This window comes from Ambystoma mexicanum, chromosome 3p (genome assembly GCF_040938575.1).
Source record: "Ambystoma mexicanum isolate Mex_15411 chromosome 3p, UKY_AmexF1_1, whole genome shotgun sequence".
In the NCBI taxonomy this organism is placed as follows: Eukaryota; Metazoa; Chordata; class Amphibia; order Caudata; family Ambystomatidae; genus Ambystoma; species Ambystoma mexicanum.
The window spans coordinates 985,495,054-985,567,142 of NC_090925.1; positions in this window are offsets into that span (position 1 = coordinate 985,495,054).

The following is a 72,089-nucleotide window of genomic DNA, read 5'->3' on the forward strand; positions in this document are numbered from 1 at the left end:
ATAATGTTCTCCTTACACAGGCGTGTGAGTTTGTTCTTCAGTGCATCCTTAGTACCAAAAGGAATTCCTCGGACACGATGGGCTACAGGAATGGCGCCCTTCTTCAAGACGATTCTGTGTTGAAAACCTTGTAGAAGTCCTACCTTTCCACTGAAGACTTTGGGAAATTTCTTGGCCAGGATGGACTTTATGTCGGTGCCTTCACTGAGTACGCTCAACACAGGGATTTCTTCTCCAGGGTGGATTCTTATTTGCAAAGCGGCCTGTTCTTCCCACCCTACGACTGAGGAGCCGTTCTTGGCCACGAAAAGCTTGCAATACGTTTCTCTGCCGTGGAACTTGAGCTTCGCCCATGTGTATCCAATTATTTCAATGGGGGTCTTCCCGTAGCCAGTGGCCCTCACCGGGGTGTATCGTAGGTCTTGTACCTTCCTGTATAGTGCCCCTAAGAATGTTTGGATGTCCACCATTGTGTAGGGGGAGCCTGTGTCCACCATTACATGTAAGGGCGTGTCATTTATGTACATGTTGACCCAAGGGCCTTTGGGTTCTTGTGGAGAGGTGACGGTGAGTATCTGTATTGGTAGATGAGCTTGGTCCACGAATAACATATCATCGTGTCCTTGATCGTTTTCTATGAGTCTCACAGACCGTGATCTGTTGAAAGGTCGTCTGTTGAGCTTGTTAAGCTTCCTCGCATGCTTCTGCAGACCTTTGCGAAATGTCCAAACTGGCCACACTTGTAGCACTCGGCATTGGTTGCAGGACATATCTTGTCGGCGTCATCATGCTTAAACCATCCACACCTTTGGCAGTGAGCAGAGTCTCTGTTGTCACCAGTCGAAATTCTTCCTCTTCTTGGGTTAAATCTTGAGCCTCGCGAGGGCAGAGCTCTTCTTACTAGAGCCAATACATTTTCGGTGGAGTCCGTTTCAGGATTGGTTTCGACAGACTTAACTTCAATGCTCTCTCCTTGGGCCAGTGTCTCCTTCATGCAGTGATCGCCAAACTCCATGCTCCTCGCTATCTCAGTGGCTTGGTCTAGGGAGGGATTCCTTGTCTGCCACAACTTCTGCTGTATGCGTGGGTCCGCCACATTCAGAACAAGTTGGTCTCTCAAGTACTCGTCACCGACCCCAGTGAATTCACAAGTTGACATGAGTACTCTTAAGGAAGCGATGTAAGAGTCGATCGACTCACCCTTCAATTGTTTTCTGGAACAAAACTTGCACCTCTCAAGCACTATGTTGGTTTTGTTGCCGAAGTGTTTGGCAAGTTTGGCCAGAGCTGTGTCGAACTTGTGGTTGCCATCACCCCCAGTATCAATTGGTTCTGGTAGTGCTCTGAATAACCTTAGGGCTTCTGCTCCTATACAATTCAAGAGAGTTGCTTCTTTAAGGTCATCGTTGAACTTGTTGCCCCCAATGGCTCTGAGGTAGACTTGGAACCCGTCAACCCATAGCTCGCCCGGGCAAGTCAGAGTTCCAGGACAGGGGAGAAACTTGATTGGATGTGGGATGTTCTGCATGGTAGGATTGCGGGAGGGGCAAGTATCAGGCGATCAGGGAGCTTCGGGAGGTGCCTCTGAGCTGATGGCAAATGATGTCAGGGGCCGTTTGATAAGCACTGGTTCACTGTTGTGGAAACGGTGTTGGCAATGATATGACAAAGTGGGCAACTTTAACAGTTGTAACCTAGAAATGAGTTTTTTGGATCACTCTTCTGGAATTCAAAGACTTGATTTCTTTTGTAGACAAGTTGCTGGTGCTCTGCACTCACGGGATGTTCCCATCGTACATCGTGTGGTGGTTGGGAGGCAATGTGGGGGGCTTGGCTTATTTAGGTGTCATGGAAAGAAGGATGTTGCTGTGCACACTTGGGTTGGGTTGTATAAAGCAGGTTTGTGATAGCTGTCTTTTATTTCCTGTTGTTTATATATGTTTTTTTTTGCCGGGTATTGAAGATGAGAGCTTTCACTTAACCGAGATTAGGCTCGGTAGCATTGTTGTCATGACTACCGTAATCAGGAGGCAAAATGGCCGCACGTAATCCTATGCGCCAAGGTCCTTTCCTCGAATCGCCTGCCCTGCACTGTGCCCTGAACTTGGGGCCCTTGGCCATCACCTGGCAAGGAGGAGTGAAGGTGTGGGGCTCCAGTTGTGGCACCATAGCTTTGGACGAAGGTACCCACAGTGCAGGGCTCTAGCACCTGGAGCCCCGCTGGGCCTTGGCTCTACAGTGCATGTAGCCATCCCCATTTAAGAATTCTGGAACACGTGGATCGGACCTTGCATTCTCAGGCCAGGGTTTCTGGCTGAACCAACGTCATTGCATGCGTGCACCAGTGAGGCACAGCTGTCAGTGTTATGCTGGTGGATGTTTGGGCTACTCAAGTCTTCTCATTTGTGTGGGCACCGCCTCCTGCCAGTACATGTTTTCACGAGAATCTACCTTAGATCCAGGGGGTTAGAGAGGCAAGAGGGGGGAGGTGTGACCATTTTTGTCATTTTATTAACAATAAATATCTTTGTTCATATCTCAAGGCCAATGAAATCCAGCAACACAAACCCCCCTCCTTGGTCCACCCAGGCATACCACCCACTCCCTAAGAACTGTAGGTTGATGCCTTTAAAGCTTATCTTAGGAATGCTAGGGAGGCAACTACTCGCATGACCAGAAAGAAGAAGCCCTAGTAATCTGTATTGGCACAGTGTCTGCACATGTTCAGGCATGTTCAGACATTTACACAGAGACAAAGTCATGTGTTTTCCCAGGGACAGAAATTGGGAGAAAAGGAAAGAATTGAAAATAGACAGGTAACTGCAGGACAATTCACCCCCACAAGGCAACCAGAAGCACCTCTGCAATGTGTATCCACAGATTGTTGGGATCCTCAGTGTGTTTTTTTTAAATAATGTCCTCCTGCTGCCACGTTAAGACGATGGTACTAGCGAGGAATGTATCTTGAGCCGCACACAAGTACACAGAGTCCACTGACTGCAGCATGCACTGTGACTGCAAGTGCCGCACAAGTTGCAGAGAGACATGACAGAATGGGCACGAATACCTCAGATGACCAGCAGCATTTGCAAGGCAAAAAATGTTCGGGTTTTTTTGTTTTTCTTTTAAAGAAAAATGTTATAATGTTCATTATTTGGTTTAATCAAAAGAAACATTATAGACGAACAACAGCATTACAGAGTAAACATGAAATATTGATACAGATTGTAAAGAGAATTGTCAGTCGGGCAACAGATAACTCACCGGGTTCGAAAATTAAGATTCGATGAACAGAAGCTAAAACCGGCTCCAGGGTGTCAGGCATCACCCAATAGGCAAGAGGTACTGCTAGGGAACCAGGAGCGAGTACACAGAGCACCGCAAATATAACTTCCACATAAATTGAACACTTTAACCTTTTGTCCATTATGTATGATTCAGTGTGTTTCAATGGGTACTAGATGTGCCCTAATTCTTCTTTATTAGCATTCTCAAATACTAAGTTAATGTCACATATGCATGTTTGTAAGGCATCAATCGGCCTGGGCAGCCAAAAGTAGTTCTTTGTAACTGTTATTTTTCAGCTCACCTGGATGTCCTAAGCTAGAAGCAGGCGCTAAATAGCTCCCAGCTGCCCTCATTTTCAAACCCTGGATAAGAGGGTTATAAGTCATTTTACAGATGGAAAAGTCAGAGTGCTACATTTCATTGTGTCCAAAATACTGAAAAACACGGATTTTTGTATTTATTTTTATTTGGGTTGGTCCCCCCAAGCACCCTTTTTTTTATCCTTATAGTGCCACCCCAACCCCACCCCGACCCATTTTAACCCCTTAACCCACTACCCTATATATATTTAATTAATATTCTCTGTGTTTTTCGGTGTAATGGTCTTCGGTGAAATGTACCACTCTGTGATAATGTTGTAGCAAGCAAACTCACAGTGTTAGTCCATATGAGTGCAAACATTTCATGCATGGCGGGTGAGACCCTTTTCACATGCTTACATGCTGTTTTGGAACATACACTTTCAGCTTCGGGGCAGCCAAGAAGCTAGCGACTACAACACCTGCTTTGTTGGGCTATTTCTCATTTGGCCCCTCCAATTCCTGCTAATTTTGATCCCGTCATTTCTTGTTCTTATGTCCATCTTTCCAGAGCTGCAAAGTTACACAGCCCAGATAAACAATCCTCTACTTTGAGACTACGATTAACTTTCCAAAATCACAGAATCCGTGTGTTGGCTCTCATTAAGCTTCTGGTTAGCTATTGCTTGAGGTATTTTGAAAGAGTAAGGAATGGTGAAAGACAATTGAAGACAATTGAGCTTCGGCTGTTAGTTTGATCTCAGACCCTGGCCCCATGAACAGTCTGCTTTCCCAGTTTTTCCATCACATCTCAAGACACGGGCAGCACAGAATCATGTGGGACCGGCAGACCCCCCAACAAAGAACATTTGCTACTAGTTCTAGATTATGTATTTTCACTTGGCACCAGCAGGTCCTGCTTGCAATGCGCTGCTGAGTAAGTGCCAGTTGCAGGCTAGACTACACTTAGCTGCTTTGGACAGATCAGGCAGCTTGAGTCAGGTGGAAGTATCACCACAGGTTGTGCTATTCAAACATTTGTACAACTTTCAAGTGGGATCACAGGTGACCTTGAACCACGTGTGTATAAGCGCATTATAAATAACGAATCAATCAATCAATCAAACACCACACTATAAATGTATGCCAGTGAGTGCTGGCCCTCTGATGCCATGCTAAGTATTTCAGTCAGTTTCTTCGAAGCCTCTGAGTGAGCTCCAAAACATCCTAAAGATACTTCTGCGCTGTCTTTTAAATGTAGGTATGACCTGAGAGGAGAGTCCCCTGCGTGGCTCTGGTGACCACCAAGGGGGAGACTCAGGAGGCAGGGTACTACCTAGAACCAATGGATGATGGAGCCAGGGCTGATTAGATGTGGGGGGTGAGCATGGAGAGATTGCCGGAGTCACTCTTTCTTGGTTCCTGTCAGGGGGCAGTCACAGGAGATCCGTAGGGACTACCTCCCTCACTGAAGATGTCTGCAGTCTCCTCTGGGCAGACCCATAATCCCAAGGAGAAAACCAAACACTTTGATGCAGAGATTGTCAGTGTCACACATGCACAGTATTTCCGGGGATCAGTCTGCTACTGTTGCAAAACATTCTGACGTGTCAGAGAAGTGAATTCGAAGCCCGGGGGAGACGGTGCCTGAGCTCCACATGCCCACCACGGTACCATGGTGCTATTTTTGCAGTTTTCCGACCAAAGGTTTTCCAGCCAATTATACAAAGGTGTCAATAGATTAGGAGATTCAAAGCTATACGTTTAATGAGATAGAGGCCTTCTGTGAATATTCCAAAGAGTTAAAAGGAATACTAAGGACCTGATTACAAGTTTGGTGGTATTTCCTTCAGGAATACTACCAAACGGAATGAACATTACCAAATGCGATAGGCATGCAGGAACTTGAAGGGTCCGCATTAGACTCTTGCAGACCCTTCACTTATTCCACATTTTAGAGTCACATAATGCTACACTCGGGAAATGCCTCATTGCCACACGTGGTATCACCAAATGGGTAATAACACACGTGGTAATGCTTGTGTGTGGGGGAAATTTCCTACACACACAAAGGCAGACATTTTTTAAAATAGGTTTCTCACCCATAATTGGGTGGAGAGGTACAATTATGTGATATTCAGAAATACTGCATGATACACCATTATAGCCAACCTCACAACCAGGCCCTGAGGGTTGCCTGCTGCTGGGTCACATGCTGCAGAAGCAGGATACATGGTCACATCCCCAGCCATGTTAGGCATACCAAGAAAAGGAGAGTGACAACCGGGATGGTGGCAGAGAAGATGAAGGCTTGGTCCAGTCCCCTAAGCCCAAAGTAAGCCCAAGTGAACTTGAAAAAGGCAGAGAATCTCAGCGTCGTCCCAATTGTAAAACACAGAAGCAGACCCTCACAGGGACCCGTTATTCATGTGGGTTATTTAATGCAACTGAGGCTGGATGTCGGTAAGCGTTGGAGAGTGATAAAAGGGCAAGTAGAACTTAGTGTGAGGTCCTGGAGTTGAGAGTGGGGAAAGGGATCAGGAAATGGTAGTAACATGAAGAGGGAAGTAACAGCGCAAAGGAGGCAGTGGTAACCAGAGGAAGCAATGGTGGCAGGCAGGCAGAGGTGATAACATCATGGGAAAGACAATGGTGTGACCAGTCGAGGTAAGGTGACAATCATTAGGAGGAGAGGCTGATTGCGAAGTGGAGGAGGAATAGAACAATCCCACAGATAGGGGGAGAAAGGAACAAGGAGGCAGGGTTACCCAAGGCAGGCTGATGAGGTGGAAGGGGACACGAGACACAGGCAAGGGGGGACTGGCAGCTTAGAGAAAGGGGGAAAGGGACCCTGTAAACAGAGAGAAAGGGGGCATCTCGAACCTCCAATACTGCACAGCAAAGAAGCTGCAGCACTGTAACCAGCAGGTAAAGGAAGCCATAATACTGGCCAATGGACTCTTGACCAGACTGAAGATAATCTTGGGGCATAGGGCCACAGAATGCCTACAACTAAGAGGTCTGAGAAACCCTAGAGCCTGCAACAGCACTGGGGGCATGAGAGGCCATCAGACCTAGAGGTAAATACTTTCCTATTGCTTATTTATTTTGAGACCGCTCCCAGTGTTGTTTTTGTGTGGGTAAATAAACACACCTTGCTGTACCTTGTGGGTCAAATCTTCTGCGCATTCCATAGGCCTTTCCGGCAGACAATTGTTCAGATTCTGTTATATTAAATTCTTGAAACATTTCTAAGAAATCCTGCAACTTGCCATCTTTTCATATGTAAACGATTTTTAAAATACCGTGGGCCGACCCTAGTCTCTGAATTGGTTTTTATTTCCGATATGATTGTGTTCTACCAGATATTTGTGTATAGGGAAATGTTTCAGTGGTTTGGAAATGTCTTTACATCTTGATTTACTGTGCGCTGTTGTGTACAGGGTGGGATACAGTACATTCATGAAGTGCGTGAGATTGAGGTTGTACACATTTGGGAGCTTCTGAGGAGCCAGAATTCATCCAGAGGCCCGTATTCTTCAATTGAAGGCTTGCTTATAGTCTCTTAGCCCTGGGAAAGCAAATCATGGGTCAGGACAGATCTTTGTTTTTGTTTTACTGCTCTGTTTAAACCATTCAAATTCCAGAGACCACTTTTTCCACATCACTTGCATGCAGCCCTGACTGTGGTGATTAGAATGTTGTGTGACTGCATCAGGGGATTGCTGTGTCAGACTGTAGCTACTTGCAGGAGGGTTTGCCAGATACACGAGTGGGCTGTTCAGTCCCTATGATCCTGTGTATATACATACATTATGAACGTCATGACTGTAGTACAGACTAGATCATCTCTTACATATTGAATCTTAAACTAAAGAGTTGAGCATTAATGCTTGCGAAAATTGAGCGTCAAGCATAAGACTGCAGAGCAAAGCAGGTCAACACTCTCCTATGAGAAATCGATAAACTTTGGTTAGCGTGTATGCCTAGTGTGCAATGGAAACCATCATTTTGAACTGGCTGGAGGCCTCCATGTCAGGGAGTGGGGGGGAGCCCTCTGACTTCAAAAAGAAAGTGTTTCTTTTTTAAGTCACTCTGCAATCATAAAGAAATGATTTCTGTTCGGAAATAATTTCTTTATGAATGCAATGTAACTTCAAAAAGATACTATTTCTTTTTGCAGTCTTAGCCCCCAATCCCCACCGCATGACATGGAGGCCTCCAGCTCCTCTGCAATGACAGGAACAATCGTCCTGCTGCAGGGAGCTAAAGGCCTCGTTGCCTGGACCAACGGATTCAAAAAGGTAAGAAATTGAATTTTGTTTACATGGGCGTGCATGTCACTGTGTGTGTGTGTGTATATGTATATAATGTAATCTGTGTAAATGAATGATGTATGGGTGGCTGCCTGGGTGTGCGTGTGTGAGTGTATGGTGAAAGCTGTCTGTGCTTTCTTTTGTCTGGATTATTTATTGGTATTCATCATTACTCCTAGCCCTAGTCTTCCTCGTCCCAGTACTTGTGTATAAGACACAGTACCTCATAAGTAAGAACTGGGACATGGAAGAGGGACGTGGAGGTAATTCTGGGCATGGTAGTTTAGATCGGCCCAGAGTGTGGCGCGACCCATGAAATGTTGCTGAGCTGGGGTTGGGGGGCCTTTCGAGTGGCTTGCAGGGTGGTCCCCTCAGCATGGCTCGCAGAGGGGGGTCCAGATTTTGTGCTACACCACTGTGTTTTAGTATCTGCATTAACCCATTGGGTGGTCTTATCAAACACACACACTCCCTCTGATTCTGGAAACCAAAATATGCCTCACCGCAAACTTTTCGGAAACCATGTACTGTGATAGGTTTCGCTTTTGGGAGTACCCGGCTGCAGGACTGCATGGTTTTATGAGAGAAACATAGAAAACCGGTCGGATCTTCCAGTATGTAAGAAGGCATACCTTCAAGGCTACTGGATTGGTCATACGCCTTATTCAATAAGGTCATACGTACCAAGGCATCTCTTTCTTGTTTCCGTGGAGCTGCAAATAACACAGCACAGTGCTGCTAAGCATGCAGCCAGAGATTTTTTACCCTGAAGTTGTTTCTGTTGTGTCTCTAGGAGATGGTCCATTACTAAGAATTGGATATCTGAAATATGTGTAATGCAATGAGGTTGTGCAGGCATAGGTGTGGGCAGGGTGAAGTCCATGTGCGAACCATAGGTTTGTATAATGCATCGGGTGGAGAGCAGACAGTGGAGGAGTATATACCCAAACTCCATCATTCCAAGTAGGGATACCTACGAATTCTGATATTGTATGCATAAACATGAGAGATACTGTTGTATGGTTTGGTTTACATGCACAATTTGTCCATCAGTTTGCGGGTGGAAGGCGGAGAAATACCGAGCATCGACCCCTAGTAGCTTGGGTAAGTTCTTTCCAAAACCTAGAGGTGAACTGTCATCCCTGGTCCAAATAATGATAACTGGGAGACTAGACGAGCAGAAAATGTGCAGAACGTATAAGGAAGCCAATGTTGCATGGGAGAAGTTCCCTGACAAGGGATGAACGTCTTCATCTAAGTAAAAGAATCGTCTACTAGCCAGATGGAGTCATATCCGTGGTCTATTTGTACCTATAATATAAAGTCTATGGTCAGCATGAAAAGGCGTCAATGGGGTGCAGGCATAGCCTGAAAGAGACCCATGGGCTTTCTGTGGTCAGTCTTTCTTGAATACAAACAGAACATCTCTGAATATATTCTGTTACATTCCTCTTCATGGAAGGTCACCAACACTATATTTTTAGGACCTCTAGGGTCTTCTGTTGCCCACCACCTTAACATTGTGACACCATCACAGAGTTAAGGACTGTAGGTCTTCTGTGGGTTAGTTAAGTCGGTCTTGTATAAAAGAAATGCCATCCAGTACGATTGCCTTCATCTCAGCAATCCATTCAGGGTACAAAGAAACCCACTGGTCAAGTGCTTTGAAAAAAGACACAAAAGGGGAACACACAAACAAACAAACTTATCTGCATTCAGGATTTATATTTGGACTACCAAAGCTGGTTCTTCCCCACCCATTCGGGATAAGGCATCTACCTTCCCATGAAAACTAGCAGGATGATAGGTCACAATGAATTTGAAAAGGGAGAAGTACAAATGCACCATGACTTTGAAGCATATGTATATTGCATAGAGGTTATGACAGTGGTCTGTGAAAAGCAATACCTGGTGCCTCAATTCCTGGAATGCAGCATTTTATTGCTAACAGCTCGTGCTATGGATTATATATGTCTGTTCTGGTGGAATTAACTTTCGCAAACAAAATGCTACTGGATGGAGGTGGTTGTTTTGTAGATATCTTTGAGACAATATGGTTCTCATGCAGGTAGGTGATGCATTGGTGTCTTATACAAATTGTACTTCTGAATATGGATTTCTTACAGTCTGGTTGTGGTAAAAGCCTGTTTCAGAAAGTCAAAGGACCTTTGTACATCTTGTGACCAAAAGAAAGGAAATTAAGGCTTGGTCAAACTCGTAAGTGGTGCAACCATGGCAGAAAATGAATACATGCAGCACCCATAGAAATGAGCACATCCCAAAAAGGATTTAAAGTTGTAAGTGAAGTGGGTCTAAGCCATTCCAGAATTGTTTTCCTTCAGCCTCTGCAGAACTATTCGAACATGATGAATGTGTGACTCTGGTGTTTCTCTATATACCAGTATATTGTTTAAATATATGACCCTGAACTGATCTGACAGATCGTGGAAGATGTAATTTATAAAATACTGAAAGGTTTCAGGGGCACTGCATAACCCAAAGAGCATGATTAGATATTCGTACAACCCACACTTGGTGAAAAGGGTGGACTTAAACTCATTTTCCTGCATGATCCCTGCCTGATTATGGGCCTCTAGCAAGTCCAACTTCGTAAGGGTTGTGGCTGAACAGATCTAATCCAAGAGCACTGAGATGAGGCCAAGGTACTCAATGCAAGGCTGGAGGTCATTGTTTTTTTTTAGAACAAAGAACAGTGGAGATACTGTGGGGATCATGATAGCCACATGAACCATTCGTCAAGGCTGTTGTCAGGTATTCTTTTAGGACTTTTCCTTTACTTCTAGTCAAGTAGTAAATCTGCCCATGGAGTTCTTGGCGATCATATTCTCTGTCAACCGGAAGATATTTGGCTTGTACCTTCCTGAATACTTCACTGAATTCTTGGTAATCACTGGCCTGCCCCAATATCATAGAACCCTACTAATATTCAGCAAGGGCTTTCCCCATTCGTTTGAGGCAAACAACAGTTGGAAAGACAAAACTGAGAGGAGAAAGGAACCGTTTGGGATTCCCAGTGAATATCTGGATTGTGACGATGTGACCATTGTACCCTCAAAGATCACACCAAAGTGCGAAGCCACAATAAGAGCAACAGTGATCCGTCCATGGGGGCCATAGACAGAGAACATTCTCAAGGTACAAGCCTTAAGTGAGATGGATCCAAAGATTAAGTCTGAGTCATTAGTGGCTCCTACCACCTTGGGGTGCTCTTTTGTCTCTATGATAATGCTTTTTCTTCGGCAAAAGTACCATCCATGAAATTATCGGATGCCCATGAATCAATCAATACTATGGCAAGGATGGATTTCCATTCTAGTTGTTGATATACAACACCTCTAGATATGTATGTGGTCTTGGTTGTATTAGCGGTTTCGACTCAATCATACTCCTCGAAACAACAGCATCTAGGGATGCGTCATGGGGTTTTCCAACTGTCAGCATCCCCACAATACATGATCCTCACATGATAATGGACCTGAAAAGACACAATTTGCATGGGATTTCGGAGTTCATGGCTTGCCCATGTATCTGGTCTTTCTATTCTTGAGGCAGGTCATAGAAAGGGATAGGTTTTTCTTGTGTACTCTCTGACGTTCCAGCATCTGGTTGTAGAACTATATCCAGTAATTTGGGTTAAAATATCAGTATTATCAGATCCACACAAAGGGCATCTTTCAATTTCTCAGATAACCACATTGCTCTTTTGCTCTCGGGCCAGGATGTAACAGCTACCAACTGATTAAACCTGCCCACTTTCTGTGGTATTCCTTGAGAGCTCTGTGCCAGTTCTAGCAGTTCCACATTTTGAGATTGAGCCTTGTATCTGGTATCAAACACCTTATCCATAGAGGTTGTCAGGGTTTCAAAATCGTAAAAGACCCAGCCACTTCCCAAGTAGGATAACACACATTCTGCCTGCATGTCTGAGTTAGATGTGACAAAGCAAACACACAGCCTTGTCTAAAGAGGGTAACAACCCCTTTCAGCTGGAGGTGGGTGGACTAGGAAGAAGGACACCTGAGTTAGGGATGAGGTGAATTTAAAGACAAGAGAAAGCGACGGCAATAGGGCTCAGTGTCAAATCGATCAAATCCTTAAACCATCTCTGGGTTTTGCAGTGATTCATGTGCCATCTGTGGCACGTTGTGGGCCTGCAAATGAAGTGCAGATTACACTGATTAATGAATGTCCGGTACCTTTTGGAATCCACCCAAAAAATTCTGGGTTGCAAGCAGAATGGCTGTCGCAGTACAACCAGGACTGGCGCTGCTGCAGGAGCAGCTACCTATATCAGAGCTGCAGCTGCACCACCATCCGGAAAATCAGGGTATCTTGGCAGGGCTTGGGTACTTCTCTGCAAAGCATCCAACCATTGGTTGATAGCAGCTTGTGCCACAGGCATGCCTCCCTAAAGTGATGCGATTGCCTAAACTAGGGCAGAAATGGGACCTGGGAGCCGTCCATTCTATTGCCTCAAATGGAGGGAATATAGGCTTCTCTTTCTGTCGTGCGAGGCATTTCTCGCTTGTCAGAGGGATAGAGCGCAAAGGTATTAGAATGCCTTACGGCTCTCTCCCAGGATGTAAAAGAAATACACGAATAAAGGTCAGGAGTAATCAGTACTCACCTTTAATGACTTTCTCCATCAACCACCTCACACAGACTTCCAACACCTGACCTGCAGGGCTTGATTAAACCAAGCCAGATACATATGAGGTGCAACACAGAGAAAAATGTCTAAAGGTCAAAAAACCTGTCCCCAAAATGATGGGGAAAGAAAAAAAACAGCCCAGATGGGCCTGGCTCAAACGGCACGAGCATAATTGACTAAGAAGACAGGAAGGGAAGCGTTTCAGGCCCATACAGGTAGGTCAGAGAAGGCAGGTATGCAGACAGCCCATAGTTCCACAGAAAAGGAAAGTAAATCACCGGAGAGTTGCAGGAGAAGGTGAATCCTAGTCACGCCTAGGAATCACTAGTCGAAGAAAAATGCTGCAGCAAAGGGATAATCCATAGACAACTCAAGGAGCTGAGTTCAAACAAAACACTGAAGCAGTAGAGTCGAATTTTTCAAAGCAGACAGCGAGAATCCATAGAAAAGTCTGATGCTTGTGCCAGGGTTGCAGAACATCTAGTGAATAGAACACCGGGGAAAGGTAAGCACTACTCACAACAGTAAGCTGTTGAGAATCACACATTTCTACATTCACCGGACATGGTGCGCATCCTCTGCAATGCAAGGTGTCCCACAGGATGACACAAGCATTTCTCGCCATGCTCAGCATCGTAGTTTCATCAAGTAACGCCATTCCTTCAAATGCTAAAAGAGGCACCAGGATCATGCACATTAATTAGGCCCCATGTCGCCCCTGGGAAGCTAGTAGCGTGACAGCAGCCATCTGCCTTAATTTCCCTCAATTTAGGAAGACCTTAGCACCACCGTCTAAGCTCATGGCTGGCTCTGCCCCTGCCTGGGTGATTTCCGCAGGAGTTGGTGCCAAGATGGGATTCAGTAATTCTGCAACCTCCTAACAGACTCCCAGAAACAGGACCCTCGTGAAAGCACACACGCTCCCTACCATTAGAGTTGCCCGATGACTCCATATCAGGAGGGACACCATGTTCCAGTATTGTGCTTTCACTTCCTCATCAATTGCCTGTTGGGATTTGTAGTGTTGGTTCAATTCAATTGAGTAAAACAGACTGAAGAAAATTAAGGTAAAGCAAAGCCTAGGATTGGAGAAAGGTGACGTCATGATATAGAGTCATCTGCCAAGCCTACCTATGGTGTGGTACCTCTGGACTTCTAGGTTGCCCACCACACATCTCTCCTTGCACACAATGTTATAGCGCATCACGTTGCATGGTCTAACGGTTTCAAACCAATCAATATTGTGAATGAGGTATCGTTTGTGCAGCCAGGCATTGTGAGTTGTGATGTGGTTGAGAGAACCATTGTGTGCGTAAAACAAATCTCCAAGAAGAAGCTCTAAGTCCTTTATGGCATGCAACCTCCTTTAAAGCCAGTACCTTTGTGAGGCAAGGGTCCTACTTATTGGTCAACAGGAGAAGAGAACGACATAAACTAAGTTGAGTTCATAATCCTTTCCCAAGACATCAGTATCGGCCTGACTGAAAATAATGTGATTGTCCCTACACCTACCTAATAGTGGGGTTAGGTAATAACCCCAGAAATGCAGTGACCCCAAGGTGTAAATTACTTAGCCCACCAGTGATTAATAACATAGTATAAATATCAGTAATGCATAATGAAAAATAACACATTAGATAATTTATTAGACACACTTTTTCATTTATTATATTTTTGTGCATGAAACTATTCACAATGGACAAATAAATGAATACAGACTCATACATTCATTTTCAGTTCACAACTGAATCTGCATGGGCGGTTATCACAGGTAGGACAGTGGTACAACACTACCAATCATTTATTAAAAGAGGGCCACATTCACCTGCATACCTTTCCGGCGCTAGGCGAGCGCTACAAAGGGGATTCCTCAGAATTTACAATTTCTCCCAGTCTTACACATGTTAGGGGTAATTTTAGGGTGTCTACATTAGCAGGAGGGTCCGGGACCCTCTTCCCTTCATAATTACCCCTGAAGGAGAAAAATCAACATTACGGCTGTTTATACACAACAGGCAAATGGATGTAACCTCAGGATTAATAATAGCCTCAAAGTGAAGGCTGGTTGTTCCCTTCAAGGCTCCCGGAAAATGCTCTTACTCACAACTCTGCTCCCCTCCAGTGGCCCCTTAAAAGGGGGTGGGGCGGATTAGCACCTCGCCATACCTGGTGCTAAAGAAATTAATTGCGGTATCGTATCAGTATTTTGTATGGATCTGAGGCCTAACTGGAGCTGTTGGACCTTCATCCTCTTTTGAGAACTTAACTCTAGATTTTGGACGCAATGGATCGATACCAAATCCTTGCCAGTGGAGAGGGTAGTGGGGTGTCTACGATGCCTAACTGACAGGTAGTTTTCCTCTTACTTCAGAGGGCGGGATGCCACATGTAACCACTTTTTTGTTATATGTATATATTGGTACTGTCAGAGATGCTAAACAGGGGTAGGGAAGCTTCATAGCTTTTAGCACATCTTTTTAATTTTATTTCTAGATCCCAGCTATCCCAGCTTTCTTGGTTTTCAAGGGGATTCCTTTGAGTTCCTGACTCTGCAGTTGATACAATGCCTGAGTGGTCAAGAAGATTCTCCAGACGATGTGAGCTGATTTAAAGGTACAGTAAACATTTCTGATAAATACAGTATGGGAATGTCCACACAGTCTATCTATAAAAATGTATATTTTTCGTGATAACGCTCTGCATAGGAAATAACAACAAAATAATTACACATAAGTAAATCGGTAATAACGTTTCATACAGAATGATAAAGAAAAGCGATCTCACAGGATAATTAAATTTCAATAAAAGTTCACAAAGCGCAGCTGGACTTTTAGGGAGGCTCAGAGGCCACAGAGAGAACACGTCCCAATGTTAGTCTATGAGCTGCCATCAATTGATTAGCTAATGTTAAGCAATGGAAGTAAATGGGGGCTCTGCACACAGGGCACCATAGTAGGAAAGACCCAAGGAAGACCTCTGCAGAGATGAGAGGACCTCAGATATGCAGTTTCATCACCACTCTCCAGGACAGGAGAGGCTGTCACGCTTCGGTCTCGGTTGGGCAGCACAGCATGGCAGCTCTACAGCTACAGAAAAATTAACCCAGTGCTGAGAGGTGAGTTAGGGGATCCCTCAACAGGAGATACCAGAGGAGAAATAAAGTCAGAGTCACACTATTGAAAAGCCTGCAAAGTGGAGTACTGTAGCAACAGCAGGAGTGGTTGCCATTTTCAGCCCGATGGGTAAGGTCAGCAAAAGAATGCCCTCACCTTGGAGGAATAGACCAGTGAGACCAGCTGAGGTTGGAGGGACTCCCAGAAGATGTGCAGGGGAAGAAACATGGATTCAACCATTTTAGAGGGAAGAATTCATCAACAGTGACCAAAGTCAGGGGTCAGACCTCATAGTTCAATTAAAGTGCAGCAGGAAATATCAATGCAGGTCTCCATATCGGGAGGACTGTACCAAGATCTCACTGCAAAGCCAAAGTGTTGAACGAAAGGTCCAGAAGTGGAAACAACCACAACAGGAAATCAGAAGGATGCAGTGCTCGGTTCCAAGGGTCAAGCAACAAAGGCGAGTCCTAAGATTTGGAGATACACAAAACACAGCTGGATTTATCAGTGCTTTGATAGGTGCTCCTTTCCTTCAAAGGAATGGTGCACCTGACACAATTCCTTCTGGTCGTCAGAGAGGCAGCGCAACCATGCTGGTTTTTTTGAGGGCCAAAAGATGCTGGAGCAGAGCTTATGTCTTCGTCTTCGGGTCAGCCATCTCTATTGATGCTTCAGAGCCAAATCACAGCAGTTGGCAAGGTTTCTGTTGCAGAGTGTTAAATGTTATGCCAAGCTGGAGGCTATTGAACATTCATGCACCATTTAAACAGTTGGTGTAGAACAAAGGGCATGTGCATTCCCGAGGAGTCCCAGACATCCCTCGCCCTTAAGGCACACATTTCTTTGTGAGCCCCTAGCTGTATTTCACATCGGAAAATGGCATGGCCCCTACCCAATCACACACAAGGGCAGCAAAGTACAGTTACCTGGATATGGGATTTCAAAGACTCCGTTTTAGGATCCTCCAGGAAGAAAAAGGCTTCCGGTGGGCAACATTGGATACAACTCATGCATCCATAATATTAATCCATGATATTAAAGTACACTGTCACTAACCAGAAACTGCACAACTATCTGGATCAGATTACTTAGTATAGTAATTACTTATACGGATTAGTATAGGGGTTCTTATGTAAAACATTTCTCTGGGTAACTGCCTTTTATTTTATTTTTTGCAATGCTTTACCCTCAAGCATTCAATTCACAGCAACGTTGTCGCCCTGTGCTTACTTCGCACTCGTATCGGTACAGCATTTTGAGGAAAATGTCATTGTGAAATCTCCCTTGTGACACATTTTATCATGTGATAGCACTAAACGCCTTTGTTCTTGTGTGGGTTTCCCTTGTGGAAATGCCTACCTTCAGGAATCCTGGGTGCACACATTCTGTTTGCAGTGTGGTATTTTTGAGTTCTCCAGTTAGTTCGGAAATTCCTTTAGTTTACTATTAATAGTAAGTCCCCTAAGGCCCTAAGTAGTTTCCATACGTTGGAGTAGCACCGCGCTGCCAGCGCCATTTAACTAGTCAAGGCGGACCCCTTGCACCTCCCAGTCTGCCCTAAGATGAAGGGCTGCTAGTTATACCCTCTGAAGATTTGCTGAGGTGGATGGCTGGAGTGTCAACGGGAATGATGCTGTTAAAAGGTCGGGTTTGCTTCAGCTTCCTGTTGGGAACCCTGGGAAATCGCTGATGCCGCTTTCAGATTCTTGAGTGCAGGAATGCTTGAGGCTTCCGTGAAAATTGACAGCTGTTCAAGATGCTGGGCTGCAATGTCCTCCTGAGGGATGTAGTCCTTGGGGAAATAAAAGCACAGATAGACATTGGGGAGCACATGTTCACCGGTGCTGTACGTGAGTGAAAGGCGTAAAAGCCTTTATTAAGCATTCAAACCATTCCATTGACGCCATGGCTCATTTTCATTGATTTGTATGGTGGAGAGGAGGGGCCAAAACACAACTTGTGTTTCTGGCGCCTCGCTTCCTCTCCACAGCATTTGCGACAGCATGGATTTTCACGCTGGTGGAAATGCTGGCGATCCGTATGGGTCCCACATGGTAAGCAGTGCTCACTAATGAATATGAAATGCTCTCCGACATGCAAGCATGTCAGAGAGTGTTTAATTGTAACCACACACAATCTTAGAATGCTTGGCCAGCTGATTAATACCACACGTAGTAGGAAGGAAGCAACCCCGTACATTGCCTTTGTGGATTTTCACAGTGCATTTGACCAGGTGAACAGGGAGACGTTGTGGTCTAAACTTAGTATTCTGGACTGCCCTAGTTGGATCCTGCATATCCTGAATATGATGCACTGTGATATCACGGCTAGGGTAAGATTACACAATGACGGGGAGCTTTCTGAACCGATATGTATTGACCTGTGGGTGAAGCAGGGGTGTGTGGCTGCCCCCACACTCTACAATCTCTACATATCTGATCTTCTAGCACGCATTGGCATCAAAATCCAACTGTCCACCTAAATTAGGGAAGCATCCCATTGTGGGTATGCTTTATGCTGACGACCTGATCCTGTTTGACAGGACCATGTCAGGGATAAAAAGTATGCTTGATGAGTTGGCCTGTTATGCGTTCCAGCTGGGTCTGACCATAAATTTGGGTAAAACTAATATTCTGGTGATTGCAGGTAAAAAGATAGCTCGGACTGGCCGTCCTTGAGGCTCTGGCTATCCAGGACATCACATGGCTAAACAAACTTGAGGGCCATTATTGGCGTACAATGTTGGGACTGAGCCCGACATGTTCCATGAATTATCTCCGCCTTGAATTAGGCCTAACATCTTTAAGAGGTATGGCACTGCGGGCCAGGGGATATTCTATCTTAGGTCCTGCTCTGATCCCACTTGTAAGCTTTTGGTTATGGTTGGAGATAGCTATGACTCAGAGAGGATTCGGTATGGCTTCAATTTTAAGATCTTAAATGAAGCCATATTTTTGAAGATCGATTGGCTTTCGCTAAAAAGCGAGGCTACCGCTTTATCCATTAAAAAAAATAATCTGAGCCTAAAATCAACAGGTGGGATTGGAGTGAGAATTACAGACATTTCGCAAATTTAAAAGGATACGAGGCGGTAGTACATGTGGTGCACCGCTATCACAAGATTCAACCTTACCTACAGCTTTGCCCTGCCCCTGAAGTCAGACAGTTCATCCTGAGGCTACGTATAAATCAACTCCCGGTGATGACTATGCTGGGACCCCGTTTAAAGGTACCCCTGAACTTAGGTTCTGCCGAATATGTGCCTTTCCGGATCAGGACGAATCAGCCCCGCATGTCTTAACGCAATGCAAGGAATTGGGATCCATCTATATGTGCATGCTGGGCGGTTTGGTCTATTCTTATGAGGCAATTATCTCAGACTCTTTTTGGAACTACTGTTTGAATACCCACTCCATCTCAGCCCAACTTGCTCTTTTTAGAGTTTGGCAGCAGGTTAAAAGCCGACTCCCTGATTATAGTGCCTGACGCCTTGAATTTGTATCCTAGTTTTGCCATGCAATGAATTTATGCTGTCCGGTGTTTTGAAGGCAGTTTTCGAACGCGGCTGAACTTGAAATAATCTTTTCCATTCATACTGCACTATTTTTCCTATGAATTTAAGTTGTGCTATGAGTTGTTATATCTGAGGCATGTGGTAAAGTTTGTAGCTTTGAAATTGAAACTGAAGTTGAAATGATTGATCGTTTAATATTGATTAACTGTAATTGCATTTTAAATGTATTTTTTATGATTTGTAATCATTGGATTTTGTATATTATGAGTGATATGTTGTGTAAAATCCTAATCCTCATTTTAGGATTGTATCACAATAACGTTTTACTATTATTCATTGTAATTTTGAGCAGCGCTTACCATGGCAAATGACCAAAATATTGTGGCAGGGACTCACTTACATTACAATATTAACGTAACAGGTCCAAGCTGCCAAATTACAAATTAATGGAACATGAGCTCCATTGGGTGTTTGGAAACTGAACATCATGGACATCTCTGTTCCAGTCCGGCTGTTTTGCTCAGCGGGGCCTTGCTGGTAGTGCCATCTGTTAGCACCAACACAGGAACGGACTCGTTCCAATTGCCATTGCCCTAAAAGTGCTTTGTCAGTGACAACTGGCCAGTTCTCTATGTTTCAGTCCAATCACTGGTCGTCACCTGCCACTCAATAAAAGTCCTACCCTGTTGCGCAATTCCTATGTCGGCTTCCTGAGGCCAAGAGAAAGTAACCCCCCGTGGAGCTGCCCACAGATAAAACAAGGAAATTGTGATGACACACTACAAGCAAGTTCTGCTGAACTGTCAAAGACCAAGGGTTGAGTGAAGAGAGGAGGTAATGGTATGGTATGGTATTGTTTATTTATATAGCGCCTATAGACAGGCACGTGTTTCAAAGCGCTCAAGGAGGGTGGAAACATGGGGAAAAACAAACAGTCGCTCAGAGCCCTTGAAATTCTTAGATGATAATAGTCTGCACAGGCAGAGTAAGTGCATATAAAGTACATTTAACAGTTTGGAAGACAGCAAATAGGCCTGACAGCGATTCTGCAGTTTTGAACAGTGCAATTAAAGGGTGAAGACAAGGGAGAACAGACAGACGATCTTCAGGCGTGGTGCATATGGATCGAGCAAGTGCACAGAGGATCACAGGGAGGGAGAGGATCAAGTGCACCCAGTCGGTTGAGACTGGGGTAAGTGCAGAGAGAGCCACTCTCTTGGATTAATTTCTCAAGTGCATTGATTGGGGTAGGGTGTAGGGCCCTGTGGCAAGTGCGAGGAAGGACTGACGAGGGTACTGGGGACAAGTGTTACTCTGAGGTACACCCAGCGGCCAGTCAGCATGATGTAAGGAGGAGCAGGGAGAAAGGGAAAAAGCTGAGAACTATGTTAGCAGGGTAGAGGGAGAGAGAATGAAGAGAGAAGGGGGAAGTCTTGAGGAGTTTTCCGGAATTTAAGGAGCTCTGGCTTAAAACAGAGAGTGGCAGGGAGGCTATTCCAGAGGAAGGCACCTGCTGAGGATAAGGATCTCCCTCCAAATCTCTGCTTGGAGAACCGGCCCACTCGTAGAAGGTTGAAGGTAGGTGAGCGGAGGGCTCAAGAGTGACATTATTTAGGTAGACAGCGTTGCAGGAAAGTTGGTCCCAGGCCCCAGAAAGCCTTGTGAACAATGCAAAGGGTCTTGAATTTGATCCTTGCCACCACGGGGAGCCAGTGAAGGGATTTCAGTGCCGGAGAGATGCAGTCCTTGGGCTTGTGGCCAAGGATAAGTCTTGCGGTACTCTTCTGGATGAGTTGCAGAGGACGGAGGGCAGAAGAAGGGAAGTTCAGGAAGAGGCTGTTGCAATAGTCCAGCCTGGAGAGAACCAGGGCTCTGGAGACAGTGAGCCTCTCCGGGAAAGTGAGAAACGGTACAGTACCTCTGAGGAGGTGTAGCTGACAGAGTTTTTAGAGATATCTGAAATGTGAGAGGAGAAGGAGAGAGTGGAGTCGAAGATGACCCCAACGTTTGTTGCTTCGCAGGAGGGTGCGAGCGCAGGGCCAAGGGAGGACGGGCAGAGCGAAAGTGGGAAAGCGGGAGCAGGGGTCCCAATGCTAGTGATCTCAGTCTTAGTGGTGTTGAGGCAAAGGTCGTTCTCAGCACACCAAGACTGAATAGCGGACAGTCAGATATGAACGAGGAGGAAGCGGCTGAGAGTAGCCTGAAAGATAGTTGCGTGTTATCCGCGTAGCACTGGAAGTTAGAGGTGAAAGCGGCAATCAGACGTGCCAGGGCAGCCATATAGACATTGATGAACCAGGGGGATAGGTTAGATCCCTGGAGAACGCCACAGGTTGAGAGAGTGATAGTCGAGTGAAAGGCTTTGAGTTCCACCTGGGATGGGTAGTCGGAGAGGAAGAAGGTTAACCATGCCAGAGCCTGACCTGTGATTCCCAGGGTGTCACGGAGACGTGTGATCAGGATGCCGTGTTTAACCATATCAAAGGCAGAGGAGAGGTCAAGGAGAATGAGGATAGAGGGGGTGTTAGTGTCAAGATTTGAGAGAAGGTCTTCACAGGCGTTAGAAGAGCAGTTTCCATGCCTCTGGATGCTCTAAAGCCAGATTGCTGGTCGTGGAAGAAACAAAGATGCATAATTCAGAACAGGCTGTTATTTTATCTTAGGTACTCCCTGGGGATGGAAATCCCAGGTACTCGCTGAATGAGTTTAAACTTCCCCCTATCTGGAACAAATCCAAGCAGCCTCTGATCACCTTCTCCTCAGACCAACTATCAGAAGTCAACTTTTAAATTTGTCACTCTGTCATTGTCTCTGTCAATTGTCACTTATGTGTCTCTCAGCAACAGGCCCTGCCCTACCACAAAACCACTGATAACCGCACAGCCCCCTACAGTGAAGTGTCTCCAAAGGCAGTGCAGGCAGGCTGTCCAATGAAAAGATAAGTGTGATGTTAATCACGCAGGTCTCAGAAACAGAAAAAGTTTACCCCTATTACCCAGTTATTAACTCAAACCTTGCCAGCCTTAAACTACAATACAAACAGAAAACGGCTCATCCCGGAATGATAAAAGGGTTTCAGAGTGATTAGGGTACAGAATGAGCAGCCTGCAAAAGTCTATTTCCCTCCAGCACATGCCATGGTCTGGTACTTGACCGCCATGTACACACTACCATTACAAAACAAATCCAAGCTTATATCTATTTTGATGTTGATAACATTCTCTTCCATGAGCGTGGCAACATTAAGTTGCTACTTCCCCATATCCAAACCACTGTCTTAATCACTTAGCAGGGCATCACAAATTCAAATTACAGTACATTGCAGTGTATCAAAAGGCCATTGCTTAGTGTCAGGGAGAGTTGTACACTTGAATCAGGGTATGCTACATTGTGGTGCCCTATTAGTTGCCAGGCAGTCTGTATCCTCTTGTATGTCATGCAGGAACTGCATGGCATCCTCCACAGGGTATGATAGAGTTTCGAGAAAGGCTGTTGGCAAGGATGGCAGCCTGATCATCAAGCACCTCTGCTCAGGACGGTTTTTTCCTGATCATAATGATTTCAATATCATCTCTAAGGTCCAGCGCTTGAATGAAAAAGGCAAACCAACCACCTGTCAAAAGAGAACAAGCTGCGAACATAGAGGTGGAGGAGCCAGAACATTGAGCAGCTGAAATGTTCCAGCTACAGATGCAGGTCTTGGTTCAGATAAATCAAGAAGATGCTCAATGCACATTTTGAGTGTAGAAACCCACTTAAACCCAGTTTGCTAGGGCTTGGGGGTCTACTGGGGTGCCGGTGTCTATGGCTCTTTCCGCCAAATCCATAATTTTAGCAAGAGGACCAGAGAGGTCCAAGAGCTTGTCTTGACATCCTCTCCATGCTCTGTCCACCCCTTTTCTTACATCTTTAGATGACTTTGTGACAAAAGTGACCATTTTCGGGTCGAGGTCAGGGATGTCTGTGACTTTCCCAGGGAGCTCTGGCCTGGGGCACTCTGCTCTCATCTTAGATCTCACCTCTCTATCCAGAGGCTTTCTGATATGAAGCGCAATGTACTGCGCCACTCTGGGGGAAGGCACCCAGTCTGTAGACCTCGGGTGTTTTATGGCTTCCAGATCAAACATATCCGTGAGGTTGTCATCTTCTGGGGGATCCTCTGGTGCTTCGGGTTGAAGAGAATCTTCTTCTTGCCTATTCTCTTCATCTGGCGTGTACCCTGCATCTTCCCCATACCCTGTATTATACACCCCTGGGGCAGGGGGTCGAGAGTCTGGCACTGCCGCCCAACTCAACAAGGCTTCTTTCAGCTTTGCCACTGGGTCGGTTGGCTCTTGGGGTCTCAGGTCTACCCCTTCAGGATGGCTCAGGGGTATCAAAGAGTGCTTACTCTTCCGAGCCTTCTTACTGCCCTGATAGTCCACCCCTGAGTCGGGGGGTCTGGTTGAGGTTCCCTCGCCTGGGCTAAGCGCCCTTTTCTTCTTGGGCTCTTCCTGCTTTGCTTTTTGCTGGTTAAGCATAGCTTCAAGACTGTCCAGCCTCTGTGATAAAGGTAACATTCCTTCAGCTACAGCCTGTGATAATGAGTCTCTTAGGACTCTCTTAAAACTAAGGAAGAGGTCCTGGTCCTCTCCTACAGGCTCTTCCTACCATTCATCAGAGCTCCACTCTGGTGTAGTGGACCTAGACCCTCTGGACTCCTTGAAATGTGCCATCCTGCTGTTGGAACCTCAACCTTAGTATCAGCCCACGAGGTGTCTTTACTGTGTGAGAGCAGGCTTGTCAAACTGCTAGCTTCGTTCGAATTAGGATATTCAAATATATTATTATTATGTTTTTTATGAGCAGAGTAAAATCAAATACCGTGGTGTCACATTGGCCGTTCCTTGAACTGTGAGAGGAAACCGTTCAAAAAGCGTGGTGGCTGCTGGGGCGCTTCGTTATCCACGCTCGCGCCCGCTGGGTCCTAAAGCCCGTGAGCGGAGCAATCGTATTACGGGCTAGAGGAGGCAGAGCCGGCTGCCTCACACGAGTGCGTTCACTCGCGGCTCCGGCTCCGCTCCTGCTTACTTATCTGACACGTGAGCGAGTCACGAGGCAGAACGCCTGCTAACTTCTATGTTTCTTATAACTGAAGATACGTTATTACACAAAACAAAATAGACCACTAGCGATTCCTACGTGGCTCTACCTTCCCGAATCCTCATTCTATATGTTATATTGACAACGCGCTGCTATTTACTTGACATAATCCCCAATACAATTGACATAAACAATAAGGCACTTATCTGTGGGACAGCAACAAAGAAAGAGGTTGAGGACTAGAGAGGGGACACGGTTATACATATGGCCTGAGTCTGATTGGAGGAAAAGGAGACAGACAGGACTACATAAACCCAGAGGAGCATGGGGATTTGTCGTTTTTGAACTTTTTTGGTTGTAAAACTTTACTACCCCTATTTTGTTTTTTCGAACCACAGATCACCTAGGGGAAAACAAAACGTGTTATCAAAGTTTTATGAAGAAAGTTAAAAGTATTTGAGTTGAATTGCTGTGGGTACAGTAATAAAGAAGAAAAGCATAATGCTCGCCTCCTGTCTCGCCATAGAATTAAATCTTAAACTTGTCAAGTAATGTCATTGGGAAAATGTGACAGGCTAACCAAAATAAAAGGTGCACTGTACTTAGTAAAGAAATTAACAAGTGGGCTCTAGTTGCTTCTTAGGAAAGTGGCACTGTTTCGCTTGCATTGGTATTAAATTATGCAAACATCAATTTCATTTCAAATGTATTTCTACTATGGAGGGTTTCCGGATTTTAAAAATGGTGGCTTGAAAATATAAACCTTAGCTTTTCCTTAATATGGAGAAGCCACTGTACTTTACATCGACCATCACTTCAAATAATACCACTTATGATTTCTTGTGCCAAAATTGCTTGTGGGTTGCTCCAAGTGGCCATCCAGTGAAGATCGGGTGCCAAAACAAACTGATCTTACAGAAAATCAATGCCCTCATTCATTATGAAGTGAAAACGTAAGAGCTCTTGGGGAAAGTCCTAAAGCTTTACATAGGAAATGTGCGCTAGTACTTGCAGTTTAGCAGCATTTTCCATTTCCCATATATCAGCACCAATACAAGTATTTACTTTTATAGAGTTTCCACTGGAGACAACTTTAAATTCCTAAATCATCCTAATTGCAGCAATGTCCTGAGTCATTAAAAAAAGATTGTCTACCAATATGGGAAGAACCCTACCATTTGAGGAAAATTGAACACTTAGCTAGTCAAAGGTCTTAAACCTATGTAGCGGTGTGGGCTTCAGATTACACTTGGCAGGGCTCCTAAGGGATGTGGGGAAGCGGAAGGATCCATGGTCAGTTGTAGTTCACTTTCTTTAGTATCAGAAAACAACAACATTTTGAATAAACGTAAGAGTAGGAAGCCAATAGACTATAGGAACTGTAGGATTGGAATTATTTTGTATGGGTTTCTCGACATTTACTCTGGTGAGGCATAAGCAATCTAAATAATTGACCCAGTGGTTGTTTGGTTGTGTGTCAAAGGTGCTAGGTACTGATGGCCCTACTACCCCATTGCCCTGTCCTTTGTGTGTGATTCTATGAAATACCCCCTCGTCACTTGGATGACATTCAGAAAGTCACTTATTAATTGGTTGCATTGGAGGAGAGATGCCAACTGGAGAAAAAGTAAAAAGAGATTAAAGGGCTTATTTTGTATTCTCCCTAGTGTGTCCCTTTTGACTCGATTTGGTGAAGTCTGATGATGATGTGTTCTCCCCGCTTCTAATGTATATACCAGTTGATGAGGTGAGATTCGCCAGGTCCCACTGGGTAGACAAATATCTGCCTTAGACCATAAGGGGTTTGGTGAGGGCTCAAGCTTGCGATTCGGGACCCTAAATACCAGCAATTTAAATTCTCTTTCTAGATGTTCACTATTGTAGAGAGAATTTAATAAGATGCACTTGTCTATGCTGGGTGTTGAGGTGACAATTTTTTTTTATAAAGGATAAGGAACCTAGGAGAGGGCGCTAGAGAGCCACCCAAGATGGCCGCTTCTTGAGTGAGCTCTGTGTGGCTCTAATGAATCCTGCGACATCGCTGCTCCTGTGGTGGCTGGATGACTCCAGCCTGCTGTTGTGTACATTCACGAGGTCCCGCTGATAAATTTGAGACCAATCTCATCTCTGACATTCGACCACAGCCCGAGCTGTGAGATTTTGGATTCGGGGCCTGCAAGCCGACAAACAACGTGAGCGGGGTCCCCTGGTGATTTCTGCTGCCGGGAGAGGCGGACATCCGGCGAGAACCCAGTCATCCGGAGAGTGCACTGTGCCACTCAAGAAGGCGGGCAGACGTGTGCATGTTCAGCAGTTAAGAGACACGGAGGTCTCCGTCCCCGCGGTGGGCTGGTGCGAGCCCAGCGGTGTGGCAGCCCGGGGTGTCGAGGTTACGTGCCAATCCAGGTAGGAACGCGCTGATGTGTTGCGGCGTGGATGCTGAGTGGGCCCACTCCGCTCCCCCCGCCCCGGGCGAACATCCTGCACGATCGGCTACGGGAGCGGGGCGTCCCGGCACGGGAACGTCAAAGTGAGAGAGCGGTCCCTCGCGAGGTCCCCGGGCGGGGCGTGCTCGCTTCCCTTGGGCCCTTTTCGGCAGACCATAACAGGCGGGGCTCGCCTAAGTCACCAGGCCCTGAGCCCCAGCTGCAGGGGGACCCGAGAAGTCACTGCTGAACACTGAAACCCACCGAGACAAAGATCCTTGCGGAGACGGATGGCTGGGACGGAGAGCACCGCAGCAGAAGCCGGGCGCGCAATACGGCGGAAGGGCCAGCGCTCTGTGCCGCCTGCCAACGGCCTAATTCACGATACGTGGCTCAACATTGTCACCCGCAACCGCAGTTGAATTCACGGTGATTCTGGCGAGACCCGACCGTGTCAATCGGCAATTGAGGAGTCGGCACATACCCATTACACTCGATCTGGAGGCAACACAACAACAGTCGGCCTGGAGCTGGCCTGCCTCGATCACTGGAACCCACAAATTAGCGGTCGCTTCTCACAGATGCATTGTTGGGTGCTGAGGGCATACCCAGGCACCCTAACCTCCGCTATATAAACTCAGCACCCACGTTGCTCCGGTAATTGAAACGCAGCAGGTTTCACGAAGAGCCTTACTTACATTGGCGCAGCTGGGGAAAAGAGAGCAACCAGATTGGCCAAGGGCCCTCCTCTGGGGGCGCAGCAGCACAAAAGTACAGACTAAATCGATCAAGGTCACTCGGCTCCCCCATACCAGCCGCGACCATTGCAAATCTGTCGCCACTGCGTGGCGTGGTGCCTGCGCCCTGCCTGCCGCACACGCCTCGGAATGTTTATTAAACAAATTGCACAGACCCTCCGAAAAGGGGAATAAGGCACCCCCGACATTTGGAAATAACTGCCATCGGTCAGGATAAGCAAGACCCAGCATTATCCCACAAGCATCTCCCAAAGCGACCATGGGGAAAACAGATAAGACTCAGAAGAAACTGAATTTTGAAGCCAGCTCCTTGAACAAACCCGCGTCCAGTAGCAGATCGGAATCCCCTACGCCGGACGCGGCGCAAGTGGAGGAACAGATCCCACATTTCGATATTAGAGAGATCCTGATGGACCTGAAAGTCGGCATCAGTGGCCTGGGGAGTAAGTCGGACACCCTATCGGCAAAAGTAGATCAACTCCAACACAGGCTCGATAAGCATGCAGACAGACTTGACACTGTTGAACAGCGCGTATCCGACCTGGACGACGGGCATCGGCACTGATCTCCCGAGTCTCCGCGCTTGAAACCCAGATGAAGGCAGTGTGCACTAAAAATGAAGATTTAGAGGGCCGTTCCCGAAGGAACAACATTAGAATCATCGGAGTAAGAGAGCAACAACTTCCAGGTAAAATGGAGGATCATGTTGAACAGATGTGCATAGCACTCTTCGGAAGAGAAACTCTGCCTCAGCATTTTGTGATAGAAAGAGCGCACAGAATCCCGAACACCAGACCGGCTCCAGGCGCAAGCCCTCGGTCGATAATAGCTAAGCTATTAAACTATAAAGACCGCGATGCGATACTCAAGGCAGCCAGAGACAAAGGGAAACTTCAGTACGACGGCGACCCTATTCAGTTTTTCCCAGACTTTTCCCAGGCAGTGCAGACACAGAGGAGATCATACATAATGGTCAAGCGGCAGCTGCAGGATAATCACATTCTTTATTCTATGTTGTACCCGGCGAAACTCCGCATTCAACACGAAGGGAAGGCTCAATTTTTCAACACCCCCGAAGAGGCTAGCGACTATCTAGATCAAGCCGGCTGCAGGCCCAGCGGGAACAATCCGAGATCTCGACGTGAGGATCGAATGAGAAGAGACCCCCCGTAACCCAGAACTCCAGCAACAGACGGGGGATATCGGCACACCTCCGTTCTCATCCGTGCTAGCCACCACGGGAACAAAATCCTGATGTCAAAAGGAGCCCGGTACCCTCTTGGTGGGCTACTAGTGCCCCTAGCGCAGCAATGTTTACAGCTCTGTTCCTAAAGGGGGGGTTAACGTGGGCCAGTTGGGGGTTGCCCACACAAGGGAGGGAACCGAGTTCTGCACGACTGCCTTATTTCCCCACTCTCATTCCACAACAATCATGCCGCACATCGCTGATCGCTCAGAAGTCAAGCCCTTCAGACACTTCAATGGATCAAGATACCAGTCTCACCCTCACATCCTGATGAGTAAGAACCTACCTGGCCTCCTCGATGGCAACAACAACATTTAAAATCTCCACCTGGAACATTCATGGCAGCAATCAACCAGTGAAAAATAGGAGAATCTTCCAGTATCTCCGTAGACATAAAATCAACATCGCCGTACTCCAAGAAACCCATCTCCTGCCAACGTCAGAACTTCAGTGGGCCAAATCCTGGGGGTGCCATAGGTACTTCTCATCGTACTCGTCCTAAGCAAGAGGGGTTGCAATCTTAATTGACAGAAGGACGAACTTTAGTCTAATTGACTCACAGAAAGACTCTGAGGGAAGGGCCCTGCTAGTGAGAGGGATAATCGCAGGGAAGGAAGTGGTGATTGTAAACTCTTACGCTCCAAACATTGATGGACCCGACAACTTCAACTGGGTGATGTCTCAGCTGGGAAAGATCAACGCAGAAACCATTATATGGGGAGCTGACCTTAACACGCCAATTGACCCCAAACTCGATAAATCTCACAATACAACCGGGAACCCGTCCAGAGCCAGCACTCAAGTTCGAGAGATATGCCAAGCCTTTGATCTATCTGACACATGGAGACAGTACAACCGTGATGCGAGAGACTTCACATTTTACTCGCCCGTCCACAACACCAGCTCCCGGATAGATTACATCATGGCATCCACCCACTGTCCGTTTTCCTGGGTAATGAGTCAAATTTTACCACGCACATTCTCCGACCACTCGATGGTCACGCTTGACGTCTCCCTAGCAGGCACTACAGTTCCCGGACTAAATAGGAGATTCAAGTCGGGCTCACTTTCGGATGCAGTCTTCGCAGATGAACTTCGCCAAGAAATAACAGCCTTCATTGAGATAAACCAAGACTCTGTCGATGCGACAAGCACCGTTTGGGAAGCACTAAAGTGCTTCGTACGAGGCATATGCCTAGCTAAAGAAAACGGCATTTTAAAGTTGATCCGTAAAGAACTCTCTAACTGTGAACAACGGTTAAAGGCACTAGAGCTGAGAGCCTCCACAGCACCAAGCTCTCAAATCCAGGCATAGTTAAAAGAAGAGCTCCTGGAGTTCAGGGAAACAGCCGAAAGGGAACTAAAATTCCTCAACCGCAATCATCATATCCGACAATATGGAGAGGGTCAGAAGCCAGGCGCACTGCTTGCCCGGCTACTATCAATAGACAAAACCTCAACCTGCGTGGAATGCATTAAATACGCACAAGGGCAGCTGGTATACTCGGAAAAGGACATCGCCAACACGTTCCGTGACTTCTATCAGAACCTGTACAGCTCCAGGGGTAACTCAGATCCTAAATCTCAACAAGAGTATCTTGACGACACCGAGCTGCACTGGGTGGAGGCTGTCTTGTGAGAACCATTGAACGCACCAATAACTGCAGAAGAAATTCTGGACGCTATAAAATCCCTTCCGAGCTCCAAAGCACCGGGACCAGACGGACTCACCAGAGAGTTTTACAAGGCCCACGTGACTCTCCTGGCCCCCCTCTTGCTCCGCGTCTATGAGGAATCTATTGAACGTGGAAGCCTTCCCCTCACACTACGTGAGGCCAATATAATGGTGCTGCACAAAGCCGGCAAACCCGCAGATGTGCATCGTGCAGGCCGATCTCTCTGATCAACCTGGGCAATAAAATCCTTGAAAAAATTCTCACATCACGGCTCCTCCCTCTTATGCCGGCTCTTGTAATTGGAGATCAAGCCCGATTCATCCCGGGTCGCAGCACTACCTATGGCATCCGACGGCTGTTCGGCGTTATCAAGGCCCTAGACCCAACACAGCAGGCAATAGCAGTGCTTCTCGACGCCGCGAAGGCGTTTGACTCAGTGGAATGGCCATTCATGCTAGCAAGGCTGAGACAGATGGGTTTTGGCAACTTCTTCATTAAGTTAGTGTCTCTGTTGTATAACGACCCACGATCGTATGTCACTCTGGGAAACACTAGGTCCTCGAGCATATCATTAGAGCGTAGAACGAGACAGGGATGTCCACTTTCTGCCCTGATCTTTGCCCTTATTATGGAACTATTGGCTTCGAGACTATGAGAATTCCAAATACATAGGGGTCTCAAGCTAGGTCCCCACAAACTGGTAGTCTCCCTTTAGGCAGATAGACAGTGATGACGTCATACTGTTTGTCGGGCGACCCCCAAGAGAAACTGAACCCTGTAATGCGCAAAGTGATAAGGTTTGGGCAAATTTCGGGTCTAAAAATTAACCACTCCAAATCTGTAGTATATCCCTTGACCCCTAACACGATGGAATTTGTAGACGATCATGGTTTTAAATGGGAGAACTCGAAGGTGCGCTACCTGGGTATTTATATGTCACGTAATCACCAGGAGATATATAAAGATAACTATGTCCCCTCGTTGAACTCCATCCAGGACCGAATACATAGGTGGAAAACGCTTCCGCTAACGCTTTGGGGCAGGACCTCCTTGACGAAGATGGTCATCCTTCCTAAGCTTCTGTATTTGTTCACAAATATTCCGCTACTCCTCCCTAAATCCTTTTTCCAGAAAGTCAAGTCTGCAGTCTTGGAACTACTATGGGCAGGTAAACCTGCGCACGTTGCATATAGCACTCTACTGCTACCAACGTCAAAAGGTGCTCTAGCGCTCCCAGATGTGGAAAAATACTATTGGGCGGCCTAGGCGCATTTCCTGAGCTACTGGTACATGTCCCATTTTGTTCACCCACATGTAAAGGTGGAACGAGCCCTAGCCTCACCTGACTTGCTCAGTGCCGTTATTATAAGTCAAATCCCAGTCCCGCACAACACGCTAACACGGTCCTGTCCACATACACAATCTGAAAAAAGATGACTGTTAAATACGGCGTGACCATACGATATTCCCCTGTATTGCCAATCAGATTCATCCCGGGCATCCCACTCACGAATGAAAAAGTATTCTTAGCATGGGCCGATAAGGTCAATATCCACTCCTTCGGAGACCTCTTCCCGGAAGGCACCTTCCTAACTCCACAAATGGCCAAAGACAGAGGCAGAAACACCTCCCTAGACACCTTCCTTTACTTTAGACTACGCCACACACTACACAAAATGTTCCCCTCCTTTCCTAAACAACCCCCTACATGGGGTCTGTTACACAACACCATCCAGGCGCAGGGGAGGGGAGGTTCGTCTCGCTGCTTTACAAATCCCTAGTGGCAGACACCGGGTTACCTAATACTAAAACACAGCGAAGGTGGGAATCTGCCATTCAGGAGTCAATAAACGCAGAAGACTGGTCCTATATCCTTCGCCAAACTCAAAAAGTTGCAGTAAATACCCACTATAAACTAATACACTTCAACTTTCTACATCAAACATACTATACCCCTGTTAAGAAGCACCAGCATCACCCCGAAGCTTCGGCCCAATGCGGACATTGTTCGACGGCACACGCAGACTTTTTCCACCTAGCTTGGGTCTGTCCGGGAATTCAGCGTTTCTGGGTCTCAGTTTTACAAATAACTGCTGATATCATAGGTGAAAAGGTGACTCCGCTACCATTGGCGGCCCTCCTAGGCCTCACTAAACACCTGCAACCCACGTCCCGTAAACTAGCGGCCCTTCTGCTGGTGTTGCCATGGCATGGAGCCGTGGCCCACTACCAAAAATCGAAGACTGGAGGAAAGACATAACATACTGCCAAGATGTAGAGAGTACATTTATAAGAACCCTACCATTACATGCTCGCCCCCCTGACATCTGAGGGCCGTATATTGCATATCTAATAAATAGAACTGAATCATCTGATTCCAAAAACACCTGAACTTGAAATAGGGCTTTGTGACTGAGAGCGACTACATACTCCTGACCTCAATCTAGTCGGAATTGAGCAAAGAATGTATTGAGATTTGTTGTTGTGGACACGAGAGGGGGGGAGCGGCTCTGTGGGCGAACTCGTGAGTTGGTAATGTTATGTAACTTCTTTTCTTGTCTCCTTCTTCTCTTTCCTTTCTTCTTCTTCTCCTTTCCCTCCTTTCCTCCTTTTGTTGTTTAGACGGTGCACCATGTTGGTGCAATTGTATGCCGCTGGTATGAAAATCTCAAAATCTCAAAAATAAAGTTTAAAAAAAAAAGAAAATAAAGGATAAGGAACCTACTATCAGAGGTGTTATTGGGAAGATTAACTATGCCTCAGGCCAAACTAAGAAATGGAGTGGCTATCCTTCATTGGTTCACAATGTGTCTTTGAAGTGACTGAGATCAAATGTGATAAAGAGGGTAGATATGTGTTCCTTAATGGACTCTACCACAGGTGCCCCCTGAATGTGGCATTAATGTATTTCCCAAATGTAGATCAACTACTGTTCTGGGAAAAAAAGTCGTTCACTGGATACCTTTGTGAAGGTGGTGCTTTTGGTGGGAGGTGATTTTAACATGGTACTCAACATGGAGAAGGAGAGAGTTTGGGGACACGGGCACCAACTGAAAGGAAATTCAATGCTGATTCTCTATCAACTGCAATGTACTTAATGAGGGTGTGGGCCAGGTGGACTCCTGGCAGAAATGTTAGGGAGATAAAAAGGGCTTTTACATATCATTTTCTAGTTCTGAACTCTTTTGCCTGTATAGAGCTTCCCCATATAGTTTTTTACTGTCTACTTTAATGTGTTTTTGTCAAAGACTTTACACATAAAGGAAAAAGAAACAAAAAAGAAACAAATAGAATATATGTATACAATATGTTACAGAATTTAGAGAATTTACAAAATGTACAAATTATGAGCAGCATAAACCGTTAAAATTAAAAGAAATATGTGGTTAGAAGTAGTTAAAAAAACATCAGAAACACCCAAAGCAGATTATGAGTGGATTATGTCGCCGCTTCTAATTCGTCATGGTCTATTATAGGCCGTATTGGCATAGCTGCTCGGGACACGTATCTGAATATACAGTCTATGCCATACAGGGCGAATGCCATACAATACTGTAGTATGGTAATATTTTCTATTTCCGTTTTCCATTTTCCATTTTCTCGCTTCACCCCATGATATCCAGCCAGGCTCGAATTGTATTTACAGCTCAGGATGTGTCAGCAATTGCCCAAATAATAGCGATACACAATATAGCGCCAGTTGTAGACTGCTATTACTTGCGTTCTAGCAGTGGAACCAGAAGGCCCTCTCACTGATTGAAGACAAATCATGTACATTTCCAGCCAGGTTTGACATGATGGCTGTAGCCATACAGGGGCACCCAGTTAGTATATGTTTTGCAGTTTCCAGGCAACTTTCATTTTTACAGGCACGGCAGAATCGCTCACTGTGTTTCATTTTCCTTGCTGGACGGTGGCAGCCTGTTTATTCAGGAAGCAATATGAACCTACAGAGATTTCTTGATGGGCATAACATGAGATAGCACTGCACTACTCCCGGGGTATGCAGCATGTATGATGTGAACTGATATGATTTCATGTTCTGTAGGTGTGTGTGGTCTTTTACACTGTCCCAGTCTAACATTTTAGCCTTAAACTCCTTTTGGAGCTTCCAGTAGCTAAGCTCCAAGTTTGGTGACCATTTAATTAATCCAAACAGGTTCAAGATGGACTTCACATATAGAGAATTCTCTCTGTTCGCCATATCCAGGCCCATCAGTTTTAGTAATAGACACTGTGGTTCAGTTAGAGCCTTTATGTATAGCAGGGTACGCCTCAATAGGATAATTGTTTCCATTGAACAGAGACTCAGTTCAAGGCATATGAACTCGATTGGGATACAGGATTGTAGTGCTAGGATCCGACACCGAAACCAAGTCTCTGTCCTAGCAACCAAGGGCATAACCGTCAGCGTGAGGGATTCCAGGCCTTATATCACAGCAGTACAAAAACATCGTTTATATAGCCTCAGGATACCCTGCAGGCTGTATCCCGCTCCGCTTTTAATGAAGGTGGCAATCCGAGTAATTATTTGCATTGCTTTCCCCTTCCAGGCAGCTTCACACACCGTGTAATTCCTTTTGCTCTCCACCATCACCCCCAGGTATTGATAGCTGTCAGTATAATCAATTCTGACTTCCTCAACCATAAGTGCAGGACGAGCTATTCTCTCCTGATTGCATAGCATTAACTGGGTCTTTTGCTGATTAATTACTAGATGGTTTCCACAGCATATCTCCATAGGCCCTCAGCAAGCTTTCTCATGCCAGTAAAGGTAGTGTCCGTAAGCACCAGATCGTTGGCATAAACCAAATATTTAATATGCCCAAATGTTATCTTAGGCGGACGTGTTTCAGCTCCTCTAGATATTATGGTAGGTCTGTGTTAGGATTCCGAGTCCATGTACCCACTCTCAACCTCATCGGTCTCCCCCCGGATGCCTATGTATTTGCACAAACGTAATGCGGCAGCCCCTTTCTGGTGGCGTTGGCGGTTGCCCTGGCGACGGACCTCTGCAGCTCTACACCTTGCGAAAGCTGCGCAGCGATGGGCGCTCACGTGATCAGGTCCGCTGTTATGCGTGGCAGGAAATGCCTCCAGCGTATGCCTAAATGGCGTTCTCGCCTGAAGCCCGGTGCTTCTGATTGACTCAGTTCTCTCTAGTAGCGCTACTTTGTTCCCAATTGATTTTTGATGCCCGACCTGATGAACCCTGCCTGTTATACCAGATTGTCTACTGCCTGCCATTTTGTTTGTTGATTCCCACGTACGTTGCCAAACCCTGCCTGCCTTACCGGATTTCCTTCTGTTTGCTGTTTTCATCCGGAATGCGACACATACGTTACTGATCCTCACCTTCTGTCAGACTGCCTTTTTGCCTCACGTTGGAGCTTTATTGCTTCGCATCCCTGAACCGCTTCTGCCAAGCAGCCTGTGTGGATCTTGCTGCGTTGCATGTCCCTTCGGTGCAACATACCATTCCGGGCCTCTCACCTCTCCATCAAGTACTGTGTTTCTGCATTTGTGACTATATTCACAATCCGACTCATGGATTGCTTTGCATAACTGAACTTCCATACCTTAGACTCCCATAGGATCCTCCCAGGCTTAAGTGAACCACATTCTGAATTTCTGTTGACAGTGCACTTCGGTACGCCCTGCTGTTTAAGTTAGTGCACCAACCCAGCTCTAGAGCGACCCTCGTTCCGCCCGGGTTAGCTCCCACTAATAACCTCCCTATTTATTGTTTTACCCTGTTGTTTTGTCCTGTCATCCCAGACTCCAACTCCTCTTCCTGTTCTCCATTTCACTTCGCTGACCTCACCCTGTACTACCTGGTAAGGAAAGTTCTGGTTACCTTCACTACAGTACCTTAAGAGAGGGCATCCACATTGAGGGGTTAAATGTTTGCTCGTGTCTCACATTAGGTACCTGAAAACAGCTCCCTGGTTCCTTATTCCTGCACCCACCAAGCTACATCGAACAGGTTAATAGCTACACTAAGAGGTAATTGTCTATCTTATTGTTGGCTTTCAGTAGCCATTGTCCTTACAACTTGGGACCTTAGCCGTGTGTGCTACCCGCTCTTTCACTTGACCAACGCCTCTGTCAATGCCTCTGTCTGGCCTTCATTGGACTACAGCAGAGGGGTGTATCACGAGGAAGAGTTCCCTTGGGTGAGGAGGCCTGTGTTAAGGAACAACCCAGGCTCTTCAATCAAGCTGATCAGGTCCGGAAGACAAACTCACCTCTTCTGAGCTCTACATCGATCCCATTCAGTGAGTAACAGTCTGCCAAATATATATTAAACTGAAATGGAGCCAGGTCACACCCCTGTTTGACCCCCCCCTAGAGTTTTCCATGCATATTGATAAAGTCCCTACATTATCTAGCTTGACCTTTACAGTATTATTAGTGTGAAGCAGTTTTACAAAATATAACAGGACTGGTGGACAACCCATTGCTTTGAGCTTTAACCAAAGTCTTGCCCTGGGAACCGGGTCAAACGTAGATGTAAAGTCCACGAAAAGTGCATACACGCCATGACCACCTTTATTCCTTGTGCCCTCAATCAGCAGGTCCATGACCCTGAGATTCTGGGTTGTAGAAGAGCCTGGAAGAAAGCCGTCTGAAATCAGTCTAAGATTTTATTAGCATCAGTCCATTTTTGCAGGCGGGCCAGTGTGAAGGAGGCTAACAGCTTCCCGGAAATGTCCAACATGCAATAGTTCATAGCCAGCATCCTCTTGCCCTTCTTAAAAACTGGAACTAATATTGCAGTTCGCTATGATGCCGGGATCCTGCCTTCTCTCTTCACGTACCCAAACAGTATTTTGGGAACTGTTGCCCAATGTTCCGGCGCATTCTTTATCACTACCTCAGACAGCGTGTCTGGGCCTGGGGATTTGATGACTTCAGTTTCTTAATTTTCAGGGCTATGTCTTCCTGTTCAATCCTGAAGCAACTGCCTCACCAGTTCCTCCTTCAAGGTTGGTCCGTTCGGTTGCCACCATTTCTAGGTGGCTAATCCATTGCTCTTCGCTCACAGGATTGACAACTTTTTCACAAACATTCCCCTTAGCAGCCCCCAATACCTGCCAAATCTTCCTCATACCCCCAAGTAGAGCGCTCTAGCCATATTTTGACACCCTTCATGTTTTAGAGAGTAGCGCCACCACCTGACCCAGATTCGGTATCGGATTTTAATTGTTTTACTTTGTGAGAGGACACTTTAAGTACAGGTCTTAATTTTTACATGGCGGATCTCCCGTCTCATTTCTCTTTTCCGATCTCTAAGCCTTTTGTCATACTGGTGGCGCTTATCAGAATCAAGTATTGCAGATGTATTTTTACTGTGCAGGGCCTTTAGTATAATAGCTGAGAACCGTCTACCGTCACATTGGCCAGATCTACGAGTACTTCATTTTAAACAGTATATAGAGAGTTATCAACCAACTGAATATTTCTCTCCATCCAATTGACACGATTAACTCGCAACTCTCCAGCAAGTGAATACATTCTAACAGTAGCATTCAAGGTGACCTCTAGGGTTAGGATAGCATGGTCACTCCTTTCATTAAACTGTGTCCTCATTTGCATAGTGTGCTGTGTTAAGGTTGGGTTAGCAAATAGATAGTCTAAAGTGGTTTGTTTTCTACCTACCCTCCACATAGTTTGACCCGGGATGTCGGCCATTGTGCAGCTATTAAGCATATACAAGTTCCAATCACTCAAACAGTTCAGCCATTTGCTATCTTGTATGTTTCGCTTGGGGATAGCCATTTAAAATTCGCTGACAACGTTATCATAAGGAGTAATGCTGTAGGGGCATCTACATTGGGCATTAAAGTCCCCCCAACAAGAATGAGGCCACCTTATTTTTCCACTTCCAACCAGCAACAACATTAGCTAGTGCTTTCAGAATGTCATCAGTGTGTATTCCTACACAGGGTTGTATAGACAAATAGCCAGTAAGCGGGTTTCAAAGTTCCTTCAACTTGACCTCGACCACGAGGATATAGTCCAAACACTCAGTGGGCACAGTTCTGAGAAGTTTCAAAGGATGCCTCACACCAATCAAGAGGCCACCATACGGGCACCCATGTGTCCCTTTTTTAGCAGGCACCTGACTGATGTCAAAGCCGTCGAAAACATAATCGTTTGGCATCCAAGTCTCCTGTAACATAAATTTATGGTTGGCCGCTAGGCATTTCACTGAGTCTCCAGTCCCCAGGAGGTGGGCAAACCCTTGTGGGTTCCATCAGGAGATGGAAATCCTTCATTGGTCTTTAGTGGTTATTGCTGTAAGCGCTGCCGCAAGCCATCTCAGTATTCTCTGGATTTGGTCGATGTTAGCCTCTATTTCCGGCACCTCGGTCGACTTCTTCTTTGAGAGGAGATTGTTAAGAGAGGATCTACTTCCCTACGTCGGAAGGTCAGGATCAGGAGTCTTAGGGTCCACATCGAATTCCAGTCCAAATTTGCATTGTTGACTTTTATAATTACGAATCAGGGTGATCAAATCAAGGACCTTGCTATGTAATCAAGATACTTTTGCACTGAGACATTTAATAGGCTCCACGAAGTCAAAGTCTTAAGATACTACAAATTTTAGAGTAGGAATTTGATGTATAACGTTCAGAAATACTGAGTGATTGACCCATTTGTTTCTCTGATGTTGGCGCATCCTTTTGATTGTAAAAGTATCTGCATCCAAGTCTGGTTTCCCATCTGGTTGCACCTATTGTAGGCCAGTGCAGCTGGTGGACAGCACTTTGTGTTTCTCTTTACTCTATCTGGGTTGAGCTAGTATTTTGCCTGCCTTCGTCAAGCTTATGCTCTGTCTGTCTATCTATCTATCTATCTATCTATCTATTATAATTTTTATATAGCGCCCTATCGCCCATAGGCCTCAAAGCGCTAACAAAGAACAGACAACATGGAACAGATATCTCAAGCAGAAGAGGAAGCAAACAGTGCTATTAAGTTTCTCCTTCGTCATATGATGAGAGAGACACTGTTTTGAATAAGAGAGGGCATAGAATTCCAAATCATAGGGGCCCAGTGAATAAAATTGTTTCTCTGATGTTGGCGCATCCTTTTGATTGTAAAAGTATCTGCATCCAAGTCTGGTTTCCCATCTGGTTGCACCTATTGTAGGCCAGTGCAGCTGGTGGACAGCACTTTGTGTTTCTCTTTACTCTATCTGGGTTGAGCTAGTATTTTGCCTGCCTTCGTCAAGCTTATGCTCTGTCTGTCTATCTATCTATCTATCTATCTATCTATCTATCTATCTATCTATCTATTATAATTTTTATATAGCGCCCTATCGCCCATAGGCCTCAAAGCGCTAACAAAGAACAGACAACATGGAACAGATATCTCAAGCAGAAGAGGAAGCAAACAGTGCTATTAAGTTTCTCCTTCGTCATATGATGAGAGAGACACTGTTTTGAATAAGAGAGGGCATAGAATTCCAAATCATAGGGGCCCAGTGAATAAAATTGGCGCCACCTACTCTGGCCAAGATTATACGTGGTTGTTGTAACTTATGTTTCCCGTTGGATCGAAGGTTTCTTCAGACGGGAGCCTTGGTTAATTTCTTTGCAAGATAGCTTGAAGCGGAGCCAGCCCGGCAATTATAGGTCATGACCGAGCATTTGAATTTTATTCGCTGTTGGACGGGTAGCCAGTGAAGTTTTTTTCTGGCTGCAGAGATTTGTTCCTGTTGATTCAATCCACAAACGGCCCTCACCGCACCAGTCTGTATGGTCTGCAATTTTGTGATATTACCTTTAGACGTGCCCATTAGGAGACTGTTACAGTAATCCAATTTTGAGTTAATTATGGCTCCTGCAATCAACGCTAGGTTTTGCTCTGATAAGTATGGTCTGATTTGCCAAATAAGTTTAGTGTAGAATGCACATGTTGATTTTAGGTGAGAGACATGTCTTTTTTACGAGAGGTGTTAGTCCATGAAGATACCCAAGGTCTTAACATGCTCCGAAACTTCAATGAAACTGTTGTTAATCTTAAATTTTTTGTATTGTTGGTTTAACTTTCCTATTTCTCTGAGGTGTGCCAAGAATTAAGAGTTCAGTTTTTGCCTCATTGAGCGCAAGAGAGTGGTTTGCGATCCATTTTGTATAGCATTGAACACTTCATTAACTCTTTGCACAACCTTTTCATAGGAGCCTGACAGTTAAAAAACCAACTGGGTGTCATCACCGTAGTTTGTAAACTGGACACCCATATTTTTAAGCATGTCACATAAGAGTTTTGAAAATATATTAAAGAGTAACGTGATAAGCACGATCCCTGCGAGACACCACAAATCAGCAATGTTTTCAGAGAGCTGAAATTACCCTTCACACCCATGGCCATTCTTGGGGCTAGGAACGATTTAAACCAGTTTATGGCTAACGTGGAGTATTTGCCCGTTGTTCTCAATCTCTCGGCCAAAAGATTGTGATCTATAAGATCAAACGCTGAGGAAAGATTAAGTAGCATGAGTAAGGCGGGGTTTCCTTTTTCAATAATACTAGTGATGTCCAGGAGAGCAGTCTCTGTTCCGTGTTTGGCCCTAAATCCGGATTGCTCATTTGCCAATAGTTCATTAGTATCCACAAACTTTTGGTACTGTAGGTAAGCAATCATATCGATAATTTTGAGCAAAAAAGGCACATTGGTTAAAGGCCTAAAATTGCCCGGTATTGATGGATCTATATTTTCCTTTTTTATAAGAGGCATAATCCATGCTGCCTTAGGGCCTGCAGAAACATAAGCTTCTTCAAAGGATTGATTAACAAATTGTACTACCCAGTGTGTAGGGTATTTGCATACTCTTTAAATAGATTTGCGGGGAAGATATTCCCTGGCAAGAAGATGGCCTTAATTGATGGATGACCTCCAAAACCTCTACAACAGTGACTTTTACAAAACAGAAGAGATCAGAGTGGCGGTCCGATGGGTCATTCTTAATCGTCAATGTTGAGGGGAGGGTATCCTTATGCTCAGAAAACTGTTTTTTCTGTGCTTCAGTAGCCTGTTGATGTTTACAAGTTTTTTTCAATATTCCTTATGCGCCCCTATTGTTTAGGTTAAGGCAGAATAATTTACCCGCTCACAGGCACACAGGCTCACCAGGACAGCGAGACAGCACTCCTAGAAGCACTCGCTTGAATGCACATGTGCGAATGTGCGCGAGACATGCTATTTACGTCTTCTGGCTTCTGAGGGGTGGCTTTAGCTTCTTAAGCAAATTAAATGAATGAAATCTTTCCTACGTCCTTGTTTAGCTGTTTAATTTTGTTTAGTGATACAAGGTTTCTCGGCAGGACCTTCCAGCATCATAGCTTGTAAGGTCTCTGGGTAAAGGGCAGCAGAGTAGCGGCCAGCGAGACAGCACTCCTAGAAACACTCGCTTGAATGCACACCTTAAAGACAATACAATGGTCCTGTGCATATAGATGTTCATATTACTTTTACCACACACAGGAAGCAATGAAAATGGATTTGCAACGATGATTAATTAAAATAAAATGTTCATTACATTTTTATAGGTGAAAAGATACAGGAATATTTTCAACTCAATAATAATGGGGCAGTATGCACTCCCAAACTATGGGAGGTTTTTAAATTAACTATTTGAGAGTGATTGATTAGAATTAGAGCCACCAAGAAAACAGTGATAAAGATTAGCGAGGTTACCTTGTGGGAGAAGGTTAAAGGAACACAGTGGAAGATAGAAAGGGGAGAGGGCAGGAATGATTGCCTAAAGCGTTGAGGGTGCAGAAGTCCGAACTGGTGGCCTTCTTAACTCATGAGACAAAATAGAAACTGAATTTCCTTAAACAGAGATATTACGGAAAAGGGGGAAACAGCCGAAAATAATCTGGCTTCCAGATTGAGGGGTCAAAGGTGATCTCGTACAGTGGGGAGGATTAGGTCTTCCACGGATCAGATAGTGAAGGATCAAGATGAAATTGCTGAGGGGAGTAACACTTTTTGCAAGGTGCTTTTTTCCTCTGACTATGAAAGGGATAGAGAATGGATTCGGAAAAATTCGGATAAACTCAATCTCCCACGAATAAGCAAAGAAGAGGCCCAACTGCTTGATACACATATTACTCCTGAAAAATTCTGAATGTTTTAAAGAAAGTGCAGAGTGGGAAAACCCCAGGTGAGGACAGATTTACAATCTAATTTTATAAAATGTTTTGGACATATTTTTCTCTGGTGCATGCTAAACTGTTTGATGAAGGAGTAGAGGAGGAAAGCCTTGAGGTTTCCAAATAAAGTGGATGACTCATTGGCCTGTGGGTTGTGCAGGTCAATCTCCCTTTTAAAAATCAATAAATAATAAATATTAATAAAACAATGCTGGCAAAGGTCTTGGGGAAACAGGCTAGATACATTGGTGACAAGACTGGTTCATGGAGAGCATGTAGGCTTTATTCAAGGGCAACAGTGAGCAGACAAGACCCTTGATGTAATACTTTTGAAACAGGAGATGGTAGAGAAGCCCATCTTATTTCCTTTGGAGCCGAAAAGGCATTTTATCACGTTGAGTGGACCTTTTTAGAGGCAGTCTTGGAAAGATTGGTTTGAGTCACAATTCAGTGCTTGCATGGAATCACTTTATGAATGCCATTCCAATAGGGTGCAAGTGAACAGAGTCCTGTCAGAGGACTGTCAGCTGTTTTAGGGACCCTGCAGGCAGGCCCACTTTCCCCTATTATTTATTTATTCGGATTTGTATAGCGCACATCAGCTCGGGAGCATCGTGGCGCTTGTTACAGTGGGGGTGACAACTTAGTTACAAGGTAGCAGTATAAAGAGGTCACAACTTAGTTACATCGATGGCAGAAGCACAGATTAGTTACATAAGTGGCAAAAACAGGCAACATAAAGTACTCATTGAGGAACAGACAGTTTATATCACATTTGGTAAAGGTTAGGAGAGGGAGTGTCATGAGGCCTACCCCCGGGCATCAGGACCAAGGCCTTCAGCTCCGGGAGCAGCCATCCAGACATTTGTTTAAACCTCAGCAGCCCCGGCTAGGGGCTGTCTGGGTTCAGTCCTGGCGCCGTAGACGCCAGGCTCAACATAGAAATCAGTCCTGGGCCATAGGCGCCAGGCTCATAGACTTTACTTACCTGATGCAGACCATGCTGCAAAAGAGTCCAAGCCTACATGAGGCCTGGATGGGACTATTTTGTTACAGGGACTATTTTTTACTCAGGCGTGGCTCTAGGGAACTTCTTACCTGAAACTACTTTGGAGGCTATTTAAACCACACCCGAACAGCAGCACATGCTTCGCGTTATTCTGCATCCAGCAGGGTGACGCTCACCGTGCCTGCAGCCAGCATCCAGTCTTCTGCCATGCCCACGTGCCTGCAGCCAGCATCCAGTCTTCTGCCACGCCCACCTCGAATCCAGAGCTCCGAGAATAAAGAAGAAGAAAAGGACAAGGTTAGAAAACAAACTTATTTCAAATTCCTCACCTAATTCCGGAACCATTTTATCTCCGGACCTGGAAAGTACATCAGTCCTGCGCGCGTCGCTTCGCGAGCTCCAGCACGGCGCCATACTCACCAGTTCTCACAGCATCTTTCGATCCGGCACTGTCTCCATCATTTCTTCGCCGTAATCCGGCACCTAGGGGACACAAGAAAAAACAAGGTGAGCCAAGGGAATCAACAAATACAACCTCTTACCACCATAGACTTACCTGATTTACCACCGGCGGTATTATTCCATAACTCTCCACATTTTCATATGCCGCATCTGTAAAGAGGGAGAAAAACAACACGTTAACGCATGCAATAGTTACCGGACAGCGTTGGGTAACACAGACTCTTAACTGAACGCCAGCAGCAGCTACGAGACCTTCTTCTCACAAACTCAATTGCAACTTAAGGAAGGAAGGGGACAAGAGTGAATATCGGGCACATTGAACTCTTTGAACTTGATACTTACCAATCCCACCAGGGACTTCAGAGTCAATACTTACCGGAACTCTCCCAACGCCTTCAAACCAGTGAAGTAACTGGTATCTACGCGCCCCTGCAAGACACGCAGGATGGAGAGCTCATCTTTTACGAACATAAGGAAAATACTTCTTCGGGGCCAGCAGACAAGACTAGGCGGGCCAGTCCAGAGAGTCATCTCTGGACTACGCATCACGTTAAAGGAGACCGCGGCTGTCCGGGTCCAATCGACACCCCTGTGGGGTCCAGGTGAGCGTAACTGAACGCAAAGCCTCTCTACAAATACCCACCCGGGTGTTATGGAAACCTCGGAAACCGACCAACTGGCCCAATTATTGGGGGAACTTAGGGCGGAAGTACATGCCGCTCGCCAAGAGACTAATGCCCTCAGGAGAGAACTGATTGTCTCAAAGGAGCGCACGGATGATCTGGCTAGGCAACTACTGCAAAACCAAGCTGGGCAAACGCCCCTACCTGAATATGGGGGAAACCCAACACCCGTTTCATCAAGCAATCCTGTGCAAGTGGTTTTACTAGGAAATATTCCGTTAGCTCCACCCGAACGCTTTGCTGGGGACCCCAAAAGGTTTGCCGTGTTTATGAACCAATGCCGCTTGCACTTTTTATGCAGACCGGGAGCCTTTCCAAATGACCAAGCCAAAGTAGCCTTTGTATTGTCATATCTTAGTGGCAGCGCAGCAGATTGGTCCATTCCATTAGTCAACCAGGATGCTCCTCTTCTCCGGGATTTTCAGGGTTTTCAAAGGAGCATGGAAAAACTATTTGCCAGACACTCACAGGGTCAAGCCCTGGACAACGAACGTTTATCCTTACGACAAGGTAACCAGGATCTGCTAACCTATATTGCAACCTTCAATAGGTTGGTGGTGGAAACAGACTGGCCGGAGGAAAAACGAATTACATTGTTTCATCGTGGACTTCGGGGAGAACTCAAAGATGTCTTGGCTCAAGTTGTGAACCCACCTCAGGATTGCACAGAATTTATAGACTTAGTGGTCCAGCTAGACCACCGACTTCAGAACCGAAAGACTGATCGAGCTAAGTTCGAGAACCGGGTATTGGTTAAACCCAACGTTGCCCCCAAAGGAACAGATGCATCTGAACCTATGCAGATCGGGGGGGTTAAAGGACCCTTAACTCAAAAGGAAAGAGAAAGAAGATGACAGATGCAGTTGTGTCTGTACTGTGGAACCTCAGGACATTTTCTACGGGATTGCCCTACAAAACCACCCAAGAAGGTGGTAGGATTTGCTGATAAAAGCCACATAGAGCCTGATTCGGGAAACGACCACGCCCGACAAGCATAGAGGTCCACTTGCCGAGCTTAAAGAAGGACACTCAGACCTCGCATCTGATCATCCCAATGGTCCTACTTGATCCCAGGCAGCCATCACGTATGCACGCAGTAAGGGCATACATAGATAGCGGGGCCATAGGAAACTATATGGACCACGAATTGGTGTCAAGGATGAATCTACCTCTTTGCAAAAAGACCACTTCGGATGTCATTACCACAGTTGATGGAACTGAGATTGCCTCGGGGCCTGTAACTCATTCCACTACAGAGATGACACTGTTGAGTCAAGATGGGCATCGAGAGACTATTGTGTTGGATATAATCAAAGCCCCACAGTTCCAGATAATACTGGGGATGCCATGGTTGGAAACACATAATCCTTGTATAGATTGGCGAGAGAAGAGAATAACCTTCCCGGATTGTGAACACACCTGTTACCCGGAGAAAACTCTGAACAAAGGCCTGGCTACAGTCATTAACCCAATTGTGCAGTTACCTCAGGAATACCAAGAATTTCAGGATGTTTTTCAAAAAGAACAGGCCAATACATTACCTCCTCACAGATCATACGATTGTCAAATCGACCTCCTACCCGGTGCACAACCCCCATGCACTAGAATCTATGCCCTCACGGAACCTGAAAATCGTCACCTACGGCAATACTTCGACCAATACCTTGCTAATGGCTTTATTCGTCCTTCCAAGTATCCTGCATCCTCAGCTTTATTCTTCGTACCAAAAAAGGAAGGTGACCTTAGAACGTGCATAGATTACCGCGCATTAAATCTGATTACTGTAAAAAACCGATACCCATTGCCTCTGATCCCCGAATTACTAGACCAAGTAAAGGATGCTTGTATCTACACTAAGTTAGATCTCAGAGGGGCATATCATCTGGTACGTGTCAAGAAAGGCGACGAATGGAAGACTTCCTTTCGCACCAAGTACGGATTATTCGAATATCAGGTGATGCCCTTCGGGTTGAGCAATGCACCAGCAGCCTTCCAGTATTTTATGAACGATGTCCTTCGTGAAATCATTGACGTCTGTGTCATCGTATACATATTCTAGTGTACTCCTCCTCAGAATCAGACCATGTTATGCACGTGCGTGCAGTCCTTGAGAAACTACGCCAGCACAAGTTATATGCAAAATTGGAAAAATGTGTTTTTCATGCTACAGAAGTTGAATTTCTTGGATTTATCCTGACTCCAAAAGGAGTCTGAATGGACTGTCGAAAGGTGGACGCAATTCTCAAGTGGCCATCACCCAGTTCAGTCAAAGGGGTACAAAGCATGCTCGGATTTGCTAATTTCTACCGCGGATTCATTCCGGACTTCTCCCATGTTGTACACCCCATCACAGCACTTTTGCGAAAAAACAAATGCTTCTTGTGGACCGAAGAGGCTGAAAAGGCCTTTCAAGAGCTGAAAGCGAAATTCACATCAGCACCTGTCTTAAAGCATCCACGCCCTGAGCTTCCATACATAGTAGAAACTGATGCATCCAGTTTAGCCATGGGAGCTGTCCTGTCCCAGAAGGATCCTGAAACCGGTCAGCTTCACCCAGTAGCGTTTTGGTCCAGAAAGTTCTCAGCACCTGAGTTAAACTATGCAGTTACCGATAAAGAGCTATTAGCTATCCAATCCGCATTTAAGGCTTGGCGGCACTATATTCTTGGTGCCAGGCATACTATTACCGTAATCACCGATCACCGGAACCTGCAGTATTTAAAAACAGCCAAAGCCCAATCATTGCGACAACTTCCGTGGGCATTGTTCTTTGCCGAATTCGATTTCGTGATCACTTATCGACCAGGCTGCAAAAATGGCAAAGCAGATGCCTTATCCCGAATAGGGATGGGAGAAGCATATGCAAACCCGAAACCAGTGCCAATAATTCCCGAGCAAAGAATTCTTGGCATAACTACTCTACAGACACTAGAAGATATTCATTGAAAAATCCAACAACTCTTCGATCCAGCAACCCTGCAGGACTGGGTAAAGAAAGGTCCGGACTACTCAGTCGTCAATAACCTACCTTACTATCAAGGACGACTATTTCTACCACACAAGGAAATACAAGAACTAGTCATCTCCAATTACCATGACACCCTGATGGAAGGGCACCCAGGTATCGCAAAAACTGAAGCGAAAATTAAGAGACAGTTCTGGTGGCCCACTTGGCGAAAAGATGTAAAGTCATTTGTGATGTCTTGTGGCATTTGCGCCCAGAACAAAAACCAGAAGAAAAAACCTGCTGGCCTTTTACAACCTTTGTATATTCCACCCACACCATGGCACACCTTGGCTTTAGACTTTATTACAGATCTACCTCCATGTAATGGATTTAACACCATCCTAGTTATTGTGGATCTTTTTTCCAAGATGGCCCACTTTATTCCTTTAAAGGGGTTACCTTCTGCTTCGATTCTGGCCAAGGAGTTCCTCGAAAACATTGTTCGATTTCACAGATTGCCTTCCGTATTGGTTTCTGACCAAGGTAGTCAATTTATCTCGCATTTTTGGAAGAAATGTTGTCAACTGGCTCAAATCGACGTGAGGCTATCAACAAGTCACCATCCCCAGAACGATGGTCAGACGGAAAGGACCAACCAGACCCTTGAACAGTACCTACGCTGCATGCTACACCAGACCGAAAGCAATTGGAAAGATATTTTATGGATTTCCGAGTACGCATACAATAACTCTGTACATTCAGGAACCGGACAAAGCCCTTTTTATACCATATATGGACATCACCCTCGAACCTCAGAACTCGATTCGCCTCAGCACTTAGAAATGCCCGCAGTTAGTCATTTGCACTCTACTATTACACAAGCCTTTAAGGAAGCCACAGAACATTTGAAACAAGCAAAAAAGAAATACAAGAAAAATGCTGATAAACATAGAAGTGAAACTCCACAATACCAGATTGGGGATCAAGTTTGGCTGGCTACAAAACATATACCTCTGAAGGGAACTCAGACTTTTAATCCTAGATATTTGGGACCTTACACCATTAAGGCCATTATCAACCCGGTGGCCGTCAAATTGGAATTACCCTCTAATATGCGAATTCATCCTGTCTTTCATGTTTCACTTCTAAAACCAGTTCAACCAGGGACAAGATTAACCAAACCACATGACCCCATCTTGATAGATGGAGAACCTGAATTCGAGGTAAAAATAAAAAATATCCTGGATTCCAAGATGATTAAATCAAAACTTTTTTATTTGATCGATTGGAAGGGCTACGGACCACAAGAAAGATCATGGGAGCCTAGCGACCACGTTCATGCACCTCGGTTGGTGAAAAGATTCCATCGGAGCTTCCCAGACAAATCGGGGCCAGGGGGAAGAACAACTTTAGGAGGGGCATGGGGGGGAGTGCTGTCATGATGCCTACCCCCGGGCATCAGGACCAAGGCCCTCAGATCTGGGAGCAGGCATCCAGACATTTGTTTAAACCTCAGCAGCCCCGGCTAGGGGCTGTCTGGGTTCAGTCCTGGCGCCTTAGGCACCAGGCTCAACATAGAAATCAGTCCTGGCGCCATAGGCGCCAGGCTCATAGACTTTACTTACCTGATGCAGACCATGCTGCAAAAGAGTCCAAGCCTACATGAGGCCTGGATGGGACTATTTTGTTACAGGGACTATTTTTTACTCGGGCTTGGCTCTAGGGAACTTCTTACCTGGAACTACTTTGGAGGCTATTTAAACCACACCCGAACAGCAGCACATGCTTCGCGTTATTCTGCATCCAGCAGCGTGACGCTCACCGTGCCTGCAGCCAGCATCCAGTCTTCTGCCACGCCCGCATGCCTGCAACCAGCATCCAGTCTTCTGCCACGCCCGCCTCGAATCCGGAGCTCCTAGAATAAAGAAGAAGAAAAGGACAAGGTTAGAAAACAAACTTATTTCAAATTCCTCACCTAATTCCGGAACATTTCATCTCCGGACCTGGAAAGTACATCAGTCCTGCGAGCGTCGCTTCGCCAGCTCCAGCACGACGCCATACTCACCAGTTCTCACAGCATCTTTTGATCCGGCACTGTCTCCATCATTTCTTCACCGTAATCCGGCACCTAGGGGACACAAGAAAAATCAAGGTGAGCCAAGGGAATCAACAAATACAACCTCTTACCACCATAGACTTACCTGATTTACCACTGGCGGTATTATTCCATAACTCTCCACATTTTCATGTGCCGCATCTGTAAAGATGGAGAAAAACAACACGTTAACGCATGCAATAGTTACCGGACAGCGTTGGGTAACACAGACTCTTACCTGAACGCCAGCAGCAGCTACGAGACCTTCTTCTCACGAACTCAGTTGCAACTTAAGGAAGGAAGGGGACAAGAGTGAACATCAGGCACACTGAACTCATTGAACTTGATACTTACCAATCCCGCCAGGGACTTCAGAGTCAATACTTACCGGAACTCTCCCAACGCCTTCAAACCAGTGAAGTAACTGGTATCTACGCGCCCCTGCAGGACACGCAGGATGGAGAGCTCATCTTTTACGAACATAGGGAAAATACTTCTTCGGGTCCAGCAGACAAGATTAGGCGGGCCAGTCCAGACAGTCATCTCTGCACTATGCATCACGTTGAAGGAGACCGCAGCTGTCCGGTCGAATCGACACCCCTGTGGGGTCCAGGTGAGTGTAACAGGAGCCATCAGGATCAGCAAGAGTTTAATTAAAGAGAGCCGTTTTCAGCTTTTTATGAAATACGAAGAGGGACGTTTCTGCCCTGAGTGCAGTGGGGAGCGTATTCCATAACTTAGGGGCTAGATATGGGAAGCCTAGTCCTCCTGCTTTGGTTCTGTGGATGCGTGGGATGGTGAGTTGGTTAGAGTAGCAGGTTCTAGTAGGTCTAGTTGATGTGGGTCAAGATAGTGTGTCAGAGGTAGGATGGTGCAGTGAGGTTGATACATTTGTGTGTAGTTGTAAGAATTTTAAATGTGATCCGGTCTTTGACTGGGAGCCAGTGGGCAGATTTTCTTGCTTGAGAGATGTGATCTCTTTTTGGCATGTTAAGGGCTGCTCTAAATGCGTTATTTTGAGTGGTTTGGAGTCTATTTATGTTTTTTGTGGAAGAGCCGGCAAGTAGTGCATTACAGTAATCAAGCTTTGCCCCTATGGTGGCTCTAGCTATAGAGAGACAGTTGTCCTTTGTTAAGAAGGTTTTGATGGCATTAATGAGTTTAGTGCTTAAGCCGGAGGCAGAAGCAATAGCACTGACTTGCTTTTTCATGGACAGAGTGGCATCTAGATGGACCCCTAATGTCTTAACCGATGATAGCACTGGAATGATGCAATTGTCGATATTGAAGTTGGTGTAGAGACAGTCTAGATTGGCTAGGGTAGATTTTTGGCCAAGGATAAGGATCTCAGTCTTATCCCCGTTAAGGCAAAGGCCATTGGTGGCCATCCATGCTTGTATGGTGGTGTAGATTTGTTGGAGGGTGGAAGAATCTTGGGTGTATGAACCGGTTAGAGGAAGGAGCACTTGGGTGTCGTCAGCATAGTTTGTGTATGCAATCCCAAGTGCATCCAGTTTATCAAAAAGATTGTAGAGCGTAGGGGCAGTACAGGATCCCTGAGGAAAGCCACAGTGAATAATGATGGGAATAGCATTAGCTGTATTGGAAAAGACTTTCATCGCTCTTCCTTCTAAGAAAGAGGTGATCCAGGTAGCTGCATGTTCGGAGAAGTGAGCATCGTCTGTGAGGTGTGTGGTGAGTGTTTTGTGATCCACGAGATCGAACGCCGCGGAAAGGTCGAGAAGGAGGAGGAGGGCAGGCTTGCCATTGTCTAGGATTTGTGTTATTTGTTTTTTTTAGATCTAACAGTGCGGTTTCCGTTCTGTACCCTTTGCGGAAACCTGACTGCCTTTTACCTAGGATGAAATTGGTTTCTAGATAGAGTTGGATCTGGATGTGAGCGGCTTTGTCTAGTAGTTTGAGCAAAAATGGGACGGTTGTTATGGGCCGGTAGTTGTTGGGTTGGGAAGGGTCCAAGGTAGGATTTTTTAAAAAGGGGTGTACCCAAGCCTCCTTAAGGCTTTTGGGGACAATGCCTGATTTAAAAGAAGAGTTAATGAAAGCGGTAAGGAGAGGGGCCAGTGACTCGGCACAATCCTTGATAATGTTAGGGGGGCATACATCGCCCTTGCATTGCAATGGTTTGAGATGTTTAAGAATGTCAATGACTTCTGTTTCAGAGATGTCTTTAAATGCGAATTTGGGGAAGCTGATAGGTTTGCTGTTGGGCAGGGATAGAGCTGGCTGACCTTTGTTCTGAATGAGAAGGGTTTGGTAATGTTTTAGAATTTTGTTTTGTAGCATGTCAATTTTGTTTAGCATGGCGGTTTGTATGCACCATGCTTCATCTTTAATAATTTCGTCCGTGCGGATCGGAGGGTCAATGAGCTTGTTAAAGATAGTGGAGAGTTCTTGGATTGGGAGTTGGCTTGGGATATTCTGTTATTGTAGGCTTCAGATTTGGCTACAAAAATGGCTTCTTTGTGTTTTTGGCACTATTTTTGAAGCTTTCTTTAGCTGTGTCACAGGGGTTTGCCTGCCAGTTTTTTAGCGCCTGGCGTTTGTCGTCACATAGGTGTTGGAGCTCGTCCGTGAACCAGGAATTTGAATGTAAAGACTTTTTTTCCTTTTTTTCTTCCAGGGGGGCAACTGTGTTGACTGCATGAATTATTGTGTCCTTTAAAATATCAGCTAGGACATTAGGGTCTTGCGAGAAACGAGGTGCAAGGCAGGGGATGTCGAGATAGGAGCGGAGGTTGTCTGCTGTGAGTTTTTTAGCACTTCTAGCTAGAGTAGCAGGAGCGTGAGTGGTGATTTTAGTGTTGGGAGCTGTGGGGATGGTGAATTGTATCCAAGTATGGTCTGTCCAAGGGTGAGCAGAGTTAGAGGTAATGGTGGAGTCACAATTGTGGTCAACCACCCAGTCCAGAGTGTGGCCTTTGACATGGGTGGGGGTCGTGATTTTCTGGGTGAAACCTAGATCTGTCGAGTCTTTGGATAGTGAGGTGGCGGCTTTATCAAGGGGGTCACTAAATCCTAGGTTGATGTTGCTTACGAGTAGGGTTTTAGTGGATTTTTTAAATATTTTCACTAAGTAAGTGTGTGATGTGTCCTTGGAAATCCGCCAGAGGGCCTGGTGGTCTATAGATGACGTGCATGTTTATGGTGTTTTGTGGATAGTTTAGCTGATAGTATGTCTGCATTACCCTCCCAGTTGTGGGGTATAAGCCTGAAAGCAAGTGCCTCTTTGAAAATCAAGGCAAGCCCTCTCTCCTATTTTAGTGAGTTAATCCTGTCTAAGGATAGAATAACCAGGGGGTAAGGCTAGTGCTATAGTCAGGCCAGAAGCCTTGTGTAGCCATGTTTCAGTAATGGCCAGTATGTCTAGGTCCTGGCTTAAAATGAGGTCGTAGACTTCAATGGCATGTTCGGTAAGAGAGCGGACATTAAGCAGGGCACATTTATAATGTGTGGCATTGATAGTTCTATTTCGTCGGGATTGTTTTGTGGCTTTAGGTGGGGACTTCTGAGATTTGCTCTGTTGAGGCTTGGTTTTAAATTTAGGTGGTGGCAAGGTACTGTGACTAGTGTTGTGCACATTTAAATGGTGAGGGTAGAGTTTGCCAGTGGTGCAAGTTCCTAGTCTAAGGTTCCTAAGTATTACGTGAATAGGGCTAGTGTTGGTGTGCATGGGTAGGGTGTGAGATCTGAGTCTGAAGAGTTTGGAGTGACAATTGGGAGTGAGCGTGAGGGAAGAGGTGGTGCAGTGCGTGGGAATGTTAGGCTTGTGGATGTCAGTCATGGTGTTTTTATTTAGGCTGAGTGGGTTGTCTTGGTTGAAGGGATCCAATAAGGCATAGAATAGTATGGTGTTAAAGATGAACAGTGTGCCTAACATGTTATGGTAGAGGAGCATAGTATACATGCTAGGCATGGAATGTACTGTGAACAGTACTGTATCTGCAACAGGCTAGATCAGGCTGAAGCACTGTAGGAATCGGGCTGTGTCAAGGTAGCAATTGAGGAAGGGCTAGCTAAGAAGCAAGGTAGGTGCTAATTTCTGAATCCTCAATTAGCAATAGCAGTGGGCTGATATCAGATCATATCAATTAGCAAGGGCAGTGGGCTGAATCAGACCATATCAATCAGATCATATCAATTACCACTGGACAGCAGTGGGCTGAATCAGATCATATCAATTAACAACAGCAGTGGGCTGAATCAGAACATATCGATCAGATCATATCAATTAGCAAGGGCAGTGGGCTGAATCAGATCATATCAATCAGATCATATCAATTAGCAACAGCAGTGGGCTGAATCAGAACATATCAATCAGATCATATCAATTAGCAACAGCAGTGGGCTGAATCAGATCATATCAATTATCAAGGGCAGTGGGCTGAATCAGAACATATCAATCAGATCATATCAATTAGCAACAGCAGTGGGCTGTATCAGAACATATCAATCAGATCATATCAATTAGCAACAGCAGTGGGCTGAATCAGAACATATCACTCAGATAATATCAATTAGAAACAGAAGTGGGCTGAATCAGAACATATCAATCAGATCATATCAATTAGCAAGGGCAGTGGGCTGAGTCAGAACATATCAATCAGATCATATCAATTAGCAACAACAGTGGGCTGAATCAGAACATATCAGTCAGATCATATCAATTAGCAAGGGCAGTGGGCTGAATCAGATCATATCAATTAGCAAGGGCAATGAAGCAGAACAATCAGAAGGGTAGTCAATAAAAGGCTAATGCACAGTACATTTAGCTGTAACTCTTCTGTTTCCTCTTGTAATGGAGCCTCTGCTGTGTGCGTTATGTCAACATTGTAAATTATGGGGAATATCATTTGAGGAGTTTGAGTTCAACATGTCACTTTTTGCTGATGATATCCTTCTTTACTAGACTGACCATAATAATCCCCTAAATGTGGTCATCAGGGAGCTGAAGGAGTATTGGACTCTTGTGGGGCTTCAAATAAATAATGTGAAAGCCCAAGATCTTACCATTAACACCTATGGAATGCATGTGAAATGACAATCTACCAGGTATTTGGGGATTGTATTTTCCCCCTAAGGGGAGCCGCCCCCTTTGGGACTAGGGAGGTGAGCCTGCTACACTTAACACCCCCTAGGGAACAGACTAAGTGGGATCCCACTGAGGTTGCCCCCCACTTAAGGGACAAAATCTCAAGCAGGGTTTTTAATTATCCTCCCTTTTTTGCGGTTGAAGGGATCCAACAAGGCATAGAAAAGTATGGTGTTAAAGATGAACAGTGTGCCTAACATGTTATGGTAGAGGAGCATAGTATACATGCTAGGCATGGAATGTACTGTGAACAGTACTGTATCTGCAACAGGCTAGATCAGGCTGAAGCACTGTAGGAATCGGGCTGTGTCAAGGTAGCAATTGAGGAAGGGCTAGCTAAGAAGCAAGGTAGGTGCTAATTTCTGAATCCTCAATTAGCAATAGCAGTGGGCTGATATCAGATCATATCAATTAGCAAGGGCAGTGGGCTGAATCAGACCATATCAATCAGATCATATCAATTACCACTGGACAGCAGTGGGCTGAATCAGATCATATCAATTAACAACAGCAGTGGGCTGAATCAGAACATATCGATCAGATCATATCAATTAGCAAGGGCAGTGGGCTGAATCAGATCATATCAATCAGATCATATCAATTAGCAAGGGCAGTGGGCTGAGTCAGAACATATCAATCAGATCATATCAATTAGCAACAGCAGTGTGCTGAATCAGAACATATCAGTCAGATCATATCAATTAGCAAGGGCAGTGGGCTGAATCAGATCATATCAATTCGCAAGGGCAATGAAGCAGAACAATCAGAAGGGTAGTCAATAAAAGGCTAATGCACAGTACATTTAGCTGTAACTCTTCTGTTTCCTCTTGTAATGGAGCCTCTGCTGTGTGCGTTATGTCAACATTGTAAATTATGGGGAATATCATTTGAGGAGTTTGAGTTCAACATGTCACTTTTTGCTGATGATATCCTTCTTTACTAGACTGACCATAATAATCCCCTAAATGTGGTCATCAGGGAGCTGAAGGAGTATTGGACTCTTGTGGGGCTTCAAATAAATAATGTGAAAGCCCAAGATCTTACCATTAACACCTATGGAATGCATGTGAAATGACAATCTACCAGGTATTTGGGGATTGTATTTTCCCCCTAAGGGGGAGCCGCCCCCTTTGGGACTAGGGATGTGAGCCTGCTACACTTAACACCCCCTAGGGAACAGATTAAGTGGGATCCCACTGAGGTTGCCCCCCACTTAAGGGACAAAATCTCAAGCAGGGTTTTTAATTATCCTCCCTTTTTTACCAAGTCCCAAACATGTGTTGGCTACATGGGAATTGAGCAAGACAATATTGTACAGGGCCCTTTAAAAACTGGTGTGGTTTCTTACCTGTTATTGTTACCATCTTTGCATGAAGCATGGACTATACCATGTTGTTCCAGGGAGGAACAAAATGGTCACGTTTCACCAAGACAAAGAGGAAGGACGAGCCAGAGGGCTGGAGACCTAATCCTACGTAGAAGCGCAGAAGAAGGAACGGCTCCATTCCAGGAGGAGTGTAAAGGCAGTGCCACACAGACAGCATGGTGGGCAGAGAAACAGAGAACCCTGTGGAATGCCGCAACCTCCAACAAGGTTGGGAGCCCTCGCTCTGTGCTGCCGAGAACAAACAAGACGTGTGCACCCCTGGAGAAGCCAACTGACATCTTCCATAACTGACACAAAAGTCTTGTCGAGCATTGACAAGAGGAGCCGATGCCAGGGGTCCGACATAGAAGATCAGAAAGAAGTCAGAGTCATGGTTTTGCATCGATCCAAAAGACTGCATCCCCCAAAGAGCCTTGCCACAGAGAAACACATACACTGCACATATCGAGAAGCAAAAGGAGGGCGTAAAAGCTTGGAGATACCCTGCGAAGGGGTGAGAAAGCCAATTAGCCCCGAAGAATTGAAAAGCCAAAGAGCCCTACTCGGGTTGGGATCCGAGAAACCCCAAGAAGGGGTGAGAGAGCTGATAACGCGAGAAGCGCTGAGAAGCCAAACAGCCCATGACTCAGAAAGACCCCAAGAAAGGTTGAAATCCATTTTTCTTCACGAAAACACAGACAAACCCAATCAAATAGAGTTGGTTATCCCCAAGAAGAAAACCCACTTAGAGACTTTGGACAATTCTGAAATGAGAATTGCCTAGCCAGCCAGATTGCCAAAAGAAAGGGATATGGGAAAGTTGGGTAAAAGCCTGAACCAAGCACCACCCGGGAAACAAGCAAAATACTCCAAGACTTGGAACTGTGTAACCAAGCACATGCCCTGACAGAGAACCGACCATCATTACCTGAAGTTAGGGGAAGTCTTTGACCAGAATACTGCTGCAGTTAATTATTACTGATAGGGAAAGATTCTACGGTACCCTAGGTTTGAAAAGAAGACGGTTTTTGGTATTGTAAGACATCCCGACGAGCACCATTTTGTTATTTTTCTGCAGTAGAATAGGGGAACCGCCTTTCCTAGAAGTAGGACCAGCATAGGCCTTATTTCCTTTGATACAATTGACCACGTTAGACACATGACCTCTTCTTCGTCTCCTGTGTACGACTTACCACACGATCAAGATTCCTGGGGATAGCAATGTATTAAATAGCTTAAATGACAGTTCACGCTTAATGACCGGGTTCACTTTCGGTATCAAGGCTGGGAAGAATGGACGCAGTTAAAATGAATCTGTTGCAATGGTTTCCGTTGCTGTTTTATGATATTTACTGTCACTGCTCCTTTCGAAATAGAGATGTACAATTTCTACCTCTGTTTGGGGGATTGAAACGCAAGTGTGACAGCAGGTTTTAATACCTCTGTTGTCACTCTTCAATCAATGACCTTTTCAAGCCTTCCTCTATACTCTATACCGAAAAGACATGCTGGGATGTGACTATTTTCTGCACGTTCCAAGGCGCTTCCTATGTGAGGATTCAGAATGCTCATTGAAATGCGTAGAAAAAGCCCCCTTATTTCCACAAGTGCACAAATGGGGTGAAAGTGGCTGCGGCTGCTGCTTGTGCGCATCTGAGATGCACACATTCCGCTGCCCTTTGGGGATTGGGCGGCCCCTTTTTTTTGATACAAGTGTTGAGATATGCTTTAGTGCATCTCATCGCTTGAGTCAAAAACAGATTTTTTTATTTGGTCCAATATGTTTTTGAAAGAATACAACAAACCAGAGAGCTCTCTTTTTTAAACCAACACACCTGATTGAAACTGAATCACACATCAGTAAGAGTGGTGTTGGGGTTCGGGGGGGGGGGGGGGGGTTATTGCAACGTAATTAGTAGGTAAATGTTTCTTTCCGCTCTTGGTCACTCCACTCTTTCTCCTTCCCCAATGTCGTTCGCTTTGTTGGGCCAGCTTAGTTATATTGTCGGTAAGAAAGGTGGGCTCTATTTACAGAAAATAACATTGTTGTAAAAGAGGGTTACAGCGTAATTTTTCATTGGGTGATTTTGGTCATTTGAGCTTCTTTGGGCATTGTATTAAGTGGTGCATGCAGTTCAACTACTTATCATATTCAGTGCTTAATGTATAAAGAGATAAGTGCCATTGCCCAAATATTTTCTAGCACTCCTGTTACTCGCGGTCAGTTCCCAGTTCCCAGCCCGCTTTTGCCACCACCCACGGCTGCTCCACATTGTGTCAGCATATTTGGATTTAAAGCTGCGACTATGTTAGGTGAGGGTTGCAATACCAAAGTGATATGCACGATTTACAGAAACCGATGGACATAGCATAAAATAGCATAGACTACTAGTGGTGTCTTGAAATAAAAAACATGTAAGTGCTTTTTTAATCATATCATCGTTAACATTTGGCTCTGATTCTATAGTTAGGAAGAAGAACAATTTCATCATGTTTCAACAGGAAAAAAGAGCAACATGCTTACCTCCTGTAGTAAATAGATTGAATAATTCAGGAAAAATCATTACTGAACTGGTTAACTTTGCTGTCAAAAAGTGCAGCAAGATCTTCTTGTACAGGTTGGCACTCATGACAGCTAGTCCTTTTAGGCTGTGGCCTTTTGCCTCTCTGTTGGTGCTTCTGAATGGTGACTTCCCAGTGTTGATGTCAACCCAGACTGCAATGGTGGTGCTGCTGGTTATTACAGTGGTGGAGCTGCGCCAATACCATGCAGGCTGACTAGAGCACGGTGCGAGCATTGCCAGCAGAGGCACCCATTGCTGCCTTCCAACTCATGGCTATCAATGAAAATGGATAACTAGCTACTCTGACCCACCTGGGTCATCTGGTTCATGAATAACAATGAGTCAGCTCCGGATTTGATATATGATATGATATTTTATTTGTAACGCGCTCATACACAAGTGTTGCAGAGAGCCTGGTCAGTGCACACTGCTGTTGATCGTTTGTGTGACTAGGACTAACTCACATTTATAATAACGAAATTTTAAAAACACCACATTGTAATGAAATTGGGTCTGAGATAATAAGTGCCAGAGCTCGAAATAAGTGCCATGGCTGAGCCCTGGCAAACTCCCCCACAAATTAAGCACTAATCACATCCTATATGTAGCATTCTATAAGGATGTCTGCATTAGGGACTGAGCATTCTTCAAGGCTCCAGTGAAGCCTGCACCACAGAGAGGGAGCGTTCTAAAATGTGTCAAGGCTCCTTCCAGGCCTGTGGCACAGAGAGAGAGAAAGAGAGCGAGAGAGAAAGAGAGATAGGGAGACAAACAGAAAGAGAGAGGGAGAGAGAGAGAGCGCGCACTTCGTCAGCATAAGGTGCACCTGGTACAGCAAGTAAACAAAATAAAAAGTCTTTTAATGAGGCATGCCAAATGGTAAAAGACCTCCAATTTACAACAACGTTTATCACTCTATCTACACTAAAATGTTAGGTTTATAAGGGTTTTGCTATTACCATCCAACCCTGGATATCTCTAGAGGGCCATGAAACAACCTAGATTTACAGGAAGACCAGGTAGTAGTAGGGGGAGAAGCTCTAGTTGTTGGGCCTGGTCCCATCTACAATGGGCTCCAAAAGTATGCCCCTGCTAGGGCATACTGGGGACATGTGAGAGAAATGTTTAGCCCCATTGGCCCTGGACAGGTCAGAGAGGGGTATTGTAATATGCTGTAATAAATATATTTATTATCCTACCCTACCCCACTGCATGTTATGCTTCCAATGCCCAGGACAAATAGGAACGCTGCATACAAAAAGTGTTTCGTTTACTCCACAATGGGAATCCTGAAAGCTTCCCCTGCCAGGGTGGGCATATATATGTAATTTAGTCCATGTGCTCTGCCTTGTCAGTTCCTGGACAGAAACAGAGAATAAACTAGAGCTTGTAGGTGTGTAGTAAGGGAAGACAGATTTAATTCCCATGTGTCCCTCCTGTCAGGTGTTTTCTGGCATCGGGCTGTCAATTAGCCAAGTGGGAGAGAGCTTTATTCCAATTGGTTGCATGTTTCCCTCCAAACCCTCTTATTGGATGAGGCTAACCTGGGAGATAGGAGGAAGGAAAATAATCCATGAGGAGACCAAAGAGAACTGAGAAGACCTCCAGAGGGGAAGGACCTTACAGTTTCTCCTTTTTACCAGAGCCTGCGAGTTGGCCTTCTGCGCTATTCTACCTTAAGGAAGAAGGCTGCCCTGCTGATGTCTCCGTACCACAAGAGACTCCTCCATCAGGTTCCTGTACCAGATACCTTTGCATCCATCTACATCCAGTATGAATGTTATTGTTGGGAGAGTCCCATTATCCTGAAAGGTAAGGACCAGTGGACAGAGACTATATATTCCCTCCTCTGACATTGGTTGCTTCTTGGGGAAGAGGGAGACCAACGAGTGGGTGCTCTGCTGCCACTGTAAATATTCTGTCCAGAGACTGAGTCTTGGTTTGTCTTGCTCAGGGTTGTAGGACTGTGTGCAAATATTAAGGGATTTGGGAAGATTCTGGTGGGACAATTGCGCCTCCTTTTTGGGCCTCGCTACCTGCCCAGGTACTGAGTGGAACTTATGCTTGGAATTGTAGAACCCTATATATATATATATACATATATATATGTATATATATATATGTATATATATATATATTACATGGACGCGGTAGCGTCCATGTAGTTATGGTTAAGTTGGTGTTTCCATAGGAAGAGCATTTTTTGGGTGGCTTATAACTTCGCTCCCCCTGGACGAATCCTCACCAAACTTTGCAAAAAGTATATGGTCCATTCTGAATTTTCTTGCAAAGTTTGGAGAGGTTTGGTCCAGGGGGGGCAAAGTTATAGGGGGTGTCCCAAAACTTTTGTTTTTTCCCATAGACATAATGGGAAAAAACTTTGCACACGCCTACAGCCCAAACCGCTGGACGGATTTACACCAAATTTGCGGCAGGAGCGGGGGCTTGGTCCCGAAAGCGTGCTTTTGCAAATTTGGTGTAAATCCGTCCAGTAGTTTTTTTTAAAATGTCCAAAATGTACGGCAAAAAAATGAGGGATATCTCCGTTCGCTCCGTGGACGGACTTCCCGGTTCACTCCGCGGACAGTGCCCTGATTGGCCGAGCGGCTTGCGTGATGTCCGCGGACATGCGACGTGTTCGCTGATTGGACGGCGTAGTGCGTGAAGCGCATCAGATTTTCTGTGGTGCCCGCCATCTTGCATTCACGGACGACCGCGGACAGCGCGGTGAAACTTGGATTAAAAATTGTATTTAGTGGAGTGTGTTGGTGTGTAAGAGTGTTTGGGGAGGGTGGGGGAGTATGAGATAGGTTCAATGTTCTGTTTTTTTTATATGCTAGACACTTTTGTTGTGTTCGATTTGTCTGCAGACAACACGGCTGTTCTGAAATGTTCTATATAAACTAAATGGTTGGGTGTTCTGAGGACGGAGTATGTGTCCGTTTTGTTCGCAAGCAAGCTAAAATTGACCTAAGAACACTCGCAGTGTCCTTAAATGTTCGTACATAAACAAAATGGGGGTGTCCAGAGGACGCTGTCCGTATTGTACTCTGGCAAGTTGAATGTGTTCTAAGAACACTCGCGGTGTCCTGAAATGCTCTGATTACTTACCGGTAATCTTCATTACTCCTAGTCCTACTGTTCCTCGTCACAGTACTGACGACCCTCCTCACCCTCCCTGCGGGGAAGGTCCCATGCTCCAGCTTGGTAATATGAAACTGAGTGATGTGGATGTGGGGGAGGATTTATAGGAATTTAAAGAAATAGAAGAAGGTCCTGTGTTGGAGGCAGGGGCCACATGAAGTAAGTACTGGGACGAGGAAGAGTGGACATGGAGGTAATGTTTGCAATTAAACAAAATGGTGGTGTTCTGAGAACGCTGTTCGTATTGTTCGTTGTCAGGTTGAAAGTGTTCTAAGAACCCTCCTTATGTCCGTTGACATTACAATTTCCTATGGCCCTTACCCGACTTTTTGTCCACTAAACAAACGATAAATCAGGCTGCTGTGCTTTGACATTATGTGATAATCCTATCACTTGCCCCATCGACCTGGCCGACCTGCTTTTGCGACACTAAATCATATCTCCCGCCCCTAAGCCTGACATTATCAAAGCATTCACATTCCCCGTCTCTCTCTGTGACAGTACAGGGTGCGTAGCCAAACGCGCCCAGTCGTCTCCAGTCCTACGCGACTTTACACAGAACCCGGAAAACAACACCGATCATCTCACAACACAGCACACAACAATTCGGAATATGAAACTGTGATTTAAAAGCAAACAGCAAGATTGTACATTTCGTAAAGTACTTTTATTTGACATCAAATGTTTAGAGAATATTCAGCGATTTGCATTTGTCTTTGCTGTTGATCCGCAAAAGTTCATCTTGAGTCAGGCGCTGTTCCTTTGCGGTACACAGGGTGTTGGTTTATGATAAAAGAAGCACTATGGTCGCACTGATAATCGGAAGGCTGTTCCAACAACGAGGCATTAGACCACCATAATGGTTGGTATGTTGCTTCTAGCCGCTAGTACCGCGTAAGGCCAAGTCGTCTCCAGTCCTACGCGACTTCACACAGAACCCGCAAAACAACACAGATCATCTCACAACACAGCGCGCCACAATTCGGAATATGAAACTGTGATTTAAAAGCAAACAGCGAGATTGTACATTTCGTAAAGTACTTTTATTTGACATCAAATGTTTAGAGAATATTCTGCGATTTGCATTTGTCTTTACTGTCGATCTGGAAAAGTTCATCTTGAGTCACGCGCTGTTCCTTTGCGGTACACAGGGTGTTGGTTTATGATAAAAGAAGCACTATGGTCGCACTGATAATCGGAAGGCTGTTCCAACAACGAGGCATTAGACCACCTTAATGGTTGGTATGTTGCTTCTAGCCGCTAGTACCGCGTAAGGGCATATTGGTCCTTGGCGATTGTCCCATAAAATGGTGAGGGTCATGAAGTTGTTTAGAAGTAGCTGCACCTGGCAGTTAAAAAATCAGTCGGCCGGGGTCTGAAAATCATGCGTGGACAGTACGGAAGGACATACCTGTTTTAAAAAACATAAATTAGTCTCACCAGCCGATCTTCATTAAAAATATTCATTTTATTTATTAGGACGTGAAACTATTTGCTAGCGAGGATAGTGCAACAGAGTATGTTAACTTATTCCCATTAACCCACCCTCGGTCCTCTGCCTTTTTCAGAGCCCTCTAAGTGACAGTGGACCAATTCGGCGGTGATAGTGCGCGGTAGAAAACACTATGCCACATTGAACGAACAAGTACAACTTAACTGGGGTTTAACGCCACGCTATTGTTATTATATTCCGGTATAAAATAATCTAAAGGGTTACTTACATTATATTGGCCTTTTCCATTGTCTAAGCGTAGTGCAGTCCCAAAATACGACTCCGTCTGTGCCAACGATATTTCTCATAGTGATATAATATATAAAAGTGGTTTCGTTTCAGAAATTTCATCCTTATCGTGTCTTACGTTTTTGCAACACTCCTTCAAAAGAAGTCTTTTAGCGCGATCCCTGTCTGTCAAGGTCAAAAAACAATAGAACCTTATAGTGCGACTTGTGGGCCTCTCCGGCACCCGAGCAAAAAATGGAAGCAGATGACCTTCACTGTAAACAACCATAAAATCTTAGTTTGCAACATTCTGTGTACAGCCATCTCTGAGAAATTGCTTTTTACACTCCATCTTTGTATATTGTTTGCGTGCTAATAAAAAAACTTTGTTAAAGGGACATTATGGTTCCAAGTAAAACCGAAAAACCCCTGCAATTCGCCAGTTATGGTAAGCTAAGCAACCATAACTCGCGCCACCACTGTGCACTGCTAAGACTAACAACCAGGACATCAAAGATGACATCACAAATTTCATTGATGACATCACTGATGACATCACATGTGTATGTACTTTTCATGAAATATGTGTACAAGGGATTCTTATTATAATGTTGCGAAAAAAGTGTCAAGGATCATTGCAATAAATATCATACCCTAATTAGTGCTTTGAACGATGCATTGATATAAATAGCATTCTATTATGGGGTTCCATCTAGTATACTAAGCTACTAATGCAGAAACATAGCATTGTGTGCAGCGTACAAGATGAAGGTATAATATTCGTAATGTTAATATGTTGAATTATGAAATGATAATTGTTTTCTTAATAGATTTTTGTGTACTGTGAAATATGTAATAAGTAGCTAATAAAACCCATGTATTACATAATTGCATTACTACAAAGAAAATAGAAAGAGACAAGAACACATACCAATATACATATACATTGGGTAAATAGCAGCTTTGAAACAGAGAAATCATCATTTATTTGCTCGAAAATAATGTTGTCTTTAAAGCTTGTGTCTTCCGCTATGTATATGTTTCATATGATGTGACTGGACTCTAAGGGAATTACTATAAGAACCTACTTGTAGGATACGTCTACAAATAAAATACAATTTTTAGTTTCTGACTGTTACTGAAGAAAACCATGTGGCCTAGATATGTCAGCAAAAGAAAAAAGAGTGAGCCAGAAGAACACTCGCGCTGTCCTGAAATGTTCGAAAATAAACAAAATGGGGGTGTTCTGAGGACGTTCTCCGTATTGTGTGACTGCTTAGCTGTATGCAATGAGGGAATGGCACAGAGAGTGAAGTGGAAATGGTAGAAGGGCTGTCCAAGAGTTACGTGGTCCGCGGACACCGCGGCTATCCGTGGACAGGGCGTGCTACATCCGGGGTTTTCCAGCAAATCCAGCATGGAAAGAAGACTGTAGGGATCAGCCAATCAGATGTTGAGGTTGTGGATTTGTGTTGAAAGAGACTGTGTGTAGTGAAGATGGCAGAAGTGGAGAAAGTCAGGGTATTGGTGCTCGAAGATATGTTTGTGCATGGTTTACAACAGTATGCTCAATGCAGGCATGTTGCAAAGAATGTTGATGTTAAAGGAGTGGAGGTCGTGTGTGGAGCACTGTGCCTGATTGCAATGTACAGGGAATTGTACAAGTTTGTGAAGATATGGGCAGGATCAACAGTCTCCATGTGGTAGTTTTGCACTATGGTGCTTTCCGTTTGGGCTATGTCAGTGCCCCTACTTTGTTGGCAGATTTGGAACACTTGGTTCAAGCAGTAATGAACATCCTTCCAAATGCCAAAGTAATTTTTTCTGGATAACTACCTAGGGCAATATGGGACAATAGTTCATTTTTTTTTGTCCTCAGCAAAACAATGCTAGGTGTGTATTCAACCGAGGCATGTGTGCCTTCATGCTTAGAGCTGGTATGTTCTTCTGTAATAATGAGAATATTGATTCCAGTAATGCTGTTTATTTTAAAGAAGATGGCATTTCCTTATCTTTTATGGGAAATGCCATGTTGTTTTGGAATGTAAGGGTTGCTTTGGAGAAGGTTATGTGAAGATTTTAGGAGTAAAGTAAGAAAAAAAGAAGAACAAAAATACAAAATAACAGGTGTCTGTCAAGCATCTGCAAAAAAAAAAGGCTCTTTTCAGAGCCAATCTCAAAGGGGAAATGGGGCACACTATTTAAATTTACATTCACCACGCTCAGATTTCCGATATGTCCGCGGACATGGCGGTAGTCCGCGAACATCGAAATCACCAGCTAGGGGTTCAGTATGTTCTATGTTACATGTATTTAAAGTCAGGGATATTATGGTTAAGTTGTGCTACTAAAAACCTATGAAATTCAGTAAAAAAAAACTTTGTTAAAGGGACGTTATGGTTAAGTTTTGCTACTAAAAACCTATGAAATTCAGTAACAAAAACTTTGTTAAAGGGGCGATATGGTTAAGTTGCACTACTAAAAACCTATGAAATTCAGTGAAAAAACTTTGTTAAAGGGACGCTATGGTTAAGTTTCGCTACTAAAAACCTATGAAATTCAGTGAAAAAACTTTGTTAAATGGACGTTATGGTTCAAAGTAAAACCGAAAAACCCCTGAAATTCGGCAGTTATGGTAAGATAAGCAACCATAACTCGCGCCACTGTGCACTGCTAACACTAACACCCAGGACATCAAAGATGACATCACAAATGTCATTGATGACATCACTGATGACATCACATGTCTGGCTCTCCCTTTTTTTCCCTTTACTGACATATCTAGGCCACATAGTTTTCTTCAGTAACAGTCAGGAAGTAAAAATTGAAAAGGTACTATATTTGTAGACTTAGGGTCAAGTCATATCATATGAAACATATGCATAGCGGAAACACAGGCTTGAAAGAGAGCAATCCTTTCTGTGCATGAAGATAATCATTAGGGTTATCAGCACTTTCTCATAGTTTTATTTTTATTACTCTACCTTCCCTGTATATGCTCATATTTGTATACATTATACTCACTCTGCTTTCCTTTGGGTGCAGTCACATCATGTGATACACATACATATGGTAAGTAGCAGCTTTGAAACAGAGCAATAGTTTCTCTGCATAAAGACAATCAGTTAGGTTATGAACTCTTTCTGCTACTACTTCTGCTTTTTTGTTTACTTCACTGTCCCTGCATATACTCATATTTGTATGTGTTGTTGTCTCTTTGTGTTTTGTCTGTAATAATTATGTATTAAGTGGGTTTTATTATCTACTTATTACATGTTTCACAGTACGCAAAACTCTAATAAGAAAGCAGTTATCATTTCACTATTCATCATGGCAAGATTATGAATATGGCACCTTCATCATATATGCTGCACACACTGCCTATGTTTCTGCATGAGTAGCTTAGTATACTGGATAGACCTTCATAATAGAATGCTATTTATATCAATGCATTGCTTAATGCACTAATTACCTCATGATATTTATCCCAATGATCCATTTACATTTGCTGCATCCTTTTACCCACTGTTCTACAACAGCTACTCTCCCATTGGCTTCAACTCTGCAACAATGGTAGCAGGGTGCCCAGATAATTCAATGGTGTTTGGAGGACCATCATTGGATAACTGAGAGTGCTGCCAATGATGGCCTCAAGAACAAACCACCTTTCAAAGACATGTCAAGAGTTTTATTGTTTTTGCAGTCAAGGGGCTCTGTAAGGTTCATCCCTCTCTATATTGACTAGAGACATGTGTTCCCTCCATAACACAGGCATCCCTAAACCCCGGGATGGGTGCAAGAGATTGTTAACCTCTACTATCTAAGTGCTGTCTCATATAATGGTTATGGCCTTAAGGCAGAACACCTTGTCTATCTAAGTCTCCCTCAAGGAACAATCTAGGTGTGCCCTGTTCTAAAGTGCCTAAGACGACTTACGTTGTGAATGTTGTGCCTTTGATATACTCAGACCCCACTTGGTCTTACCTTTACACGCCCGACTATTCCTCTCCCTCGATCTAGCTGTCACTCTCCCTTTTCTCCTCCTATTCGCCACCCTCCTAGGCCACCCACAATCTATTCTCTCCCCCCCTGACACTTCCTCTTCTGTGCCTCTTAAGTGCCTCTCTCTAATGTCCACCTCCACCCTATGATCTTACTCATTACAGCCCTCTCCCTTCTCCTCCTCTTCTACTATTCTCCCCTTTCCACACTACTACTACTGCCCTGATCCCCAGCTTACGTTCTAAAGTATTATTGGAGGTGTCCCACAACCGCCCATTATATTTTAGATTTTCAATAACCAAGAGCTAGCACAATGTGCTATGATGGGTGTAGAGGTTGCGTATGCAACAGAGAATATCTGCATTGTGAAAATGGAATCTCACTGGTGTGCTGCAAGTCCCTCAGTTACACTGTGCTTTGTTTGAGCTGGGGGAATGCCAAACAATGGATTTGAAAACTCCTGGAATAAAATTCTTCTCATTCGCTAACTATCATCCCCTTTTTGTATCATAATACTATTTAGTGACTCATCTGGGTGGCACCACCAACCATAAAAAGATCAGACAGATTTCAGGAACTGGAAAAGACTTGGGGACGCAGGAGTGACTATTTTCTGACTGGGGAAGACTGTGGCTATAGGCCAGCTGAGGAGGAATTGCAAGCAGATGATAGCAGAAAGGGCCCTGAAGGACCAGAGGAGAAGGCATTGCATCAAGGGTCCAGGAAGAGCCTGGATAAGACCTAGTGATGGAGAAGAACTAAAGTAAGGAGAACTGCTAGGAGTAGCCATACATTACAGGCCATTTGAAAGGGCTCTTCCTATTGTGAAGGCATCATGAAACCAGTGCTCGAAGTGGGTTGTTTGGGAGCGTGGTGCTCTACTTTTTTAAATTCCATTTTATCATTCCTGTACTTTTATTTTAAAAATATATCATTCTGAAATAGTTTTGTCTTAAAATAAAAGTGTAGGAAGAAGTTGAAACTTAAACTTCAGTGCACTGCACTGAATGTTCCCTTATTGCGCATTGGTTTGGGTGTTTGTATTGTTCGTGGGAGGGGGTGTGGTGATGGGATTTATGGGGAGTGCGGGCAGGCCAGCAGGGAACATAGTTCAACTACTTCTTTTCGTACACTTTGACCACTGCATGAAGCAAGACACAGACAACAGATTCAAAGTTCAAACTAAAACACTTTATTAACTTAATGTCACATCTTGCAGACATGGCTGGTTGTTGTGACAGCATTGGCGGCGTTTGGCAGTGGTTCATTCAGCTCCTACCAAGAGGGCGTCCCCAGTGAGCAGTGTCGTTACAGACGTTCAGCTCAGCTCGAGCATTCCGGCTCCGCCTCTGAAGCCGGAAATAATTCTTCAGGCATCCCCACCAGCTCCACATTGCGTTGCTACTCTTACCGTAGCCACGTATGGTAAGTACGCTTCCCTTAGGCTGTTGCTTATTTTCTGCTTATTCCAAGTCTAACCTGCATTTCGCTTTATCTTGTTCCTCCTTGCATCCTCAGAGCTCTCCCCCTGGCTTCCCGGTGCATCTTCTCTTCACTGCAATCCTTTACGCGTTCCCAGAAGTGGTCTCCAATCCGGCACGTTACGATTCCATTAATCTCCCTAACTCTCCAAACCCTAACCCCTTTCATCCTGCTTACCTGTTCTCTCTTCTGTTCCTTCAGTCCTGGTGTTTAGGTCTTCCCTCGCTCGAAACCCACAGACTCAGTGGAGCAACCGCCACAGCAGTAATTCAGACACTCGGCGGAAGAGCTCACTAGCCCCGCCTTCTGGAATCATTGCAGCGGTAGGAACATTTCCCTTTACCTCCCCAACAACATTAGCGTTCCCCTTATTCTTATCCTTTCTATTCTCTTCAGAATACTCCTGAGCCTTCTGAGTCCAGTCCATTCCTGCGTGCCACAGATTCCTCAACCCTTACCAAACAGAGAATTCCTACGGCGCTGAAGGGTAACAGACCTTCCACTTGCCTTAGCACTTTGATCTGCCCTCACTAATTGTACCCTTCTTATTACAGGGTAATCCTCCAACTGCCATAAGACGCTTTACCAAGAAGAGAGTCAACGCGCAGACCACTCCAGCGTTCAGACTCCAGAACAGGGTTTTATTCCCCAGAGGGTTTCCCTGGAAGCCTTTCTCCTTCAGTCAGGTTTCACTGGGAGGTGAAAGGTGACCAGGTGGATTCTCAAGACATAACATTGCTCAATCTGCTTCAGGTTGGTGCTCAGTATTTTCTATTGTGCATGCAATAAGTGGTCTGCCATTACATATAGCAACGCCCGTCTACCACAATGGAGCAGGTACAGCGATTGGTGCATGCAGTGCAGACTTTGACTACTGAGGTACAACAGCTGAAACAAGAGAACGCATCGTTGCGTCAGCAAATAGTTCGTTCCCCACAGTGTTTAGAACTTTACTCCAGGTCCTTTGCCGGGTGGCAGGTTTGACAGCAACTGACACAAAATTAAGGAATTCCTAGAGGCATGTACAGTGCACTTTGCATTTAAAAGTGCCTTTTTTCCCACGGACAGAGATAAAGTAGGGCATCTTATCTCTCCGGGGCTGCCATTTCTTGGGCCACTCCACTAGTCACAAACAACAATCCAATACTAGAACCCTATCCCGCATTCTGTAACAGTCTTAGACAAATGTTTTGCAGACAAGAAATCACGGTTTCCTCCCAGGAACATCTACTTGATTTCAAACAGGGTAATCAGGATCTCCTAACCTACATTACGCACTTCAAACATCTTGCAATAGATACAGCATTGCCTGAAGACGCCCTAATCATGATTTCCATAAAGGATTGACAGAAGACCAAACAGACGAGGTCTCTCGAGTCCCTCGTCCATACAGCCTGTCCGAATTGATTGCTCTTACCATGCAATTGGATTATCGTTTACAAGAAAGGAGCAGAGAGAAAAGAAGAGGGCGCCCTCGAGCAGAACTCGTAGTTTGCCTCTCCAGGAACTACGGTACCGGCAAGCTTACCGTTACCGTAGTTATCGGACCAGCAAACTTATAGTGAGGCCCATAGATTCAGTAAGTATAGGGGTGCTTATGGAATGATTTAGTGGTCTTTCAATAGTAGGGTTTTCAGATATTTCCTGAAGTGTTGAATAGAGGTGGCTCGCCTGATGACAGTTGGTAATTTTTTCTAGATTCTGGGAGTATAGCACGACAAGGCATGAATTTTCATTTTTTCTTTACTGTAGATATTGGCTTTGGGCACTTTGGGTATTGTGAGGTCTTGAATTTCACGGACAGATATAGTGGCGAGAAGCTGAATGTGACTGCTTTAAAGTTGATGCAGGCTATTTTGAAGTACTGTGCATGAAGTGGGACCCTTTAGTTTCCTACATTTCTATTGTTTGACCTTCAGGTATTAGTGGATAACCATCACCAATAACCAATCTCTGCATACTCACTAAGTTACTGTTTACAAAAATAGTGGCATGTTTTCATGTTCTATTCCAATAGTAACTATATATTACCCTCTTGTCGTGAATTCAAACATACTGACATATTCATAACAGAAAAAACCCACGTAGGTCTGCCTGCTTGCCCTTACTGCCTCTGGAATCCCCTTGCAGGCAAGAGGTATGTGAATATGTTTTGCCTGTGTAAACATAAATGCGCTTCGTTGTTGGGCATGGACATCAGGCTTCATCATGTTATGTCATTCCATGTTTTGTTATGTCATAATTGCAATGTCGCGTGGCTTTGTGGGAAAGCTTTAAGCCTGTGCCTAAAATCCAAGAAAGCCTCTGCATATGGATCTTATCATGGACTATTTCCCACATTGAGTGTTACCCTTATAGCCTGCTGTGCATTATTTTACAGCCTAAGTCAAGTGCCTAGAAACCTGTGGGTTCAGTGCACTATATAAGCAAATAAACTAAATTAAACTAAACCTTAACTCTGATTTGATCCTTTGTGATAGGTCAAAATCAGGACTTGGTCATGATTAAAGGATGTATGGTGTTGTCAGTGGTCTTAGCCCTTGTATAACCCATGAAGATGTTAGTGTCTGGGGAGAAGAGATGGTGGCTTGTACGCCACTCTGGGGGTTTCCTCTTCCCAAGGGGGAAGACATCTCCAGAGCGATCGCGATTTCCCTGTCCCTTAGGAGGTGTTAAGAGTAGCAGGCTCATTTCCCCAATTCCAAAGTGGGTGGCTTCCACTTGGTGAGAGGTGCTGATATCACTGGATTTGTCACATACCACTACTGTTGGATGTAGGCCCTCGTCTAGCTGGTCTATAGGGTAGCGGCTGAGGTAGTCCATTTTCTGTTGATCTTTGTCTTTGCTATTCTCGACCGTGAAACAAAAAGATTGGAGGTCCAGAAATCACATTGGTGTCTTTACGTAGGTACATCCAGATAAGAGGATAGTGGTCTGTAATG